The sequence below is a fragment of the Gossypium arboreum genome, chromosome 11, assembly GCF_025698485.1.
Source record: "Gossypium arboreum isolate Shixiya-1 chromosome 11, ASM2569848v2, whole genome shotgun sequence".
Lineage (NCBI taxonomy): Eukaryota > Viridiplantae > Streptophyta > Magnoliopsida > Malvales > Malvaceae > Gossypium > Gossypium arboreum.
In genome coordinates, this window is record NC_069080.1 from 125,119,947 (window position 1) to 125,192,035 (window position 72,089).

A 72,089-nucleotide genomic window follows, 5' to 3' on the forward strand; every position below is an offset into this window, starting at 1 on the left:
AATGAGCAATTAAGCCACATTTAGAGGTTGAGGCGGCATATAAGGAAATCTCTAGAAATTTTGTTGTTGTTTTATTATTATTATTATTATTATTATTATTATTATTATTTAATCTTATTATATTAGAAAAATAAATTAGAATATGACAAGTGTAAGGTGATAAAAATAGACAAATGTAGGAAAATATATGTATACAATTGTAATACAAATAATTAATTAGTAAATAGATATTTAGTATTTATATTTATTAAGAAAAAGATAATTATTAATTAAATAATTACAAAATGAGATTTTAGTTGATAAATAAATTAGATTTATGACAAATGTATGGTGAGATAAAGTCCATGTGTATTAATTAAAATAAAAACATTTGTAATACAAATATTAGTAATTAAATAGATAATTATTATTATTTATTATTAAATAAAAGATGTTTATTTGATAATTAATTAAATTATAAGATTTTTATGAGGTAAACAAATTAAATAGAGACAAATGTAAATTATATGATTGTATAATTGTATTAATTATATTTGTTATTAAATAGATTTTATAAAACAATTATCAATATAAACTAATATATTTATATATTATAAAAGAAACAAAGATGAAACATAAAAGAAAAAGAAAGAAAGTTACAGAGAGCAAAACGGGAAAGGAAGAAAGAAAGGAGAAAAAGAAAAGAAAAGGAAAACCTAGGGATTTGAAGCTTTAAACTTTAAAAGGTAAGTCAATCAAGTCCTTTTCTCTTAATTTTGATGTTTTAAAAGCTTTAGAACAAAGTTTTGATGAAATTAAATTGAGGTTTTGAAAGTTTTAAGGTTTTTAAACATAGTTTATGTTGAACAAAAAGATGGATTAGGGATTTATTTGATAGAATTATTGATTAGAATTGAGAAAGGGATTAAATTGTAAAGTAAGCTATAAGTTTTATGTTGTAGGTACTAAGTTGAGGAAAATTCAAAATTAGTGAAATATACTGAAAATTTAGTAGTTAAATTTGAGTTTGGATGACATTTGAATAGAAATAGAGTGTGAATTAAATTAGAAAAGTAGATAAATCTAGTTAGGACTAAATTGGAACTAAAATATAAATTGGATAGAAATTCAATTATTATTGTAAATTAATGTTGTAATTAATAGTATAAATTATTATTATTTTCATGGCTAACAAGAAACTTGAGGCATCGACACACAAAGGAAAGAAGAAGGTTATCGAGGAATAATCGAGTAAATCCGGGTTTGTATTACTATAATTCAAATCTATTTATTATTAATTGTTATATTTTAATTAAATGCATGGTACATAAATTTAGGAAAGTAATTGAAATAATGATATTGATTTGAATGAAATTGATTTAAAAGTGTTTATGGCTATTGAAATTAAATGTGAATAAATTGGAAATTAAAAGTGATTTGAATTGAATCAAAATGAATTGAATGAAGAAAATATGTAATTATTTGAAATGTATATTAATTGAAAAGTGATTAGTGATTTGAACTTGATTGGAAAATGAATAAAAAATAAATATGGTGAATATGTGAATTGTGTATTGATTGAAAAGTGGATTGAATTGAATCAAAATATGATTATATGTGCTTATCTGAAATATGTATTGGCATTGAATTGTATATTGATTAGAAAGTGAAAAAGTGAACTAGAATTGAATTGTGATTGACTTGAAAGTGAATTTGAAATAGAAAAATGATTTGAATACCCTATTAACTAGTCGGGTTGAGTCGGATATAGTTGGCATGCCATAGGATTGAAAGTGTTTAGGGATACTTCGACCTTGAGTCGATGAGGCACTATAAGTGTCGTTTTGTTACTTCAACTTTAAGTCGATGAGGCACCCTATGTGACGTACTGTTACTGTTACTTCGGTTTAATCTGATGAGGTACTCAGTATAGTACTGTTACTGTTTACCTTGGCGAAGCCGATAAGGCACTGAGTGCTGTACTGGTGTGTTGGTTGGATCCGTGTATCCGCCAAGGTCCAGGTTTGTTAATAGGGTGAATAACTGAAATGAGAAAATTAAATAAATTTGATTAATTGTACTATTAAAAATATGAGAAATAAATTATGAGTTGAATTGTGAATTGAATTGAGACATGAGATTTGAAGCATGAACTTAAGGTTCATGAAATTGTTAAATATCGAATTATCGATATTGAAATCAGTTGAATAAATGAAATGAGAAAATTGAATGAATTTGATCGATTGAACTATTGAAAGTATGAGAAAGTGAAATTATGAATTGAATTAAGAATTAGAATTGAGATATCGAAATAAGAAGAAAATAGAATGAATAGGAAATAATGAAATAGTATGAGTTAATTGAATATAATCATATGAATTAATTATAATTATTTATTGAAAAATGTTGGTTTAAATAATTATTGAAAGACTAATATTACTAATAACTATGATTCTTGAATGATTATATTAAAGTCTTGAACAACTGATTGTTATTGATTGATTATGAATAGAAATGAATTTTTCTTGAGAATAAGTTATTGAATTGAGATATAAAATGAAATTTATGAAATAATGATTTATGAAATGGTTATTGATGAAATGGATATTGATGTAGTAAGAAGATATATAAATTAAAATGAAGAAAAGCTATTTAAAATACATATTATTAAATTAAAATTAAAGTTTAAATGCATGAAAGATTTATTAAAGGTAAAATAGTGGTAAGATTTAATGTATATATATTGTTTTACCTTAAATATTTGAATTATAGTAATACCACTGGGTGTATACTCAGCGTACGATTTGTTTCCGTGCACAGATTAGGTACAAGAATTTTTGAAGAGTTGAATTTTGAGATTGTAAGCTTTCATCTCATCACATCTTCAAGCAACAACAGAGTTTGTTTTAAAATTTTGAATAGAATGGCATATACTTAGGAAAAATATTAAGTATGTTTCAAGTGTCCGTTTTTATGTTCTAATATATTAGTGATTAGCCAAGAATTACTTTGGCACCAAATGTAATATTCCTATATCAGGTTCCTTGAGTCGAACCTGGTATAGAGGTGTTACATCTCTTCTTCAAGTAGGTTCATTCCAATCCACTGCATCTTCAGGGGTATAGGAATTGTTGCTTCGATCCACTCCACATGCCACTTCAGGGAGATAAGACTCGTAGCTTCAATCTGCTCCGCTGCAACTTTAGGGAGATGAGATTTGTGATTTTTAACCTGTTCCATTGTAACTTCAAGGAGATAAGGTTCGTAGCTTTAATCTGCTCTGCTGCAACTTCAGGGAGATAAGATTTGTAGCCTGTAGCTTTAGTCTATTCCACTGCAACTTCAGGGAGATAAGACTTGCCATGGTAGATTTGATTCGACCTACTACAACTTCAGAGGTATAGGACTTATCGTTTCAACCTACTCCACTGCGTTTTCAGGGAGATAAGATTAGAGGTTTTAATCTGCTCCACTACAGCTTCAGGGAGATAAGATTTATAACTTCAACCTACTCCACTGCAACTTTAGGGAGAAGGTCTGCTTTAATCTGCTCTATTGTAACTTCAAAGAGATAAGATTTGCTATCTTCGATCTACTCTACTGCAACTTCAGGGAGATAAGATCTGTAACTTCAATTTACTCCACTGTAACTTTAGGGAGATAAGATTTGCAATTTGTAGCTTTAATCTATTCCACTACAACTTCAGGTAAATAAGATTCGCTATCTTTAGTTTGTTCCACTGCAACTTCAGGGAGATAAGACTTGTAACTTCAACCTGCTCCACTGCAACTTCAGGGAGATAAGGTTTATAGCTTTAATCTGCTCTACTGCAACTTCAGAGAGATAAGATTTGCTATTTTCAGTCTGCTCCACTGCAACTTTAGGGAGATAAGACTCGCCATTATGATTTCAATCCATCCCACCGTAACTTCAGAGGTATAGGATTTATAGTTTCTCTGATCTATTACACCATTTTCTGGGGAACATGACCAGTAGAACCCATTTGATGGGCGTATTTATGCCGAGTGATTAGGATGTCATGATCAGAATGAATCAAATACTCCTAACTAAATGTGTATGAATGATATTTGTATGTGAATGTTATTTTCAAGAATGATCCCTTTTTAATGCTTAGGTTGTCATTGCTCGTTGTTCATCAAGGTTCTATCACTGATATGTTACCATGCCTTCTTGTTCAATTGGTATCTTTGATAGAAAATTCAAAAAAATAGTCACAATTTAGACTATTCTTTCTCAAATGTTTTCAACCTTTAAGTTTGGCTAGTTCAGATCAGTGGTCCTATTTCAAGTCCTTGTACTGTTTAGAAAACCTTTCAGAGCAATATGCAGAACTCCTTTTACTTGAATATCATTTGTTCATTAATCGTTATTTCAATGTAAAAATGCTTGAAAAATATTATAGCAATGGACAAAACGAATTTTATTGAGCGTAAAGCTTGAAATGGACAAATTAATCAAAGATAGAAAGCATTGCTAAAATACAAAAGGAATAAGATGAAAATAGGTGCCTCAGATATCTTAGCATGAGCTTCTTTGCACTAACTTCTCAAGGACCCATTTGAACTTGATACGTGTTTTCGAGTCCAAAATACTTTGTTGAAGCCCCAAGATGCAGTATCTCTCTTTCTTGTTAAATCTGATAGGACAAGACTACCACATGCCCCACATTTGATCAAAATTTGAATTGCCCTTTTTTGGGTTTTCAACTCAAAACCTTTTTGGTCTCAAGACGCACTTGCGAGTTTTCTCCTTGGCCTCTCTATTGTTTTTTTCTTTTTTTTTAAGTGAAGCACTTCTTGACTGAGTCTGAATTCACAGGATTGGGCAAGCTTTTGTCATCCATCTTAGTCAAAATCAATGCTCCTCTAGAAAAGACCTTGTTTACAACATAAGGTCCTTCCCAATTTGGCATCCATTTCCCTTTGAAATCCTTTTGTATGGGCAGAATCTTTTTCAATACTAGGTCCCCCTCATAGAATTCTCTGGGGCAAACTTTTTTGTTGTAAGCTCGCATAATTCATTTTCGGTACATCTGACCATGACGAATGACTTTCAACCTTTTTTGTTCAATCAAGTTTAGCTAATCATACCTGGATTTGATCCATTCTGCTTCATCTAATTTCAATTCTGCCAAAACTCAGAGAGAATGAATCTCGACTTCAATAGGTAAAATCGCCTCTATTCCATAAACCAGAGAGAAAGGTGTTGCCTTGGTTGAGGTCCTGACGAATGTTCAATAAGCATAGAGGGTATATGGTAACTTCTCATGCTAATCTTTATAAGTCTCAGTCATTTTCCCCGCGATCTTTTTTATATTCTTATTAGCTGCTTCAACTGCACCATTAATTTTTGGGCAATATGGTGACGAGTTGTGGTGTTTGATCTTGAATTGACTACAAACCTCTGCTATCATACCGTTGTTCAAGTTCAATGCATTGTCAGAAATGATCCTTTCTAGCATTCCATACCGACATATGATCTCTTTCTTAAAGAATTTACTGACTGCCGACTTTGTGACATTGACATATGAAGTGGCTTCTACCCACTTGGTGAAGTAATCGATGACCACGAAGATGAACTGATGCCCGCTAGATGCTTTGGGTGCGATTGGCCCAATGACATCCATACCATACATAGAGAAAGGCCACGGAGAAGTCATAACATGAAGAGGTGAAGGAGGAACATGAATTTTATCTCCATAAATTTGACATTTATGACATTTCTTGGCATAATTGATGCAATCTCCTTCCATGGTTGACCAATAATATCCGAATCTCAGGATTTTCCTGGCCATTGTGAAACCATTAACATGTGTTCCGCAGATGCCTTCATAGGCTTCTTCCAAGATTTTTTTTGCCTCGACAGCATCTACACATCTTAGTAACTCCTGATCCTTTCTTCTTTTATATAGGATCTCTCCATCTAAGACATAGTCATCGGCCAGTCTTCTCAACGTCCTTTTATCATACTCAGTTGCTTGGTTAGGGTATTCATGATTCTTCACGTATCACAGTATATCGTGGTACCAAGGGTGGTCGTCCTTTTCTTTTTCTTCTTCTTTGATGTTATAACAATGAGCCAGAGTCTCATAAATACTCATCTGGATAGGTTTCACATCCTCTTATTTGTTCACTTTAACCATCGAAGCCAAGGTAGCCAGAGCGTCAGCCATTTGATTTTCGTCTCATGAAAGATAGCAGAAGGTGATGTCATCAAAATCTTCAATTAGCTCCAAAACCATCCTTCGATAATTGATCAACTTGAGGTCTCTCATCTCCCATTCACCTTTGAGTTGATAAATCACTAGTTCAGAATCCCCATATACCTCTAGCACTTTGATCTTACGCTCTATGGCTACACGGATACCCATGATGCATGCTTCGTTTCTGCCATATTATTCGTGCAATCAAAATCCAATTTACTAGTGAATGAATAAAGATATCCTCTTGGGGATACTATGATTGCCCCAATTTTGTTACCCACAGCGTTTACAGCTCCATCAAAATTTAGCTTTCAAGGATAGTCTTCTTCAATGGTTGCAACATACATTAGATCTTCATTCAGGAAATCAAAGTTCAAAGGATCGTAATCTTCTAGAGCTCTATTGGCCAGAAAGTCCGCTATTGCGCTCTCTTTATAGCCTTCTAATTCACATAAACTATATCAAACTCAGAAAGTAGGATTTACCACCGAGCCATTCTTCCATTCAAAGTAGTCGACTCCATCATGTACTTTAGGGGATCGAGTTTTGAGATGAGCCAAGTTGTGTGGTACAACATATATTGTCTCAACCTTCGGGTTGTCCAAATCAAGGTGCAACACAGCTTCTCGATTGGTGAATATCTGGTCTCACATTCAGTGAATTTCTTACTGAGATAGTATATTGCTCTTTCTTTTCTCCCTAATTTGTCATGTTTGCCAAGTACACATCCAATGAAATTCCCGAATACTACTAAGTACAGTATCATCGGTCTATCTAAGCTGGGAGGCATCAGCACCAGGGCATGAGACAAGTAGTGTTTGACCTTGTCGAAAGTCTTCTGGCACTTCTCATCCCAAATACATGGATTGTGTTTCTTAAGGAGACAGAATATGGGGTCGCATTTCTCAGTTAGTTGTGAAATGAACCGGGCGATGTAATTTAGTCTTTCTAGGAAACCTCGAACTTCCTTTTGAGTGCGTAGTAGAGGCAACTCCTGTGTAGCCTTTACTTTATCTGGGTCTATCTCAATCCCCTTTTCACTGCTACAAATCCTAACAATTTTCCTGACTTAGCCCCAAATTACATTTTGCTGGATTGAGCTTCAGCTAGAATTTTCTCAACCTCAAGAATAATTTCCTCAAGACTTGTACATGCTCTTTCTCTGTTTAGGACTGTGCGATCATATCATCAACATAAACTTTGATTTCTTTGTGCATCATGTCATGAAACAAGGTTACCATGACTTTTTGGTACGTTGCTCCCGCATTTTTCAGTCCAAATGGCATCACTTTATAGCAAAATGTTCCCCACATGGTTATGAGCGTGGTCTTTTCCATGTATTCTGGATGCATCTTTATCTGGTTGTATCCTGAGAAACCATCCATGAAGGAAAACAGTGACTAACCAATCGTGTTATCCACTAAAGTATCAATATAAGGCAATGGGAAATTATCTTTAGGGCTGGCTTTGTTGAAGTCCTTGTAGTCTAGCAGATTCATACTTTCCCATATTTTTTAAAGACATGGACAATATTGGCTACCCATTCTGAGTATTTAACCACTTGTAAGAAACCAGCATCGAATTGCTTCTTGACCTCCTCTTTTATTTTTAGCGAAACGTTGAGCCTCATCCTCCGGAGTTTCTGTTGAATAGGTTTGCACTCTTCCTTTATGGGGAGCTGGTGCACCACGATATCAGTACTTAACCCGAGCATGTCTTGATATGACCATGCAAAGACATCCTTGAATTCTTGGAGTAACTCAATGAGGTCTCGATTCGTCTCTACGATAATGCAAGCTCCAATTTTTACCTCTTTTTCTCCTCCTAGGCTTACAATTTCTACTGACTCTCTGTACGGCAGGATTTGTTTTTCATCTTGTTCTACCATCCTCAAAAAATCGAGAGATAGGTTATAGTTTCAACCATCTTCGAAATCTTGATAATCCTCTATACACATATCTTGCTCAAAAGGAGATTCTGAGTCAGTAGTAGCGTCGTTCATATCATTGATATCTGGAAACCTATTATAGGGGTGAAGAAAAATCCAAAGAACAAAAGAATCTAAGTATGGTATGATTATGAATGAAATGAAAGAATAAAAGAATATTTGCTCAAGATGCTATACAAAGATGCATTTTTATTGAAATAAAGATGTTAGACATAAGTCTATTTCACAAAAAGATTCTTATTGGTCATTGCCTTAGAGCAATAAGCATGTGTTTTGAATATTAATCTGAATTAGTTCTAAAAACTACAGGAATCTCTTCCACAGTCTAGTTTCTCAGAACACTTCCGGGTGCATAGGGACAGATGCCTGATAAATTTTTTCCCCCAATTCTTTCTTATGATATGACATTGATGTTCAGATTTCCCAACATTTCTTCAGCGATTTCTTTTCTTGACATCTTCTGTTCAGGATGAATAGTTCCTCCTGGCACGAAAGTCTTGGATATATGGGGGAAGGTCATCAGTTCCCACTTGAATTCTTCCCCACTGAATCGTGCTCTTCTCCTTTCCTGCTTCTTTTTTAGCTCTTTCTTCCTTTATTCCACATCTGGCTTATATCCTAAGCCAAAACGGTTTCATTTGTCTATCAGCAGGGGTGCCTCGACCTTCCATTGGAGATACTTCCCAAGTCTTCTCCTAAGCAAGAATTCTTTCCCAACTGTCAGTTGCAGGCCTATCCTTGTAGTTTTGGATATTTTGGGTACCGGGATCTTGTTCCCTTCGACAACGAAGGTCGCATTCACAAATTCTAGCGATCGAAAGGAACATTCTATCACTTCATCATCTATCCCTACATATGGCGCGTCGCTAGTTACGGATGCAATGATGTCTTCTTCCACGTTTATTGTTACCAGTCGACCTTCATTTACCAACTTTAGCTTTTGATGAGTGATGACGACACTGCCCCAGCCAAGTGCATCCAAGGTCTCCCCAACAAGCAATTATAGGAAGGCTTGATGTCCATCACCCAAAAATCTACTTCATACATACTTAGACCTATCAAGAGGGGTATCTCAATCCTTCCCATCACCTTCCTTTCAGCTCCATCGAATGCTCTCGCTATGTTTTAACATGTTTTCATATGAGAGCTATCCACAGGCAACCTATTCAGTGTGAATAGGAGTAAGACATTCAGGGCCAATCCATTATCAATTAACACCCCTAGTAGTGTATATCCCTTGCAACAGGTCGTGATATACAAAGCCTTAGTCGATCCCCTGCCCCCTGGCAGTATTTCATCATCATTAAAAAAGATAAAATTATCGGTGCTTATATTGTTAACTAGGCGATCTAGTTTGTTGATGGAAAATATCATTAGCGATATAAGTTTCATTTAATACTTTCATCAACACGCTATGATGTGCCTCCGAGCTTAAGAGTAAAGCTAGCACTGATATACGAGCTGGTTGTTTATGCTGTTGTTCCACAACGCTATACTTGCTATGCTTTAAAAATTTTAGAAACTCTGTAGCCTCATCTTCAGTTGCTGGTTAGTTAACAGGCAATTCAAGTCTGGCCGCCTTTTCTTTCTTTTGTTCAACCGCCGAGGCTTTTCTCTTTGCGGGCTCAGCCTTTGCATTTGATGGGTCGTAGCGCCTCCTACTGCGCATGTAGAAACCCATCTCTCGACCTTCTTTCTGAAGTGCTAATTGGGTTCTCTTCTCCTGGATCGTTACGTTACACTTATAATTTTAGAGAACCATTTTACTGTCTTTATAGGGAAAAGCTAGGGGTTTTTAGATTATGACCCTTGGTACAATTTGTACTCCAGCTTCATTGATTCTTGGTCATGAGATGATTACCACCGGGTGATTGACCCTATAAACCTTCTCTGTCAATTTTTCTTCTGAGGCACACATATCTTTTCCTTTTGGGCTTTCGGTATACTCAAAGAATTCTAGCTCCTTATTATCCATCAGATCTTGTACTAAGGCCCTGAATTCACTGCATCTTTGAATCTCGTGACCTTCTTCATTATGGAACTCACAGTAGTTCCTTACTTCTCAGGATTTCTCCCCTAAATCTTGTACAATTAATCCACTTTCTACCATTTTATTCCAAACCCCTCTCAATGGGGTTTGCACTTCTACTATATTCATCTTGATTTTTTTCCTCGCATTCTCGATTATCGCATTTACCCCTTTGTCAGAATGGTTGGGTAACGAATTCTCTGGACCAGATGGATCATCAAATCTCACAATGCCAATTTTGATGAGTCTTTCGATTAACTTTTTGAAAGCAGTGCAATTCCCAATTGAGTGTTCCATGATTCCAGCATGGTATTCACATTGGCATTCGTGTCGTACCATTTGGGGAATGGAGGTTGCATGTGTTTTAGGTAGAAAGGGGATACTACATGTGCATCAAACAAATTTTGGTACAACTCCCTATACGTCATTGGGATGGGCGTAAATTTTAATTTCTCTGAGTTCGTTCTTGAATTAGATTCTCGTCTGGGAGGACCCTGAGGACTAGTGGTTACCGTTCTCAGTTGGTTCACAATGATTGGTTTTGAATAACCTCTATTATATGTGCTCACATTATTTACCTCATTTTCCTTTTTCCTGAGGGTCAACCTCTTGGCATTTTCCTCAGCCTCTATTTTTCCACACCTTATTGCATTTTCTATCATCTCACTGAACATTACTATGTCTGAGAAACTCTTAGTTATGCTTCCTAGCATGTGGTTAATGAATGGAGCCTTCAGGGTATTAATGAAGAGCATTGTCGTTTTTTTTTCTAGCAGAGGTGGTTGGACTTGCGTGGCAACTTTCCTCTACCTTTGAGCATATTGCCTGAAGTTCTAGCTTGGCTTTTTCTCCATGTTTTGCAGTGTGATTCTTTTAGGTGCCATATCTGTTACGTGGCCATACTATTTTATAAAGGCCTGTGCCAGGTCCTTCCATGAATTAATTTGGGCATGGCTTAGCTGATTATACCATTTGGCCCCAGCCCCGACCAGGCTGTCTTGGAAATAGTGAATTAATGATTAATTATTATTAACATATCCTGTCATCCTCCGATAGAACATCGTAATGTAAGTTTTAGGGCAGCCAATCCAATTATATTTCTCAAACTCCGGGATCTTAAACTTGGGCGGGAGCACTAGATTGGGAACCAGACTCAAGTCTTTAGCAATAATTCCACAATGTAATCAGCGCTTTCCAATGCCTTGAATTTCTCTTCTAGCCATTTGCATCGGTCTTCAAGTTACTTTGGGAGCTCCACTCTCGCCTTTTCTATTTCTTCTATATCATCGAGATCAGAGACAATGCGATTTGCTGGATTGTCTCCTAGGTTGGAGCCTAAACCTATTGGGAAGCTTGTTGGTGCCTAGGTACCTGTCTGATATTGGGGCCTGATGTTAACAGATACCCTTTGTGGATATGCATTTGGTTGTGCTTGGGTGTTTATTAGGGTAAAGCCTGGAAGATAAGCAAGGTCCTAGTTATTGTCCCCGAAATTGACCATCGGGCTCTTTCTTTTTTCTAGCCCTCCAGTCAGCAACTAGGTTAATTGGCTCTCATCTTCCTTTGGGATTCTAGCATCTGATCTCTCACGTCTTGTTGAATTTTGGCCAATCATTCTTGCATCTGTATTTGTAGCTGATCTTGCATTTCTTTTTGCATTTGCTCTATTGGTCCATTACTTTGGTTTTGGCGCGATTACTGTAATGATGTTCGATTGATTAACTCTTGTTGGTTTCCAAATTAAATGAAATAATTTCATTTAATTAGGGTCCTTTTGTGAAATTTAATGCATATGATGCGATGTAATGCAAATGTATGGGATGAATGCAAAAAACGCGTCAGCTCTGATTTAATTCCATTTAGAATAACTTTACTAGAAAATAAAATTCTTTACATAAAATATATTACATATATGGCTTTGCCCTGATGCTCAAAGTTTTAACTTTCCTAAGAAGCCAAGCTAACTCTCGTGGCCGATCCGATTCTAATTCATATTTCACACTTAGAATGCCAGCCTGAACTGCTAGAGCCTGTAAATGATCAACCACTTATCGTACCTAAGCCACAGCTTCACCTATAATATAATCTTTGTCCCTAACTTGATCTTGAGAATGGTGGAGTTGCTTTTTCCAACGCTCATCATTTGCTTCAAGGAATTCAACTTGGAGTTCGCAGTTTTTTAACATAGCCTCGAGTTCTTCTATGTTCCTTTTCAGCTCTTCAATCTTGTAAAGCTCTCCTTCAGCTCAATTGCATAGTTGTGACTACGATACTGATGAAGCAACTTTTCTAGTTCTGCTATTCAAACCTTTAATTCGATTTTTTCACTTCGGCTTTCTAACAAACTCTTTTCTTGGGCCTCTTTTCAAACCTGAGCCTCTTGGAATTTTGTCTCCCATCGATCGGCTCTGATCTTTTCTTCTTGAATCTCTTGTTGCCATTGCTCTGATGTTTTCCCCAATTCGGTAGTTCTCATCAATAAACGCAACTTTTTATAATCCATTTTCAAGCTATCCAAATCTTCTTCGGCCTTATTCATTCCTTTTTTCAATTTTTCGGCCTCTAGTTTCTGTACATCAACATCTAATCTTAAACGTATTTTTTTTCTCCTCTAGTTGTTCTATCTTCTTTTCCTAGCTCTGAATTCCTCCTTTCAAAATCTTGCTTTATAATTTCTAGCTCGGAGGGGACTACTTGTAGGTATTCTTCCATCGATCGAGTGCCTTCTTGACTTGGCCCGGGAATGTTGTCATTGATTCTTCTGCTCCACCATCCATTATATTCGAGGGTTGTCATCGGACCTACAGTAAATATTTTCATTTGGCAGGTCTAGTTCCAAGCGTTAGACATTTTTTGAACCTTTTTCTTGTAGTTGTCACCCTTATATGAAAACTCGTACTGAGCTAGCCCTTGTATTGCTGGTATGAACTATCTCGATTTGTATTACCTTAACCCCAGTAGAGGAGCATATCCAACTGCTCCCTAAATCCCAAGCAGAGGGACCCAGTCAAAGTTCCCACATCGGTATAGAATCCCATCGGGAACCATCCAAGGGGCTCTCCACTTGACGTCTTCTTCTTCGAGATTTTAGAGAATCGCTATCCATTTTTCCTCCGATATGTAGTCCTACCTCGGTGTAGCCAGTATTTCTTTTAATGGAGAATAATTCTCAGAGAATACCCAATAAGAAACTTTGTTTATTTTCCAGAAATGGTTGCGAAACAAAGCTAGCAATAATTGCACATATCCGATGAATCTTCCTTCCCCGCTCTACGGCATGTATTCAAAGATCTGAATGTTTCGGCCAAAATTACGAGAACAACCGAAACCCTCTTATCTAGTTAGTCGAACAAATTTGAAACCACTTTATCTATGTGCCCTAGCGCTTTAAGGAAAACCATCAGCCCATGAATGCTCAAAGCAAAGACGTCGACCCTTTTCTTCATATCTAAGTGTGCTGAAATCAGATCTCGCAAACTTTTCCAAGGAATACGTTTGTTTTCTTCTTTTTGCTTGATCTGAGTGGTAACCCATTGTTTACTCATTCTCATGATATCCATTAACTTTTTTACGAAGGTCGGGACATTGACGGCTCTAGAATATGCCTTGTCAGAATGAATCTTTGGACAACGAAGCAAGGCCGTATACTCCTCCACAGTAGGCACCAAATCATCCTTCTTAAAAGTAAAACAGCTGTAGGCAGGATTCCAAAATTGAGCCAGAGCTTGAAACAAGTGTTTTTCCACCTTGATGTCGAGTAGATAGGGCTGATCACCATAATAACAGTAAAATAGCTACTTGATCTCATCGTCCCAATGGACCCATATTTCTTTCAATTCCTGGAGATTGTTTTGTGCCACGCTGATATGAGTAAAGTCCCATGATTCCGATGTGTAGCCCTCTGCCAAACTATCACCTTTCTCTGATTGCATTTTCTCAACCATATTCGGACGGCCGCATTATCTTCTATTTTATTAAGAAATTTGTTTTCCATGACAAGCTCTCTATTTAGTAATCGAACGTGACTCGACAACTTTTTATAATGGAAATGTCATGCAATCACAATAAAAGCAAAACAAAACAAGTCAATGTATTTTATACAAAACTAAAAGTAAGCAAGAAAAAATAAAGCGCCTATTCGGGTAACAACTAATGGTTTGGTGCGGCTCTATATAGGGCGGACTCTTACGGCTTATTATATGTGGTTTGGTTCTAAAAAAAGGGGTACCTGAACTGCCAGATTCCTCGATCCTCACCCATTATAGGCTCATATGGACCAAGTTCAGTTCAGGGGAATACATTTCCCTAAGGCTATACAGAGATGAAAATCTCATGAATACATAGGTACAAATGTATCCCTAAAGCGATCCACTATCCTATACAGAGGTGAAGACCTCACGAAGGACTAGCTTCTCACTCTCACTTAAAAGGGTAAGATCGAATGGTCATGCCATGCAATATGGGGAAATAAACCACAAGACACGGACCAATTAAAGCAAATATGAACAAAGTGATGAAAATTATAACAAAGTCGGATGAAATGCAACGAAAAGATCATAAATTTAAAATCGAATCATCAATTTTCGACCAATAAGACAAGAATTAATCAAATTGTGGCTTGACTATCTTATTTGTTCCCTAGTGGAGTTGCCGAGTTGTCGAAACCTCTTTTTTTTGAAAATCGACTTTTATTTTGAAAAACGTAAATTGGAGTCGCCACCAGTCTTTTTTTTATGAGGTGCGATCGGGTCACTTCGTAATTTGATCGTTTTAATAGACAGTTTGATTTACTAAAATAAAGATTTTTGGTTTACGAAAGTCAAGAATAGAGTTTGAGAGTCAGTTACGCACGAGGAAGGATTAGCATCCTCTTGGCGCCCAAAATTGGTAACCTAGTTGATTAATTAAAGTCTTGGTGTCAAAAATTGAAAACTAGAAAAGGATTTAAAAATACGATATCTCTTTGTATTAATATTTTTTTTGCATAAAAAATGTTTGAATAAATTGAAACGTATGTTAAAGACTCTCTCATCTCGCGGTAACAAAACATCACATCCCGTAAGTTAGGACATGACACTTCGAATGCTTGAGAATAAGTTTACCTTTTTATTTTGAAATCTCATGTGCTCTAATTTTGAAAGGGTATTCGGTTATTTAGGTCCAATGAGAAAAATCGAAGCCCCGTAAGTTAGGGTACGACTTCTCAAATTTTCAAATACAGAATATTGTCTTATTTTGAAAATATTTCTTGGCGTAATTGAGTAAAAATTAATGTAATATTTAAAATGATATATGTATAGTTTATTCGGGCATAGTAAAAAATGCATAAGTATGTTTAAGCACGATTCATGGGATAGTTATAATAAAATAAATTGATAACACCAATGATATAAAAAATATAAAATATCATACTAAGAAACGATGATGATATATAATAATAAAACACCAAATAAACAAACAATGATCATATTATAACTTCTAATTCTATACTAATTAAATGATAATGAGGAAAAATAAATAAGAATAATATTAATGGTAATAGTAATAAGAATAATACTGAAAAACAAGTGCGTAAATAAGGAAAATATAAAGATCATATATACATATATTTTTTAAACATATAAAATGGGTAAGAGATAATAAATAGATAAATAAATGAAATAATATTCTAATTCTAATATAAATAATCAAAACATATAATAATAATAATAATAATAATAATAATAATAATAATAATAATAATAATAATAATAATAATAATAATAATAATAATAATAATAATAATAATAATGGGGCTATAAAATATGCACATAAAAGAACAATACAAATTTTAAGTATAAAAGAATAAGGAAATAAATAAATAAATAAATAAATATAAAGGAAAATAGTTTATAAAGGATTGAAAATAAGGGACTAAATCAAAATGTAAATGAAATTAACGGTGCAGTTTGTAATAAAATAAATAAATAGAAAATAAGGGTTAATGTGCAACGGGCTAAAAAGGACAGGGACCGAAGAGGAAAATATCATGTCTTTATGCGCGGATGGACCAAATGAAAGTAAAATAAAAATAAGTAGAAAAATTAAAAAAATAAAAGATGGGATAGGACCAAATTGAAACAAACCATAAAAGTAGAAGGGCTAAAGGTGAAAATAGACCCTTTTTTTAAAAAAAAAACGGATCCTGTTAATTGGCGGGTCAGATTTCGGGTCTTAAGAAAAACAATGTCGTTTTGGCCACTGATGCTTAAGTCCAAAATGGCGCCGTTTAAACCTCTATATAAATAGAAAAACCAAAAAAAAAAAACACTTTCCCCTCATTTAAAAAAAATTTTGAGAACTCTCTCTCAGATTCTCTCTCGCCCCTTTTTGGCCTTGGCTCCGGCCATCGGCCACCATGACGGCCGCCGGTCGCCATCGACAGCGCCACCATCCACGGTTGCAGAACACTAAAAAAGGCCCCCATTTTTTAAAAAAAAAATTCCTATTTTTGCATCAGAGAATACCTCCAACGACGGAGAGACGAAGCGTCTCAAGTGAATTTCTCTTCCTCTTTCTCCCTATTTATATATATATTATATTTAAAATATAAAAGGAAAGTAGTCACCTTTTGCAATTTTTGGTACTTGATTTTCTGTGATTGTTTTTTTTTGTCTCTGTTCTTTTTTATTTCCAAAAAAAAAACCTTAAAATACATTTAGATTCGGCTTTTATAGCCGATTTCTACATATTTTTTAATATTTGTCTACTGTTTGATGCCTGTTCTTCCTTCTTTGCAGGAGCAGTTGGTGGAGCAGGTGGAGGAGTGGCGGTGGCAGAGGTGCGGCGCTAGGTAAGGTGCGGTGGCTAGGGTTAGGTTAGGGTTTGTTAGTTGAAAAATTTTAGGCTTTTGGGCCATTTGGGTTTTTAAAATTTTGGGCTTTGTTATTAATTGACTATTTTTCTTTATTTATTTTTGGTTGCTGATTTGGGCTTAGGCAAATTTGGCCTGCTACAATAATAAAACCACCAACACACACGCGCAAAAATAATTTTACTAAACTTTAAAATAAAAAAGGTTAACTGCATAATTAGTCCCTCACTTAAAGATAAAAATTTAAATTAATCTCTAATATCAAATTGAAGTTCAATTTAATCTTGGAATTAAACTGTAATACTCCTAACCCGGTCGTTACATTCCGTCACCGAGGTGAACCTATAAAGCCTCTTTTTTAGTTGTGTTGATTTTGTATGAAAAATCGCTCTTTTATTTATAGGAAAATATTCATTTGATTTAGACCGACTTTGCTTAACAATTCAATTACAATATTATTATTGTAAGGATTTTGGAAAATGAGGTAAGGTTTTTATGAAAAGACTTATCAAAACTTTTAATAATTTTATAAAGCAGCGGAAAACACTTAAAGTAATGGATTTCTAAATGGTAAAGCAAACATGCAAATAACAAAGTATTATCTAAGTGACATGTCTTAGAATGAATTGCAATCTTGAGAATGAGTAAAGAAAACTTTAATAAAAACTTCAAAATAATAATAACAAAAAACAAGTTTCTAATTTGAGGTCCTAATTTTTTGTGTTACCTGAAAAGGGAAAAAGGGGGGAATGAGCTTACAATGGCTCAGTGTGAGACTAAATTCTAAATCCTTGCATATAATTGACAAAAATAATGTATATAAAAATGCAGTAGAAATTAAAGAATTCATCATGAAATACATAATAAATATATTAATAAAAATTTTATATGATGCAATTTATGTTTTAAAGTATCCACTTGTCTATCCTTTTCGACACTTCAAAAACCCACTAGAATAGCTGGCCATCCCGGTTTTATTTGCAGGGACGATGGCCGTTCACTTGTTGCTTGTAAAACTGAATTTTACGACAATAGCTTACTATCTCGGTTGCCCAGTTTTGATGGCTTTTTAAACTATTATCCCAGTTTGGTTCGATCTTGGTGGTGTTTTTAATCTACCATCTCGTCCTGTTCGATTTAGATGACATTGCCATCTATTTCATGCAACACTAACATTTGATGTGGACTTAATTTGCCACTGTCTCCTATGGAACTTCTCCATCCTCCATACCCGACTTTGTGTAATTACGCACATAAACTTAGCATGTTCTATGCTTTTTATCATTATATTATGCTACCTCTAAGATTTCATGTTGGCATTATAAGTCATGCATTTAAGCATACATTTATCTCATTATCACACAATTACATATAATTGGTGCAAGTAAATAAAAAAACACAGTGTCACATGCACAGGATTTTATGTGAATTAACAATCTAGTTATTTGACATGTTTGAAGGTTCGCATGATCATATGGGCTTGCATGTAACTAGGGTTCGCATATAGAATCACACAGTCCTAGGGTTCACATGTTCCTATGGTTCACATGTTCCTATGGTTCACATGGCATATAGGCTCGCATTTTCCTAGGGTTCATATATAGGCTCATAAGTTCCTAGGGTTTGCAAGTAGGCTCGCATGTACCTAGGGTTCGCATGTAGGCTTGCATGTACCTAAGGTTCGCATGTAGGCTCGCAAAATCCTAGGTTTTACATGGCATATAGGCTCACACCTATAGGGGTTTGCATGCAAAGGGGGTCTCATCTATAAGGGATTAGCATGCCAAGGGGTTTCACATATAAGGGGTTCACACATGCGGGGGCTCATATAAGCATGGTTCGCATTTATAGACATGTATAAGTTCGCATACTGCTAACATATGAGTTCACATATTAGGCATATATAGGGTCGCATGTAATACTAGACAAGTTTCACATGTTTTAACAGAAAGGTATTCGCAAGTATCAACATGTAAAGGGGTTTACATGTAACATGTATAGGGCATCACATAAAATAGTAGGGTTTACATGTATGAACCTAGAGTTCGCATAAATATTCCTATATGTTTATGCACATGTGTTTGCAGTATGGGGTATGCACATAACAACCTAGGGTTCACAGGTATAATCTAGGTTTCGCTTGGTTTTCATACAAGGCTCATATGAATATGTTTAGGGTTCATAGAGGTAATCTTATATGGTTTTGCATAGGGGTTCGCACACACAGATTCATACACAACTCACACATATTGGGGATTCTTCTTAGGTTTCGCCTAACCTTATTTCTCTACTTTCTAATATTTTCAATTATATTCAAATATTTAGGTTTATATTCCACACCTATTTTGAAGACTTAAAAACCCTTTGTTTGGAGAGGAGATATTTATGAAGGATGTTTCTTGAAAATTTGTTAGGTAATTTCTAAGGTTTGTTTTGAGATTAGCTATTTATAAAACTTGTTTATTCGAGTTAAATTAGATTTTACAAATTCATGAAGGCTTAGGATTTTTTTTTAAATAGGGACTAAATTGAAAATTTTGTTTTTGGCTGGGTTGATTTTAAAAAAATTCACTCTTAGTTGGGGGGGGGGACAAGGAAATAAAAATATTTTAGTTGGTACCAACCAAGAGGTTTGAACTTAAGACCAATTAGCAAACTTTACCATTAAACTAATAAATTTATTCTTATTAATTTTCTATCGTAAAATAATTTTAAGGCATACTAATTCCTTTATATTATTTGTAAGGAAAATAAATAACAATCTAAATTAAATCATATTTCTTCCATGTCCACTTTTGGGATGTAACATAAACTAAAAATTCAAATAAGCTTACGATATCACAACTTTTTTTATTATAATATATTTCCTTTTCCAAATAATAAATTTAAATTTATTATGCTTATTATTTTAATATAACTACTATGATATTTTCTTTTCAGTTTTAAGTAGATTATAATTATTTTAAATTTCAATTTAATAATATGGTGAAAAATAAATGATATTTTGTCCATTCAAAAGGAGTTCCAAGCTTGTACTTATATATATATATATATATTATAAATTATAAATAAAGTATTTGAGCTAATATATAATATTGTAAAAGTTGAAGTATCAAATTTTGTTTGAAGTATAAAATAAAATTTTAAATTTATTTATAACATAATATATAAATATAATAAAATCAGCTATTGAATCCAGCCGAATAAAACTTTTAGATATTAAAAAATCAGAGTTTAATCCAAATTATCAACAAGTCTAAATCAACAAACAATTAAAGGAGCCAAACTCAAACTTTATTAACAAAGGCATTAATGAGTTGAGTGACTCAAATTATCAGTCGCTGGCACCATTCCAACTATGACTCTCTTTTATCTTCTATCATTGGCTTTTTTGCTTTAAACAATTGGTGTAGTAGAGTTGTGATTCTTCTTTGCTTTGGGACTTTCTTTTAGCTGCTTAATAAAACTTATATCTTACATGTAAATTCATATTAATATTTTACAAAAACGATAATTATTTGAGAAAAATGAACGAAGTTTATATTAATGTTTAAACGTCGATATAAAATATATATTTATCTATAATCTCTCTTAATTCTTGAATTGAAAAGCAACTATAACTTAATTGGCAAAACCAACGCTAAATACTCATTATTCAATAGTCAAGGTTTCATTTATTGGGTAGAGTAGTATTAGTTGGTACAATTTTGTCAATGCAACTGGCAACTAATCAACTTTCATCTTCTATCTCTAATTACTATTCCAACTCTTAGTTGAAATATTTGAAGAACTCATGGTCCAGATAAGGACCTATTCAGGCATTTTAAGGTGTAAATTGTAATCTCCTCAACTCGGCTTAAACATTAGTTTCAAATTCGAAAGAATACATTGACCATTAAAATGACCCACTAGACTATCGGAGTTTGTAAAACGAACATTTTTAAAACGTTTGTCTATCTTAGAGGAAAACTTAGTCTATTTTTATAAAAAATAAACTCATAAGTTATCATGTAAAAAACAATTAAGAAAACATTTTCTTGTTGAAAACTTAGTTAATATATTTTATTCTTCCAAATTTTATTTATAATCTAATAGCAAAAAGTAATATTCAACTTAGCTATAATTAAGAAAAATCAGAATTATTTTGAGCATAATTAACTATAAGTCCATGTTCAATAACCAAAATTTAGATTTAAATATCATGCATGCTAAGTAAACCCTAAACTTAAGTCACATGCCATAGTTTAAATAAAACAATACAGTTCCAAATTAACAGGAATTATAAAAATATGCCTAATATATTAAATATATATAATGATTTCTGATCCCTCTGAATGTCGTGTCTGCGTCCTAACCTGGTGAGTTATCTATAAAATATTAAGCATGTCACACAAGATAACAATTCTTAGGATAAACTCATTCGTGATGAATTTCACAATATTGATTTATCAGAATAGCACATCGCTATAATACTTTAGAATTCACTTTTTTATATGCACATACTTATGAATGTCAATGCAATTTCAGTTTATAAGAAAAATGTCCTACCCTATTGCTACACACCATACTATGAGTTCCATAGAACTCATCCAACCTTTTGACTCCAAGTTGTGGATTAACCACTGCTGATTTGTAGGTAAACTACCACTTGTTGTAGATGAACAACATAATTATAGATAAAAGTTGTCACTAGTTTAGTAAAAAGTGTGGGTAAACCACCAGTACTTTTAGATAAAAATTGTGACACCCCAAACCCGACCAGGATGGACTGACTCAAATTCAAAGCGTTACATTGGCCATCTAAGTGACTCTTCGGCTAACGACCACCCAAGACACACCCTAACCTTATAAAACCTCAATCTTATATGATTATTAGTTATTTATTAATGCGGAAGCAACTTATGAGTCAATTTTAAACTTTTCGTAAGTAATCTAACCTAAGGTCATTTTTGTCATTTTACCCTGTATGGTAAAATTAATCCAATTGTAGATCTAAATGTTTACTGACCTTCATTTAATCAAAATTATGCAAGCTTAAAAATTTTAGCTCAAATTGAGTTCATTTACTATGTCTAATTCAAATTTTATTATTAGGGACTAAATTGTAATAAATGCAAACTATCGGGACCTATTCTAAATTAAAAATTATGTTTCTATTGAATTTTACCCATTATGAGACTAATCCTAAAATTTTACCAAGTTTCCTTATCATCTAGGGCTCTAATTAGACTAATTAGTTTTTAGGACTACATCGGAAGACAAATTAAAAAAGAAAAAAATTCAAACCCCCCAAAACCCACACAATCGTGTCCCCTAGACTATATGCCATTAAATGCTCTTGTTCATGTCGTGAAAAACTTTTTACAGATTGCACACATCCATGTGGAAATCCCACACGCCTGTGTACAACCCTTCTCATGACCGTATGGACAGGCACACGCTTGTGTGAAAAACACTACAACTATTTTTGCGAAAAACTCATTTTAAAACCTGATTTTACATATTTTCTTACTAAAAAAGTCCTTTTACGATTTGAAACAGTCACCAAGATAGTGGTACAAGAGGTTTGATTCCTTTATGACTTCTCATGATTTCAAAAGAAGTAGCTTTGATAGTTGTGTTTACTTTAAGAAAAATAGCGATGGTTCTTTTGTGCATCTACTCATTTATGTTGATAACATGTTGATAGTAGCAAACGATAAAAGGAGAGATAAGAAAGGTCAAAGCCCAACTGAGTGAAGAATTTGAAATGAAAGATTTGGGACCAGCAAAGAAGATACTTGGTTTGGAGATTCTCAGAGATAGAAAAGCAAGTAAATTGTACCTAATTCACAGGGAGTATGTTGAGAAAGTTCTTTATAGGTTCAATATGCAGAGTACTAATGTAACGACCCAATTTTAGTGAAATCGGAATAGTAGTTTCGTGACCACAAATCCAAGCAAAAAAGAAAATTTTATTTTAATATTATCGCATGGTCTATATTATGATAGGAAGGTTGCGTGAAAATTTTGATAAGAAAATTTTATTGATTTTGTAGTTAATTGATTAAAAATGACCAAATAAATAAAAAAAGAAAAAGAAAAGTGTATTTTCGGGACTCCGTTCCTATAAATCAAATTCATAAATATTTTAATAAATATTTACGAAGCTAGTTGTGTAGTTAATTAGGTTTTGATTAGGTGAATTTAACTTAATTATGAGTAATTATGAAAAGGGCTAAATTGCATAAAGGGTAAAAGTTTAATTATAGATTAAAGAAAGTTAAAAGGACCAAATAAGCAATTATGCCAATAAAAAGTTGAGGCGGGATAACTAATATAGATTTTATTAGATTATAAATATTATTATTACTTAATGATAAAGAATAGTATTATATTATTATATTATTATATTATTATATTATAATATATTATTATTAAATATAAAACAAAGTAAATGAAAAGAACATTAACAGAATAGCAAAACGAAACAGGGGAAAGAAAGAAAGAAAAAAGAAAGGGAAGATAGGGATTTCAAGGGTTCAAACTTAAATTGGTAAGTTAATTTAGCTCATTTTCTTGTAATTTTTTAGCTTTTATGATCCTAGAACAAAATAGTACTTAGTATATGTTGAAATTTTGAAAGTTAGTAGATTTTTGGATATGATTTATGTTGAATTAATTGATGAATTAGGGGTTGAATTGATAGAATTTCAAGTTAAAATTGGGTAAAGGATTAAATTGAAGAATAAGTTAAAAGTTTTGTGTAATGTGGACTAAATTGTAAACTTGTGAAATTTAAAGAAAAATTCTAAATTCTTATGAAACATAAGTGCTATAAATAATATATGGAAATTTCGGGTAGGCTTGAAACAAGGATTAGATTGCATGAATTTTATTTTTCGAGCCTAGGGACGAAATTGGAATTAATGAAAAATTTAGGGGCAAAATAGTAATTTTTCCTAAAGTGTAAATTGAGTCCAAATGAGTATGAAATGTATTAAATTGATGATTAAACTTATTTATTTAGATCCGAAAAACTCAAATACGAAGCTAGATCGAGGAAAGGGAAAAGTCCCAAATTAGTAGACTTTGGTATACAAACAAGTACCGAGGTAAGTTCGTGTAACTTAATATTGGTTCTTGAAATGTTTGGATTGTATGATTATGTGATATGAATGTTAATTGAATATTTAATATATAAAATATGATCATATGATCAATATGACTTGAGAAAAGGGATAAGTCCAGGTTGAATGAAGGAAATTCGATGGAATATTGTAAAGGTAATTCTGTATCTGTTGCAGATAGGATTTGGCTTGGATTAGTAATCTTGATAAGTCTCTCAGGCATTATGAGATAAAGTTCCCTGAGTATAGTAATTGGTAGTAATACAGCATAAGTTGCGGACTACCGTAGCTCTGTGTGAGCATCGAGGATTGGTAGTATTCCGCATATGTTGTGCACTACCGTAGCTCCGTGTAAGCATCAAGGATTGATAATATTCCGCATATGTTGTGGACTACCGTAGCTCTGTGTGAGCATCGAGGTACATGTATAGTAATTGGTATTAATTCCGCATATTTTGTGGACTACCATAGCTCTGTGTGAGCATCGAAGCATACGAATTGCCCAAAAGATTTAAAAGGGGTAGCTTGGGAGTTATGTACACTTTAAGTGTACTATACGAGAGTATCCATCGATATTCTGATAAATTCAACAAGCAAAACTTTGAAATGTTTAATAGGCTTGAATGAATTTTCCTGAAAATGTACGTGTCTTATGGAATTATAAGTAAGTATAAATAATGATATGATGAGCTCATCTATGTGATGATATTTTGTGTAATTGCTTGACTAACTTTGATGATGAAGTTGCATGTGATAGGTTAATGATTCATTTGCTTGAATGCATGAATGTTTGATTAAATTTAACGGAAACACTTGGTAAGTTAGTTTCTGGTTACATGAACTTACTAAGCATTAAATGCTTACTAGGTTTTATTTTCTATGTTTTATAGTTCTCGGAAGCTCGGAAAGGTTGGAGATAAGTCAGAGCATCATCACACTATCAACCAACTCATTTTGGTATACAAAAATGTTTTTATTTTGGTATAATGGCATGTATAGGCTACTAGAACCAATGTTAATGATGAATTTAATGAATGTAATCTAGCCATTGGAATGGCTAGTAATGACTTGATTTTGGTATGTTTATAAAGTAAATTATGGTTGTTCATGTATGCTTGGTACATTTTGGGTTAATTAGATTTAAACATGTATGTTATGGAAATGTCAGAAAAATTTTGAAAGTTTGCCAAAAATTTCCCCGAGATCCCGATTTGTCCCAAATTGATTCGAATGCATGTTTTGGGCCTCGAGGGTCCATTTAAGAGACATTATGACTAATCTCGAGATGATAATACTCTATAATGACATATTTTTATGTATTAATTATATATTTATTCGGAGTATGATCCTACTAATTTGTGCTATTTATGATTTTTTTTATCTTATAGGGACTAAATTGAAGACAAAATGGAATTTGGGGGCTAAAAGTGTGAATTTAAAGTTAAATTGGGCCAACATGCGAAGGAGGAGAGAAGTGGTGCCAAAAATGCAAGCATGGATGATATAAGGGCTAAAGTGCAAAAGAAGAGATTTTATATCACAAGACTCTATTTTAATTCCAATTATATTAGGATAATTATTAAAGATTATTATTTAAATTTAATTTTAGGATTTATTTTTATTTATCTTTAATTATTTGTATTTATCTTTTGGAATTTAAGAAGGACTAGACTATCTTTCCTAGTACTATAAATAGAGGATGAAGTGACACAAATTTTGTCCATCTTTTGGCTGTAACACTCTCTCCCCCATAAATTTAGTCTTTTTGTTCTTTTCATATTTCAATAAAAAAATTCCCTTTCCATTATTTTTATTTGTTTTTCCCCAAAAATCATGAGCCAGTAAATCCATCTAGCCGAAGGTTTTCAAAATTCCCAAAAAAGGTTCATGAGGCTTAGAATCCGCACTTAGCCTTCTCAATAGGGTATTCATCGCTTCTCCGCATTACGGGGCTGACGCTTCCGTCCATGTCCCTTAATAGGTGATCTTTTCAACTTGTGCAAGGAACGATCGCTTTGTACGTTTTGGGAAGGTTGCACAGTTGGTTTGTTGGTTTTTTGCGTCAGAGGTTGGCGAGTCCAAGAGACAAAATGGTGTGGTATTCGCCGATGGGAAGTGATGATCTAGCAGAAGATAGTCCCACAAAAGCGATTATTGGCTAAAGTCAGGTTCCACCAAATCTTAAGTCTAAATTCTTGGAGATGGTGGTCGTAGTCGTCCTCTTCCACTATAACTAGCTTATTCTGCTTGATAAGGGTCACTTAAAAGCCAAGGATTGAACCCAAGGTGAATCGAGACAATCGGGGGCTGGAAAATCACCATAAGAAATCTTTTTCTCAACTTTATTTTTACTTTTAATTTCTAAAATTTCAATTCAACTTTTAATTTCGTTTTTATTTTATTTTACTCCTAGATCAAAACTTTAAAATTATGTTTTTTATTTTTTTCAGGAACACAGGTTTTCTTGGGCACGATTCTACCTTTGATTTCGAGAAACAAGCATTCGTGTAATCTGGTCCCTGAGGATTCGACCATACTTCCCTTTTACTGTTCTTTTTCATTATTTTGTAGGGAATAGAATATTTTTGGTGCTCCCAACGACCGCGTCACGAGAAATGAACAGTTTTTGACTTGATTTATCTGAAAATATTCTGTAAACTCTGGTAATGCCTCGTGACCCTATTTTGGCGACAGATACGAGTTAGAGGGTGTTACATTTGTTGGTATCAGAGTACAGTTTAGCCAATTCTCGAACTAACATAGCAAGTACAGGATTAGCTATACATGCCATTATATTATTTAAGATAGTGTGGTATCTTTTGACCATTTTAATTGTGTTTTTCTTATAGTAATGTCATCTAACCGAGCTAAATTTGAGAAAGAAGAGAGCCATGCTCCGGCTTCAGTACAAAGAGAAGAGTTTAGTAGTAGAATTAAAAGGCCTGTATCTGAGGGCCGAGGTGAAGAGGTAAAACAAGTATTATTTCAAACAATAAATGAGTGGTTTAATTAGTATTTAAGAACTAATCCTGCTGTACAACAAGCTCCCCTACCTGCTCCTCCACAGCCGGTTCCCGAGATACCACAAGGTACTAAACTTGTTAGAATTGGTAAAGCTCCTATAGATAAAAATCGAAAAAATGAGGCAGAAAAATTCAGGGCAGCAGTTGAAGATGATCCGTAAAGGGCTGAGTTCTGGTTAGAGTATGCTATCTGATTTTTAGATGAACTATCTTGTACCCCAGCTGAGTGTCTAAAATGTGTTGTGTCATTGTTAAAAGATACAACTTATCATTGGTGGAATACTAAAATTTCTGTCGTACTGAAAGAATATGTTACTTGGGAATTTTTCTAGACAGAATTCCTAAAGAAATATATTAGTTAGAGATTCCTCGATCATAAAAGGAAAGAATTTCTTGAGCTCAAATAAGGAAATATGACTGTGTCTGGGTACGAAAGGGAATTTGTTCGGTTGAGTAAATATGCCAGAGAGTGGGTTCCAACTGAGGCTGACATGTGTAAACAATATGAAGAAGGGCTGAATAAAGATATTAAGCTATTAATTGGGATTTTAGAAATTAGGGAATTTGTAGCATTAGCTGATCAGGCACAAAGCAAAAGAATTGAGTAAAAAAAAACAAGCCGAAAGAGAAGCTCGGACTTTTAGTAAAAGACCCAAGGGGAATTCGCAATCTTTTGTTTCAAAGAAGTCAAAGAAGTTTTATGATCGTTCCACCTTAACCACGGGGTATTCTAGAAAGGGATGAGGCTCCCAATACTATAATTCGAGATCTCTTACTCCATCTGTGACTAGTGTAAGAAGTGTCAATAACCCCAAATTGAGATGTCAGTATTGTAATAGATTCTATTTTGGGGAATGTCATATGAAGAAATGAGCTTGCTATAAATGTAGTTCTCTCAATTATTTCCTCAGGGATTGTCCGAAAATAGTTGAAAAAGAAGTAGATCATATTTCAAAGCTGGGTAATCCTACTTCTAGAGGTAGACCACCCCGATATCCCGGAAATGTTAGTGGTAGCCGATGAGCTACAAAGGATTCAACAGTTAAATCAGAAGTGAGAGCATCAGCAAGGACATATGCCATTCGTGCTAGAAAGGATGCTTCAGCATCGAACGTCATTACTGGTACATTTTCTTTACTTGACATTGATATTACTACTTTGATTGATCCTGGTTCCACACATTCTTATATATGTACAAAGCTGGTATCTATTAAAAATTTACCAATTGAATTCACTGAAATTGTGGTTAAAGTTTCAAATCTCCTGGGCCAATATGTTATAGTGGATAAAATTTGTAAAAATTGTCCACTGATGATTAAAGGTTATTATTTTCTGGCTGATTTGATGCTATTTCCTTTTGATGAATTTGATAAATTTGATGAATTTGATGTGATTTTTGGGAATGAATTGGCTAACCTAACATGATGCAGTGGTAAACTGTAAGCAAAAGCACATTGAGTTAAAATGTCAGAATGGTGAATTACTCCATGTTGAATCAGAATGGTGAATTGCTCCATGTTGAATCTGATAAGATAGAGGGATTGTTTAATGTGATTTTAATTATGTCAGCACAGAGGTATGTTAGAAAAGGGTGTGATGCTTATCTTTCATATGTGTTGGACACTAAAGTATTTGAGTCAAAGATTCAATCAATGCCAGTTGTAAGTGAATTTCCTGATGTGTTTCCAGAAGAGTTACCTGGGTTACTTCCAGAAAGAGAGGTAAAATTCTCTATATTTCTTATTCCGGGAACTACTCCAATATCTGTAGCACCTTACAGAATGGATCCTACTGAATTAAAAGAGTTAAAGCCACAGTTGCAAGAACTCACTGGCAGGGGTTTTGCTTGACCTAGCCACTCACCTTGGGGTGCTCCGGTTTGGTTTGTAAAGAAGAAAGATGGATTTTTGAGACAGTGTATCGACTACAGACAGCTCAACAAAGTTATAGTAAAGAGTGAATACCCGTTGTCTCGAATTGATGACTTGTTTGATCGGCTAAAAAGGTGCCATTGTATTTTCAAAGATTAATCTCTGATCGGGTTATTATCAGTTACGAGTAAAAGAGTCTAATGTTCCAAAAACAACTTTCAGAACTAAGTATAGGTACTATGAGTTTCTTGTGATGCCATTTGGGCTGACTAATGCACCTGCTGTGTTTATGGATCTAATGAATAAAATATTCAGACCGTATTTAGATAGGTTCGTGGTAGTATTTATTAATGATATTCTGGTTTATTCCCGAGATGAAAATAAGTATGCTGATCACTTAAGAATTGTACTGCAAACCCTACGTGAAAAGCAGTTGTATGCCAAGTTTAGTAAATGTGAGTTTTGGCTTCGGAAAGTTAGTTTTCTTGGGCAAATTGTGTTTGCTAAAGGTATCAGGGTTGATCCGAGTAAAATTTCAACTATAGTCAATTGAAAGCCACCAAAGAATGTGACCAAAGTCAGAAATTTTCTGGGATTAGCTGGACATTATTAGAGATTTGTACAGGGATTTTCTATGATAGCTTCTCCGATGACACGTCTTTTGCAAAAAGATGTAAAGTTTGAGTGGACTGATGAATGCCAGCAGGGTTTTGACAGATTGAAAGACCTGTTGACGAAAGCATCTGTTCTAGTACAACCTGAACCAGGTAAGGAATTTATTATTTATAGTGATGCTTCATTAGATGGTTTAGGCTGTATTTTGATGCAAGAAGGTAAAGTAATAACCTATGCTTCAAGACAACTAAAACCACATGGAAAGAATTACTCGGTATATGATCTTGAATTAGCAGCCATTGTGTTTGCACTTAAAATATGGCGACACTACTTGTATGGTGAAAAATGTCATATCTATACTGATCATAAAAGTTTAAAGTATTTGATGACACAAAAAATTTGAACTTGAGACAGTGCAGGTAGCTTGAATTGCTACAGGATTATGATCTGGTTATTGATTATCATCTGGGTAAGGCTAATGTAGTTGCTGATGCTTTAAGCTGAAAACCTCTATTTTCTTTATGAGCTATGAATACTCAGTTGTCATTGTCTAATGATGGTACACTTATAGCTGAATTGAAATTTAAATCTATGTTTCTACAGCAAATCTGTGAAGCTCGGAAAAATGTGATGAATTACAAGCTAAACGAGAGCAATGTGAATCTTGTACTGATTCGGAATTTTAGATCAGATCTAATGGTTGTTTATTATTCAGAGGTAGAGTGTGTGTATCGAAGAATTCAGAGCTTATACACAAGATTTTGTATGAGGTTCACAGTAGTACTATGTCTATACATCCGGGGAGTAATAAAATGTATAATGATCTGAAAAGGATGTATTGGTGGTCGGGGATGAAACATGACATTTCTGATTTTGTATCGAGATATTTGATATGTCAGCAAGTTAAATCTAAACATTAGGTACCTTCGGGATTACTACAGCTAATTACGATACCAGAATGGAAATAGGAAAGGATTACGATGGACTTTGTATCGGGATTACTTTTGTCTCCGAGGAAGAAAGATGCTATTTGGGTAATTGTTGACCGGTTAACAAAGTCAGCATATTTTATATCAGTACGTATGGATTTTTCCTTAGATAAATTGGCTGAATTGTATGTATCCGAGATTTTCAAGTTACATGGAGTGCCAGTTTCTATTATCTCAGATAGGGATCCCCGGTCCACCTCTTGTTTCTAGGATAAATTGTAAAAAGCTCTGGGAACTCAATTCATTTTAGTACCACATTTCATCCTCAAACTGATGGCTAGTCAGAACGTGTAATTCAAGTATTAGAGGATATGCTCCGATGTTGTGTGTTAGAGTTTGAAGGTAATTGGGAAAGATATTTGCCTTTGATTGAATTTGGTTATAATAATAGCTATTAGTCCAGTATTAAAATGGCACTGTATGAAGCTCTGCATGGTTGTAAATGTAGAACACCATTGTATTGGACAATGCTTAATGAGAAAAAGATACATGGAGTCGATTTGATTCGAGAAACCGAAGAGAAAGTAAAAATGTCCATGACAGCTTGAAAGCAGCCTTAGAGAGTCAAAAGTCCTATGCCAATCTTAAACGAAAAGAGATTGAATTTCAGGTTGGCGACAAGGTATTCTTGAAAGTATCACATTGGAGGAAAGTCCTTCGATTTGGTTGTAAAGGTGATTTGGGTCCACGATTCATTGGGCTATATGAAATCACTGAGAGAATTGGACCTATTGCTTTTCGGTTGGCATTACCGCTAGAACTTGATAAAATTCATAATGTTTTTCACGTGTCTATGTTACGGCGATATTGGTCAGATCTTTCACATGTTATTTCTTCGATAGTGATTGAGATTCAGCCCGATATGACTTACAGTGAAGAACCGATTAAGATCTTGGCAGTGGAGACAAAAGAATTGAGAAACAAAAAAGTAGCTCTAGTGAAAGTTCTTTGACAATGACATGGAATTGAAGAGGCTACCTGAGAATCGGAGGAGGCAATGAGGAAACAATACCCAAACCTCTTTACTGGTAAGATTTTTGAGGACAAAAATCCTTAAGGGAGGAGAGTTGTAATGGCCCAATTTCAGTGAAATCAAAACAGTGGTTTCGTGACCACAAATCCAAGCTGAAAAGAAAATTTTATTTTAATATTATGGCATGGTCTATATTATAATAAGAAGGTTGCGTGAAAATTTTGATAAGAAAATTTTGTTGATTTTGTAGTTAATTGATTAAAAAGGACCAAATAAATAACAAAAAAGAAAAAGAAAAGAAAAGTGCATTTCTGGGACTCCATTCCAGTAAATCGGATTCATAAATATTTTTAATAAATATTTATGAAGCTAGTTGTGTAGTTAATTAGGTTTTGATTAAGTGAATTTGACTTAATTAGGAGTAATTATGAAAAAGGGATAAATTGCATAAAGGGTAAAAGTTTAAGTATAGATTAAAGAAAGTTAAAAGGACCAAATAGGAAATTATGCCAATAAAAAAGCAAATAGGAAATTATGCCGATAAAAAAGTAGAGGCGGCATAACTAATAAAAATCATAGATTTTATTATTGGATTATTAGATTATTATATTATTATATTTTATTATTTTATTATTATGTACATTTTATTATTACTTAATGATAAAATATATAATATTATTATATTATATTATATTATAATATTATAATATTATAATAATAATAATATATTATTATTATTATTATTATTATTATTATTATTATTAAATATAAAACAAAGTAAATGAAAAGAACATAAATAGAATAGCAAAACGAAATAGGGGAAAGAAAGAAAGAAAAAGGAAAGGGAAAATAGAAATTTTAAGGGTTCAAACTTAAATTGGTAAGTCAATTTAGCTTATTTTCTTGTAATTTTTGAGTTTGTATGATCCTAGAACAAAATACTACTTAGTATATGTTGAACTTTTGAAAGTTAGTAGATTTTTGGACATGGTTTATGTTGAATTAATTGATGAATTAAGGTTGAATTGATAGAATTTCAAGCTAAAATTGGGTAAATGATTAAATTGAAGAATAAGTTAAAAAGTTTTGTGTAATAGGGACTAAATTGTAAACTTGTGAAATTCAAAGAAAAATTCTAAATTTTTGTGAAACATAAGTGCTATAAATGATATGTGGAAATTTCAACTAGGCTTGAAACAAGGATTAGATTGCATGAATTTTATTTTTCGAGCCTAGGGACGAAATTGGAATTAATGAAAAATTTAGGGGCAAAATTGTAATTTTTCCTAGAGTGTAAATTGAGTCCAAATAAGTATAAAATGTATTAAATTGATGATTAAAATTATTTATTTAGGTCCAAAAAACTCAAATACGAAGCTAGATCGAGGAAAGGAAAAAAGTCTCGGATTAGTAGACTTTGGTATACAAACAAGTACCGAGGTAAGTTCGTGTAACTTAATATTGATTCTTGAAATGTTTGGAGTGTATGATTATAATGTTAATTGAATATTTAATATATAAAATATGATGTTATGATCAATATGTCTTGAGAAAAGGGATAAGTCCCGGTTGAATAAAGGAAATTCTATGGAATATTGTAAAGGTAATTCTGCATGTGTTGTAGATAGGATTTAGCTCGGATGAGTAATCTTGATAAGTCTCTCAGGCATTATGAGATAAAGTTCCATGGGTATAGTAATTGGTAGTAATACCACATGAGTTGCGAACTGCCATAGCTCTGTGTGAGCATCGAGGATTGGTAGTATTCTGCATATGTTGTGGACTACCGTAGCTCTGTGTGAGCATCAAGGTACATGTATAGTAATTGGTAGTAATTCCACATATGTTGTGGACTATCGTAGCTCTGTGTGAGCATTGAGGATTGGTAGTATTCCGCATATGTTGTGGACTGTCATAGCTCTGTGTGAGCATTAAGGTACATGTATAGTAATTGGTAGTAATTCCGCATACGAATTGCCCAAATGATTTAAAAAGGGTAGCTCGGGAGTTATGTACACTTTAAGTGTACTATACGAGTGTAACACCCCTCACCCGTGTCCGGCGTCGGGATAGGGTTCGAGGCATTACCAGGACTTTACATTTTCAGTATACTATCTCGGGTTACAAAATTTCACTAATTTAAAACCTTTCAATCATGAATATCTTGTCCCTTGTATAGGCCTTCGAGACTTATAACATACCTAAAGGCATTGCGGGACAAATTCAGGCACGTTTAATGAACCTTGTGCTCCTTAGGAAATGAATAGTGTTTGACTTGATTGATCTGAAAATGTTCTGTAAACTTTGGCAATGCCTCGTGATCTTATTCCGGCGACAGATACGGGTTAAGGGTGTTATAACTAAACATGTTAGTACTCCTTTAGCAGCCCATTTCAGATTTTCATTGGCTTTGTTTCCGCAATCAAATAATGAGATTGAGTACATGTCACATGTTCCATATTCTAGGGCAGTGAGATCTCTCTTGTATGCTATGGTTTGTTCAAGTCTAGATTTATCATATGCAATCAGTGCAATTAGCAGATATGTGGTGAATCACAGTAAAGAATATTGGAAAGTAGTTCAGTAGATTGTAAGATACTTATAAGGTACTACTGATGTTTGCTTACAGTTTGGAAGAACTAGAAATGAAGTCATTCGGTATGTTGATGCTAATTTTGCTAGAGACATTGCTAAAAGAAGATCTCTCACAGGTTATATCTTTACAATCGAAGGTTGTGCAATCAGTTGGAAAGCCACTTTGCAAACTATACAGTCGCTTTGTCTACCACTAAAGGTTAGTACACGGCAATTACTAAGGCTTGTAAAGAAGCCATTTGGTTGAAGGTGTAACGCCCCAATTTTTGGGAATCCTGTGAATGTTGGCATAGGTTTAATTATGTTAGTGGGCCTCTAGAAGGTCCAAGCTTAAGATAGAACCCGTCAATTTTAGTTAATTTTTGTTTCATAAGAAAAAAGGGGGTGAAATTATGAAATAGAACCTATGTGAAAATGTTTGAAAATGCTATAGGCTAAATTGAAGTGGCCAAATAAATAGGAGTGCAAAATAGGAGGATTTGCATGACAAACCTCCCATTTTACATGAATTGGCTAGCCATCATGTTGTTGTAGACAAAATGTACACTTGATATCCATAATTTATAGTACAAATTGATACAAATTGATAATAGGTTAGGTAAATGTTCCATGATAATGGGTTAGGTAAATGTTTCATGATAATGAGTTAGGTAAATGTTTCATGATAAGAATTTCATGTCTTTTGTATTAAAGAATTAAATGGATGAAATATAAAGTTTTATTAAAAGAAAAAGGGGTGAAAAGAACAAAGTTTTGTCCATCTTTGTTCATCATAGCTGAAAGTTAGAGAAGAGAAAGGAGAGGAGAAAGCTCTTGAGTATTCGGTCATTAGGAGGAGGAAAATTGAAGGTAAGTTCTTGGTACCTTGCTTCTATTTTGAGGTTCATGAGTTCTTCTTGATTCTACCTTAACTCTTGAAGTATATTTTGATTTTTAGTTGTGTTGTGAGCATTTAGTCATGAATTAAAATGAAGGAAATGATTGTTGTTTCATGTTCTTTTGATGAAAATGGAAGATAGGTGAAGTTGAGCCAAACAAATGAACATGCATGTGCCTTAGATGCTAAAGGAAAAATCAGCTAACATGTTGTGCTTTAAAATGATGAAATGGAGATTATACTTAAGTAAAATCATAGATATGTGATGATTGATTGGTGATATACATGTTTAAATAACAAGCATGCAAGTTAGATGTGAAAGAGTGATTTGGTGATAAATCTGCTTGGGACAGCAGCAGTAATGTGACTTTGGAAAATCACCATAAATTGTGGGAGATGAGTTAGAAGCTGCATAAATTATGTAATTAAAGCTTAATGAGTCTAGTTTCAAATGGAATAAACAAGAACATATTTTGAATTCTGTACAATGAGAAATTTGATTCGTAATGAAGAGTGGTCAGATTAGTCAAACAGTGAAACATGGGAAACTTTAAGAAAAAATCTGGTATTGATTGGCCATACCAAAAATTCTGAAAATTTTATGGATAAAAGATATATGAGTCTATTTTCAGGGAAAATTAACGGCACTTGATTTGGAGTTTCGTAGCTCCAGTTATAAATAATTTAGTGACTGTTGCTCAGGAAGACAGCTTGCAGTGAAATTATGATTATGTGGTAAACATTGACAAAAATTTGTTAATGAGTTGCTTATTGTTTCTTATAAGCTTACTATGATCTGTAGGTGTGGTTGGCCGAATATTGTAAGGGATTAATACGTAGTTCGTATTTGAATAGTTAGATTAACGTGTTAGTAATCCAATTGTAGGCGGTTCGTGTGTGGATCTCGTCAAAGATATCGTCGCAAATGTGTGTAATCGACACCCTCTCATAGACTAGATTGGCAAAAGTGAAAAGCGAAATGGCGAAAAGCCGGTATTTTGGGAATTTGCGAAAAGCGAATGCTCGTAAAATAGTTGAGTTTGTATATTTGGTAATCTAAAGTAATAAACCGCAGACGCGCGATTTCAGTACATTTTGATAATTTGGGCTTAATGGGCCAAAGATCGAGTTCATGGGCCAACGGCCCAATTCGTAAGTATCTTGCTGTAAGTGTTCGATAGTACGTAAATAGTTAGGATATGCATGAAAACCCTGAAAGTAGCTAAATTACTATAATACCCCTATGTATGGAAAATTACTGTTATACCCCTAGGTGCAAAATTATCGTTATACCCGTAGGGTTAATTTTGACTGAAAAGCATAGCGATCTGATTCTGTATGATGTATGCCATGATTATATATCTGTTGCATGGGGACATGGGTTATATTATGGAGGAAGCGTTCTGGTGGCTATACCACATATATCTGTTCTGGTGGCTCTGCCACGATTATCTATATCTGGTGACTCTGTCACATTATTCGCTCGCACCATGCTGCAAATTACGTGGTGTGTAGCGGTTGGGTGGGTCGAGTTGTCTCCCCACACGGTGTAAGGTTGGTACGGGGTGTATACGGTTGGATATGGTTGGGTTTCGCATAAACATGTAATATCTGCTCGCTCATTATGGGCCTATAGGCTTTATTCTCAATTCGCTCGGCTAAGGCCAACTTATTCTATTTCGTGGTTTAAGCCGATATAGGCTATGGTTGGGTTAATTTACACACCGAGTTTCCCAAACTCACCCCTTTTATTTTCATCCACGCAGTAATCCCCAACCATAGTGGGGTTGGAGCCGTGAGGAATTGAATGGCCAATTGCTCGAAAGTTTGATTTTCTTCCGTGAACTGGACATCCTTTTATTTACGTTTGAAGTTTTGGGTTTTAAATGTAATAAGGGCGCTTATTTATTTTTGATGGTTTTTTTTATATGTATTACTAAGATAGGTAATACTTATTTTAACAGTTGAAATTGGATAGCTTTAGGGTGCGTTTTCAAAAACAACAGTTGATTTCAAAATAACACGACAACAAGCAAAGCTTCCGCAATGAAAGTAATTTCCAAAATTAATCACTTTTCCTAAAAATTACTTAATCAAATCGGTTTCCTAGAAATATCCATGACGTTAAAGTGTGGCAATGGCGGTATGCATGTCTAGGATTGGATCCGAAGGAGCTTGGTACTTAGCAAATCCGATGGACTCACCACCTCTTTTTCGGTTTCCTACCGGTGCATGACTTCCATTCACTTTAACCTATAATGAAATTATCTTTAAAACACTAAGTAAGTTTTTCGGATCAACAATATCAAATGTTTTGAACGCTTCGATGTGGCATGTCGGATCCGGTTATAACGTCTGAACCGGGTTTGGGGTGCTACAGAAGGGACTCTTTAGTCAACTCAATGAAAACCTTCAAATCAGTACAACATTTTGTGACAGTCAGAGTGCAATCTTTCATACAAAAGAGCAAATGTTTCATGAGAGAACAAAGCACATTGATGTTCAATATCATTTTGTTCATGATATTATTGCTCGTAGTGATATTGTTGGAGCAAAATTAGTGCTCATGAAAATCCTATAGATATGATGACTAAGTCACTTTCCACAACCAAGTTTGAGCATTGCTTAGACTTGGTTGGTTTTTATTGTTGAAGTTAAACCCTAAAGAGGTTTTTATAGAAGAGGTGGAGAACTTGTTTGTTGAGAGTTCACGATGAAGAAATTGTTTGTTGAAGAATTCATGTCAATGTGAAGATTATTAGAATTGAGTGATCCAAATCCTTGTTAAAATAAAACACAGTGGTAAAATAAAATAAAAGTAAAATCCATGTAGAACTTTTATTTTATTTTAATATAAGGTTTTTCAACCTTATTACAATTCATCTATTTGATATTGATTAAAATACGGTGTTTCAACCTTACTACACTCCTTCTATTAGAATACGGTTTTTCAAGCCTATAAATAGACATAGTCTACCGCTTTTGTAATCATTCGAATTCGACATAGTGAATTATCTTCTTCTCTGTCCGTAGTTTTTTTTCTGAAAGAGTTTCCATGTAAACTATTTGTGTTCTTTATTTTTCCTTTCTCTTTTCTTTACCATACATTGTCATTATTGACATTCTATTTTTCACATGAAAAATACTTCCCTGTGGTTTCTTTTTATGTTTGCCATGCCAACTGCATATTGATAACCCCCAATGAAAGTTTAACTCAACTCACCTCTCATTTCATAGGGATATTATGTGGGAGAATGAAATGCTGAAATTTCATGAATTTATGGAATTGATCTCATATGCATATTTGGAAGAGTATTTTTTAAAAATTTGTTTTCATGTAAAAATAATCTAAAAAAATTTAATACAAGCTCGAGTTTAACATTTTAAATTTGGGTACATTTACCTAGTCGATGCTTCACATAACAAAACGCTGTTGAAGTTTGCAGAGTTGGATTTCATCTTGTTATAAATTTCACACAAAGGAAGAGCTAAGCCAGATATACAGGCAATATATTACTCCTGCATCATTCAATATTAATTGTTTATGCTAATTTAAAAGGATTAATTGATACCTAATAATGAATTATAGGCTAATGTGAGTTTTGTTTCAGGTGGGGGAAAAGTTTAGACTTAGCTACAAAACTGCCTTTTGTTGGAGATAGATTGGTAGAAGGTTACTTTTGGATATTGGGAATGTATTTTGAGCCACAGTACTCTTTTTTTAGAGAGATATTAGCAAAAACAATTGTCATGACATCAATAATGGATGACATTATGACGCAAATGGCACACTTGAAGAACTTCAACTCCTCACGAATGCAATTCAGAGGTTAGTAACTTGTAGATTTACACACGATTCAATTTTAAATCTGAAAGTTCATTATGTTAATTCATGTAATCATGTATAAAAACATTATTCAATATGTTTGATTTTGAATTTTTCTCTAACTGATTTTTCGGGTGGGATGCTGATTATATAAATCATCTCTCAAATATATGAAGTTATTTTACAAGCCATTATTAGATTTTTATGGAAAATGGAAGAGACAATGATTAAACAAATAAAATTATATCATGTCAAATATGCGAAAGATAAAGTACATTCGTTTTTATCTATTTTTAAATGATTTTACATAAGTCATAAAAATAGTATCCTTTTCTCATATATCATATGAGAAAAGTGTCAAATATGAGTAGGTTTAACAATGGGATAAGGTGTAGTAGGACTATTCACCTCGGCCCCATCCAATTTTTATATCTCTCGCCTTGACACCACCATCTTAATTGAAATTTTATATCCAACAAAAACAAAGTTTCTCAACTTTACCCAACTCACGCCAAAAATATTAAATAATTTTTATGGTATATTACTTTTACATAATATCAAATAAAATGCATATTATAAAATCATATAAGAATTTAAAATGTCTAACTAAAAATTATTAAAAAAGTTAAAATCTTATAAAATTTTATAGAAATTTAAAATTTATAATTAAAATATATAAAATTAGTTATGAAATTTAAAAAAAAGGTATATTTTGGTAATTTTAAGATAGGATCACGATGCAAGTTTAATCAAAATCTTATTTCTGCCCGAACTCTAAAATTTTAATTGAAAATCCATTTTCCTTGTCTCCAAATCCAATTTTCATGAAAAGAAAGTATGGTTTATAGGGTTCTATCGAAACCTATGGGTTTGGGTTAATTTGTTATCCCTAAATTATATAGAGATATGTTAAATATGAGAATATTCCATTTTATAAAAAAATATCTAAATTTGAAGTATTATAAGTTGGTACTTGTATACTCTAAACTTGAAATTTATTATGACCTAAAGGTAATGGCTTTTTATTTATTTATTTATTTATAGTTTAAACAATTGTGTGAATCTTATTTTGTGGATGCCAAATGGTATAATGAAAGCCATGTACCAATAATGGAGGAGTATACGAGGAACGCAATTTTATCTTCTCGTTTTATGATGTTAATCATCACATCTTTTGTTGGAATGGGAGATTTTGTGACAACTGAGATTTTAATTGGGCATCTAACAACCCTAAAATCATTGATGCTTCTTCCATTGTTGGTCGTCTCATGGATGATGTTGTTTCACACAAGGTACTTTCTTTTTGAATTTTTCAAGAGTATTTTCAATAACTTATATTTGATGAATAAAACTAAAATAATTATATAGTTTAAGCAAAAGACTGTGCATCGACTGTTGAATTCTACATGAAAAACATGCGGTTTCAGAAGAAGCAGCATGTAGTGAATTGAAGAAGCAAGTGGAGAATGCTTGGAAATATATAAACCAGGAATTGATATTTAGTGAGATATACAAAGCTATTCCAGGGCCGGTTCTTACACGAATTCTCAATCTTACAAGGGTCACTGGTTTCTTTTACAAGAATGGAGATGGGTATACACATGTTTGGAAAAAATAAAAAAGATGGGATAATCTTTACTCATTGATCCAATCTCAGTCCCTTATTGAAGAATTAAGAACCTATATCATCTAGCAATCCTTTTCGTATTTGTGTTGCTTTTATATGTTATATTGTGTTTAAGATGTTATTTAAATCCTATAATGATCTAAGCTTGGCATCTTTGGTTTAGGCTTGAAACAGCGTTCAATAGTGTGATTGTTTTGTAGTGTTCCGGTTCATGGAGTTGATCGTGATACTTAAGTAAGGCTCTTTTAGGTAAATGATCTTGGCATAGTACAAAGCAAGGAGGGTGTTTTGGCTATTATTTTCAGTTAAATTATTAGCTTAGACATCTTTTGACCAAAATTATTACTCTTAAAAAGCACATCATTTAAGGATTTTTAGCAGCACTATACTGAAATTAAGATATTGATAAATCAAGAAAAGATATGTTGAAGACACTCAATGTGAGTAAATTCCGTTATTTGAATAGATTCCTTATTCTTAGTAGACTACAACGTTAAATATAGAATGAGAGTAACTGACACCTAATCATTTGATTGTATCAAATGCAATTTATGGAGTAACCTATTTGATACTGTCTAGAAATCGATCTACAGGACTAAAAATTTAATTAGAGAGAAAAATAAATGAAAAGTATAAAATGCCACACAAATATTTTAGGTCTCTAAGATTTATATAATACTTTGCAATATGACAGCACTAACACTAACACTAACATGTTCCACGAGTTTTTTTTTTTTTGTTGGCCAAATAAAATTTATTAGAAAAGATAGAATCCACTAAACAATGATCATTGTATCACCTAGAAACCAGGATTATTGAGGTGTGAAATTTTATATAACACTTTTAAGACACATAAAATTACACAAATACTTAACATGGATTATTGAAGAATTGGTGTTATACTAAAAGCAACACAGATACGAATCGGATCATAAGATTGAGTAGATTCTTAATTTCCTTATGCAGTAATTTATATTGAAACAATGAGCAAAGAAATGGTTGCATCCTTTGTAAATTTCCTGACATGTGTATCCATATTCATCCTTATAAAGGAAATCAATGACCCTTGTAAAATTGAGAACTCGTGTAAGGACCGACATTGGAACGAGCTTAGGTGTCTCACTAAATATCAACTTATGATTTATATCTTTCCAAGCATTCTCCACTTGGTTCTTCAATTCATCGTATACTTCTTCTTCTGAAACTCTATGTTGTCTCATTTTGCATTCAACAGCTGATGTACAATGCCTTCTCTTGCTCAAACTGCATAAATCGAAATCATTTCTTCTATAAAGATTGTTACAGTTTGAAGAATTAGAGCAAAGGTAGTAAACACTAGGATCTAAACTCAAACCTTTGTATTGCATCTGTAAGGAGTTGAAGTTCTTCAAATGCGCCATATACATCATATATGTCATCCGTGTTAAAGACTAGGTTCAAAAGTATTTGATAGAAGGAATAGTAATGATTAACTTCTTTTCTGATTCTTGATTACTTAATTTCTTTGTACATTTAGTGGTTGTATTTATAGAGAGCTCTTAGCCATCAACTGCTCTTTAACAAACTTCAAGTTGTATAACAACTTGGCTACTGACTTGTTAACTGACTAACTACTAACTCTAACATTCACCCATTTTCTCAACGGGCAAGACGCGAAAAAGATTTCTAAACCGAGTAAAAGTCGTCACTGACAGAGGCTTAGTGAAAACATCTACTACTTGATCACAGACGGGAACTTCACCAACCAAAATGGACCCATCCGCAACTAGCTCACGAACAAAAAACGAGTCGAGCTTGACATGTTTGAACTTAGAATGTAAGACAGGATTGGCTACAACTGCAACAGCACTAGAGCTATCGCACCAAATATTTGGGATATCGTCAAACTTAATTCGTAGTTCCTGAACCAAGGAAAGAAGCCAAGTAACCTCACTAGTGGCTGCAGCAAGGCTTCTATATTCTACCTCGGCCGTGGAGCGAGAAACCACTTGCTGCTTTTTAGAGCACCATGACACAAGAGTGGATCCAAAATAAACACAAGACCCTGAAGTGGATCGACGGTCGTCAAAATCTAGCCCTCAGTTAGCGTCAGCATATGCAACTAAAGAAAGCCTAGCAGTCGGACGAAACACAATCCCAAGGTCAAGAGTCCCACGCAAATACCATAAGGTGTGTTTCAGGGCAATCATGTGAGTGGTGGTAGGATTATGCATAAATTGGCATATCCTATTTACTACATATGCAATATTGGGCCTAGTAATTACAACATACTGGAGCACACTCGTAAGGCTCCTATACTCCGTTGGATCTTCTAAACGGTCGCCATCCTTCTTGGAGAGATTGGATGAGCTAACCATTGGAGTGTGGACACTCTTTGCGTCAGTCATGGATGCTCAAGAAAGAATATCATGTATGAACTTGGTCTGACAAAGGTGAAGGCATCCTGAGGAAGAGCGTGTCACCTCTATGCCAAAAAAATAGTGTAAACTACCCATGTCCTTAAGCAAAAATTCATCAATTAACAACCGAACAAACCAATCAATAGTCGTAGACACGCTTCCAATAACAATAATGTCATTAACATATACCAGAACATAGAGTGTAGAGTCAGTTGTAATCCGAATAAACAAGGACACATCAGACTTTGAGACAACGAAACCAACAGACACAAGAAAATGTTTTAGCTTTTCAAACCAGGCACGAGGGGCTTGTCGAAGTCCATATAGAGTGTAACACCCCAAACCCGTGACCATCACCGGATTTGACCACGTGGTGTTACCGGGCTTACTTCCCTTATTTCTCTCTTGGAATTATTTAATTTCTGTTCCAGGCAGGCTAGCTAACCGCGTCACTGTCACCTTAAAAATCATATCTCGAGTTCCAGAACTCGAAAATGAGTTCCGTCAATTTTCCCTGAAACTAGACTCATAATCCCATCTACACATTTTTTCTAGAATTTTCGTTGGGCCAATTAGTACAGTTTATTAGTTAAAGTCTCCCTGTTTCAGGGTTCGACTACACTGACCTTTGTGTACTACGACTTGGATATCTTCCTGTACAGGGCTCCAACACTTATGCCATTTGTTTCTAGAGAAACTAGACTCGTAAGGGAATCTGCACATATAGATCATGACTTCTAATTCTCTCTGGTTAATTTATAGTGAATTTTCAAAGTCGGAGCAGGGGATCCAAAACCGTTCTGGCCCTGTTTTGCGAAAACCTAAATATCTCTTAAAATACAGCTCATACGGTTGTTTCGTTTCATCCATATGAAAATAGATTCATCAAGGTTCAATTTCATAATTTATTCACTATTTAATTCTACTTCTACTATTTTTAGTGATTTTTCCATCTCACCTCACTGCTGCTGGCAGCATCTGGTACTAAAGCAAACAATGACTATTTCATAATTCTTCCATGGCCAACTATTTCATCATACATAATACAAACTATGGCCACCTTATCAAAATTAAGGTTTCTAAGGCTCGTGCCTATAGGTTTTAGATTCACACTCAACCGACCACATAGGCCATTTTCGCATGGCTTAAAGTTTACAACCCGAGATTCAACAAAACAAAATAGCCTATACATGCCAAATGTTCTCCTAGTTCAACTACGAAGACAATACCAAAAGATTTCCAGCCGGTGTGATGACTTCAACGATGGTTCCGAGCACGCATAAACGATACGAGTCCAAGAGACCTAAAATGGGTGACAAGAAAACACCGAGTGAGTTTATAACTCAGTAAGTCATAAGCATTTCACAACCATCCGTTACTAAAATTATCATAAAATGAAATAACGAAACAAGGCCCAGCGTTCCAGCCATACCGAACTACCATAGTTCCTTAGACCTTTCGGATCAATGTCATACCAAGTCATACATTTACATTTCATATACTATTCAATAGGATATTTGAAGCAATTTCCATTCATCATTTCATTTCCACAACAATCATGCAATTGAAATCATCACATAGATTTAAAACTTACCGACTCAACCCTGAGCATGAACATAGTATCTATTAGCCACGAACTCAAGGTACTTACTCTTTCCGCTGTCCATACTCCACTCGATGAAGACACACCCTCCATATAATTGTTCGATCGGAGATATATATATATAGAGAGTACGCACACACAGTGCTTAATACTCTATTTCGCACACTTAGTGCCATGTGATTTAAGCCCGCACACATAGTGCCATACCCTTCGAGCTCGCACACCCAAAGGTCAGATATTTCCAGCATGCACACTTAGTGCCATATATTTCCAGCATGCACACTTAGTGCCAATCTCGTCACCGTACACACGTATTGTTCAAGACACTTAGTGCCGAAAGCAACTTTCTACACATTTCACTATTTCTTTTACATTCAACAATGTCATCATTCCATACACATACATTTTCATTTACATATCATCTCATTAAACACAATTGCATAGATATTATGATCATTTAAAACAATACCAAATATATGCTTAATGACTTACCTTATATTGGATGAAACGATTTCCAATAGACTACTCGATTATCTTTGCTTTGCCTTTGTTTGATTCTCCCTTTGATGTATTGATCTCCTAGTATAAATACATTTAGTAGTTAAATTTCTTGCTGGATACTTATGTGTATAATTTAATGGTTTTCACTCCATTCACAACTATCCTTGTTCAAAATATCAAAACCTTAGCCAACATTCAATTAATGCATCAAGGCGAATGTATTATCACTATTAAGGTAACCTAGTCTCAAGTATTTTCAATTCTAATGTACAACATCTCAAATTCCCATGACCGATCACACCTATTCTTACTTTCCAATATCCAAATAATCAAAATCACCTCCTAAACACAATAGTCATGGACAATGCCGAATCCTCAAGTGTTTGAACATAAATTATTTTACTAATATAAACATTCACGAATCATATTCATAGGAAGACCGATTTCTTTCCATAGCACATTCATCATCCATACTTAGATGAAACAACCAAAATCCCTTCATTTATACCCTAGCCGAATGCTCCAATCATCCATACAAATTACAAATTTTGCATGGCTAAGTAGGAGCCATTTAACATGCAAGAAAAATAATCATAGGAGAAGAATTTATCATTCTAAGTAAGCTCCTATCTCCAACACTAAATCATTCGGCATTTTGCCTAGACACACACAAGAAATCTCAACTTCCTTGACCTTACCAAGAGTGCATCCACCATTCAACTTAGCATGATAATGGCATCAAGGTATCAACCAAAATGTTTTGTTAGGCTCCTTAGCCAATTCTAACTCTCCATCAACCCCAAACCCAACCATGAAATAGATAAAATTTAGGCTCATCACCTAAAGGTTGTATATACATCTAAAGGTACCCTTGAACATACCTTGATCTAGAAGACCACCTTGGCGAATCTCCTTCTTCCCTTCCTCTAATTTCGCAATAGCAAAAGAAAGAAAACATGAACACTTTTTTTTCTTCTTCTCAAGTCATGGCAATTGTAACAAAATGAGAAAGGATGAACAACAAAATTTTTCTCCTTTCTTTTCCTCAACTCACGGCAACAAGGGGGCATCCACACTTTTTTTTTTGTTCATCATTTCCCTTTTTCTCCATTTCTTTATTCTTTCTAACATGATCCATTAACTAGACATGTTTGAAACATGTTCCTTTGCCCATGCTCTTTATTTTATTATTTCTAACATCCACCATTAGCAAAACATGTTCAAGACATGTTTTCTTTTGCCCATCTTCATTACCATGGCGGCCACTTCCTATAGTTGGCTAAATTGACATGCAAATCCCTCATGTCTTTACTTCATGCATTATTTGGCCACTTAAAATTCACCTATCACATTTTCAAGTCCTAACACATGGGTCCTTTCTTATGAATTAGCACCTAATTAATAAAATCAAGGCACGAAATATTTATGCATACAAATTCCACATACAATAAGCACGAATATAACACCTAATTATTCTTGTGACTCGGTTTTGTGGTCCCGAAACCACTCTCCGACTAGGGTCACATTAGGGGTGTCACAACTCTCCCCACTTAAGAGATTTTCGTCCCAAAATATTACCGTAAATAGGTTTGGGTATCGTTCTTTCATAGAGTTCTCGAGTTCCCATGTAGCTTCTTCTATCCGTGTTTGAGCCATAACACTTTTACTAACGGAACTTTCTTGTTTCAGTAACTCTTTCACTTCCCGAGCTAGGATACGAGTGGGTTCTTCCTCGTAACTCATATTGGCTTGCATTTCAACCTCGATGGACTAATCACGTGCGATGGATCGATCTATAGCGTCAAGCATCGAAACATGAAAGACGTCGTGAATCTTTTCGAGTTCAGGTGCAAAATCAAACGATATGCAATCGGACCGACTCGCTCAGATATCTCATATGGCCCAATGAACCTCGGACTCAATTTGCCTTTACGGCCAAATCGAGTATCTTTTTCCAAGGCGAAACTTTAAGAAACACTTTATCTCCCACCGATACTCGATGTCTTTTCGTTTCAGATCCGCTGCACGACTTCGACGATCGGAGGCTATCTTCGACTTTCACGGATTACTTTCACTTTTCGTTCAGCATCTTTAATCAAATCCACCGAAAATTTTGCTTTCACCGAGCTCGGTCCAAAACAATGGTGTACGGCATTTACGATCGTATAAAGCCTCGTAAGGCGCCATCTTAATACTTGTTTGAAAGCTATTGTTGTGCGAATTCAACCAAAGGTAAATACCGTTCCCATGAGCCACTAAACTCAAGGATGCAACATCTCAACATATCCTCGAGTATTTGAATTATCCGTTCGGATTGACCATCGGTTTGGGGTGAAAAGGTGCTAAAATGCAGCTTGGTACCCAAAGCCTCTTGCAATTTCTTCCAAAATCGCGATGTAAATCTTGGGTCTCTATCCGACACGATAGAAATAGGCACCCCATGCAATCGAACAATTTGGGAGATGTATAATTCGCCAATTTATCGAGCGAAAAATCCATGCGACAGGATAAAATGAGCCGACTTAGTCAATCTATCAACAACAACCCAAATCGCATCCTTCTTACTCGTTGACAATGGCGATCGGACACAAAGTCCATGGTGACTCGATCCCATTTCCACTCGGGTATCGTGATCGGTCAAGTAATCCCGATGGCACTTGATGTTCCGCTTTCACTTGTTGACATATCGACACCTTGAAACAAATTGAAATGTCTCGTTTCATACCGGCCACCAAAATTGGCGTTTCGGATCATTGTACATTTTAGTACTACCCGGTGGATTGACATTCGACTACTGTGAGCCTCGTTCAAAATCATCGAAACAAGTTCCGAATCCCTTGGAATACATAATCGACCCTTGAACGTCTAGCAATCATTGTCGTCAATCTGAAATTCTGATTCCTCATTCGAAACACATTCGACTCGTTTAGCGACCAATTTAGCGTCGACCTTCTGAGATTCAAGTATTTGATGAATCAATAACGATTTGGCCTCTAATTCGACTACTAGCACCTCCTCGAGTGAAACGGATAGATGAGCATCCATCGCTCTCAAAGCAGACAGTGCCTTACGACTTAAAGCATCGGCCACCACGTTGGCCTTTCCTGGGTGATAATCAATGACAAGTTCATAGTCCTTCAACAACTCAAGCCAACGTCTTTGTCGCAAGTTTAGATCTCCTTGAGTAATCAGATATTTAAGACTCTTATGGTCCGAATAAATATGACACCTTTCTCTAAACAAGTAATGCCGCCATATCTTCAAGGCGAACACTATGGCTGCTAGTTCAAGGTCATGGGTCGGATAGTTTCTCTCATGCGGCTTTAGTTGTCTCGACGCGTAAGCCACAACTCAACCTTCTTGCATCAACACACAACCTAACCCAATCAAGGATGCGCCATCAGATATGACAAACTCTTTACGGACTCAATTGTACTAGCACCGGGCCTCGGTTAAACAGTTTTAGTCGATCGAAACTTTCTTGACAACGTTCGACCACTCGAACTTAACATCTTTTGGAGTAGTTTCAGTCATCGGTGCAGCTATCACCGAAAAACCTTTCACAAATCGTCGATAGTATCCGCAAGCCCAAAAAGCTCCTAACTTCGGTAATATTCCTTGAAGGTTTCCAATCAACTATGGCTGAAATTTTGTTCGGGTCCACTCGACACCGTCGCGGACACCACGTGCCCCAAAAGCTAACCTCTCTCAACCAAAATTCACATTTCTTGAACTTTATGATAATCGCTTATCTCGTAAGATTTGCAACACTAGCCTCGTGTGTTCAAAGATGTTCAGTTTCATCTCTCGAATAGACCAAAATGTCATCAATAAATACAACTACGAACCGATCCAAGTATGGCCTAAAAATTCTATTCATTAAATCCATAAATACCGCAGGGGCATTAGTGAGCCCAAACGGCATCACTAAGAATTCGTAGTGACCGTACCTCGCTCTAAAAGTAGTCTTGGGTATGTCCGATTCTCGGACCCTCAACTGATAGTACCTCGACCTCAAATCTATCTTTGAAAACACTGAGGCTCCCTTTAATTGATCAAACAAATCGTCAATTCGTGGCAACGGATATTTGTTCTTTATCGTCACTTTATTCAACTGACGATAGTCGATGCACAATCTCATAGTTCCATCCTTCTTTTCACAAACAATCTGTGCGCCTCATGGAGAAAAAATCGGTCGAGCGAAACCTCTATCCGTCAATTCTTGCAATTGAACCTTCAATTCCTTTAATTCCGTTAATGCCATACGATACGGGCTATTGAAATCGGCGTAGTACCGGTACAACCGATGCGAATTCCACTTCTCGAACCGGTGGCAATCCCAGAACTCCTCGGAAAAACATCCAATACTCACAAACCACTGGTACCGATTCGAGTTTCCTTTCCGTCTCTTTACTTTCAAACACATACGCAAGGTATGTTTCACACCCCTTTTTCACATACCTCCGAGCGGTCATAGAAGATATTATCGTTGGCACTCCTTTTAAATCAGTAGACTCGACTCGGACTACCTCGTTATTTACACTCCTCAAATCAATGGTTTTCCTTTTGCAGTCCACCACTGCATCATGTATGGTCAGCCAATCCATACCAAGAATAACATCGAATTCATCAAATGGTAGAAGCATCAGATCGGCCGGAAAACAGGATTCTCGAATTATTAGGGGGCATCTCTTGCACACTTTATCAACGAGTACATATTGACCCAAAGGGTTGGACACTCGAATTACGAACTCAGTAGACTCAACAGGTAGAGTCTTACTGGATGCTAAGGTTTCACATACATATGAATGAGTAGAGCCGGGGTCAATCAATGCAATCACACTAGTATCAAAGAGAGTAAAAGTACCAGTGATAACGTCAAGGGAGGATGCCTCCTCTCGTGCGCGGATGGCATATGCTCTAGCAGGAGCACGGGTCTCGGATCGAACACCAGTGATCGAGGCTCCTCTCGATTACCACCCCTACCTCCGTAAATTCTCGGGGCCTACCTCTCAGCCGTCGTTCCACTAGGTCTTGCACCTTGCGCCTTATTACTCTCATCTAGCTCCGTACAATCTCTAATGAAGTGGTCCTTGAACCGCATCCATAACAGCCCTATTAATGATTTTACCCCAACTTCACCTAGGTGTCGTCTTCCACATTGGGGCATTCGGGTCTCTCTTGACGATTATTGCCCACACTAGCTATCAAGTAGCTCTGAGTCCGTCAATGGTCGGGCTCGATGGAAATTCCCGCATCGCCTCGACTTATTAGTGTCCTCCCCGAACTTCTTTACCGCCGAGAACGGAGCTTTACTCGCGATCTTTTACGATAATCTCTTGCTTCAAATTCAACCTTCTTCTTCTCCTTTCCAAGTTCTTCCTCCTTGCGTGCTCGTTCGACTAGTGTTACGAACTCCTTTATCTCCAAAATACCCACTAGTAGCTTTAACTCTTCATTCAATCCTTCTTCAAATCTTTTGCACATAGCAACCTCATCAGCCACACACTCTCGGGCATACCGACTAAGTCTTACGAACTCATGTTCAGATTCAGATCTTGTCATACGGCCTTGCTTGAGTTCCAAGAATTCCTTACGCTTCGATCGATGAACTGTTGACTAATGTATTTCTTTCGAAATTCGATTGAAAGAAATCCCAAGTAACTCGTTCGTTTGGGACTATGGAAATTAAAGTCCTCCACAATAGTAAGTGAGTCTCGAACAAGGATATAGCACACTTAAGACATTCATCGGTGTGCATAGTTCATCTAACACTCGAATGGTGTTATCGAACCAAAACTCGGCCTTTTCGGCATCATCAAGAACTATGGCCTTGAACTCCTCATTTGCGCTTCCTAATCAGGTCTGGTGGTTTACTCAGCCTCACAGGATCAAGAATCGGAGGCATTGCGGGCTCTTGGGGTGCGAGATTTAAATTCGGGAATGGTTGGACAGCCGGATTGGTTCGGGCATATTGCGCGACCCACTCATTCATCATGGTGAAGAAGGCTTGTTTCGCCTTCATTTTGATTATTCGCGGATGATCGAGGCTCAACAGCAGCGTCCCTTGCGCGGAGCGGCCGCTACACTTTCAACGTCATCCGCCAAGGGTCTCTCTACCCCGGGTTCCATTTGTTAATCAAAACAAAAACTTCAACCGTCAGAAGTCATCACATTATTAAGCACTAACAATTTGGCATGTATAGCTAGACTCACACGCGCTATGGTAGTCCTAGAACCGACTAAACCATGGCTCTGATACCAATTAAATGTAACACCCCAAACCCGTGACCATCACCGGATTTGACCACGTGGTGTTACCGGCTTACTTCCTTATTTCTCTCTTGGAATTATTTAATTTCTGCTCCAGGCAGGCTAGCTAACCGCGTCACTGTCACCTTAAAATCATATCTCGAGTTCCAGAACTCGAAAATGAGTTCCGTCAATTTTCCTGAAACTAGACTCATAATCCCATCTACACATTTTTTCTAGAATTTTCGTTGGGCCAATTAGTACAGTTTATTAGTTAAAGTCTCCCCTGTTTCAGGGTTCGACTACACTGACCTTTGTGTACTACGACTTGGATATCTTCCTGTACAGGGCTCCAACACTTATGCCATTTGTTTCTAGAGAAACTAGACTCGTAAGGAATCTGCACATATAGATCATGACTTCTAATTCTCTCTGGTTAATTTATAGTGAATTTTCAAAGTCGGAGCAGGGGATCCAAAACCGTTCTGGCCCTGTTTTTAAAACCTAAATATCTCTTAAAATACAGCTCATACGGTTGTTTCGTTTCATCCATATGAAAATAGATTCATCAAGGTTCAATTTCATAATTTATTCACTATTTAATTCTACTTCTACTATTTTTAGTGATTTTCCATCTCACCTCACTGCTGCTGGCAGCATCTGGTACTAAAGCAAACAATGACTATTTCATAATTCTTCCATGGCCAACTATTTCATCATACATAATACAAACTATGGCCACCTTATCAAAATTAAGGTTTCTAAGGCTCGTGCCTATAGGTTTTAGATTCACACTCAACCGACCACATAGGCCATTTTCGCATGGCTTAAAGTTTACAACCCGAGATTCAACAAAACAAAATAGCCTATACATGCCAAATGTTCTCCTAGTTCAACTACGAAGACAATACCAAAAGATTTCCAGCCGGTGTGATGACTTCAACGATGGTTCCGAGCACGCATAAACGATACGAGTCCAAGAGACCTAAAATGGGTGACAAGAAAACACCGAGTGAGTTTATAACTCAGAAGTCATAAGCATTTCACAACCATCCGTTACTAAAATTATCATAAAATGAAATAACGAAACAAGGCCCAGCGTTCCAGCCATACCGAACTACCATAGTTCCTTAGACCTTTCGGATCAATGTCATACCAAGTCATACATTTACATTTCATATACTATTCAATAGGATATTTGAAGCAATTTCCATTCATCATTTCATTTCCACAACAATCATGCAATTGAAATCATCACATAGATTTAAAACTTACCGACTCAACCCTGAGCATGAACATAGTATCTATTAGCCACGAACTCAAGGTACTTACTCTTTCCGCTGTCCATACTCCACTCGATGAAGACACACCCTCCATATAATTGTTCGATCGGAGATATATATATATAGAGAGTACGCACACACGTTGCTTAATACTCTATTTCGCACACTTAGTGCCATGTGATTTAAGCCCGCACACATAGTGCCATACCTTCGAGCTCGCACACCCAGGTCAGATATTTCCAGCATGCACACTTAGTGCCATATATTTCCAGCATGCACACTTAGTGCCAATCTCGTCACCGCACACACGTATTGTTCGCACACTTAGTGCCGAAAGCAACTTTCTACACATTTCACTATTTCTTTTACATTCAACAATGTCATCATTCCATACACATACATTTTCATTTACATATCATCTCATTAAACACAATTGCATAGATATTATGATCATTTAAAACAATACCAAATATATGCTTAATGACTTACCTTATATTGGATGAAACGATTTCCAATAGACTACTCGATTATCTTTGCTTTGCCTTTGTTTGATTCTCCCTTTGATGTATTGATCTCCTAGTATAAATACATTTAGTAGTTAAATTTCTTGCTGGATACTTATGTGTATAATTTAATGGTTTTCACTCCATTCACAACTATCCTTGTTCAAAATATCAAAACCTTAGCCAACATTCAATTAATGCATCAAGGCCGAATGTATTATCACTATTAAGGTAACCTAGTCTCAAGTATTTTCAATTCTAATGTACAACATCTCAAATTCCCATGACCGATCACACCTATTCTTACTTTCCAATATCCGAAATAATCAAAATCACCTCCTAAACACAATAGTCATGGACAATGCCGAATCCTCAAGTGTTTGAACATAAATTATTTTACTAATATAAACATTCACGAATCATATTCATAGGAAGACCGATTTCTTTCCATAGCACATTCATCATCCATACTTAGATGAAACAACCAAAATCCCTTCATTTATACCCTAGCCGAATGCTCCAATCATCCATACAAATTACAAATTTTGCATGGCTAAGTAGGAGCCATTTAACATGCAAGAAAAATAATCATAGGAGAAGAATTTATCATTCTAAGTAAGCTCCTATCTCCAACACTAAATCATTCGGCATTTTGCCTAGACACACACAAGAAATCTCAACTTCCTTGACCTTACCAAGAGTGCATCCACCATTCAACTTAGCATGATAATGGCATCAAGGTATCAACCAAAATGTTTTTGTTAGGCTCCTTAGCCAATTCTAACTCTCCATCAACCCCAAACCCAACCATGAAATAGATAAAATTTAGGCTCATCACCTAAAGGTTGTATATACATCTAAAGGTACCCTTGAACATACCTTGATCTAGAAGACCACCTTGGCCGAATCTCCTTCTTCCCTTCCTCTAATTTCGCAATAGCAAAAGAAAGAAAACATGAACACTTTTTTTCTTCTTCTCAAGTCATGGCAATTGTAACAAAATGAGAAAGGATGAACAACAAAATTTTCTCCTTTCTTTTCCTCAACTCACGGCAACAAGGGGGCATCCACACTTTTTTTTTTGTTCATCATTTCCCTTTTTCTCCATTTCTTTATTCTTTCTAACATGATCCATTAACTAGACATGTTTGAAACATGTTCCCTTGCCCATGCTCTTTATTTTATTATTTCTAACATCCACCATTAGCAAAACATGTTCAAGACATGTTTTCTTTTGCCCATCTTCATTACCATGGCCGCCACTTCCTATAGTTGGCTAAATTGACATGCAAATCCCTCATGTCTTTACTTCATGCATTATTTGGCCACTTAAAAATTCACCTATCACATTTTCAAGTCCTAACACATGGGTCCTTTCTTATGAATTAGCACCTAATTAATAAAATCAAGGCACGAAATATTTATGCATACAAATTCCACATACAATAAGCACAGAATATAACACCTAATTATTCTTGTGACTCGGTTTTGTGGTCCCGAAACCACTCTCCGACTAGGGTCACATTAGGGGTGTCACATAGAGCTTTCTTCAAACGGTACACAAGTGGACGACCAGTTGAATCATACTGAACATAACCCAGAGGTTGTTGCATAAGCACTTCAATGTCCAAATCACCATTTAAAAATGCATTATTGACATCTACTTGTCGAAGTAACCATTCCTTCGAAATAACAATGGTCAAGATAACTCTAACAGTGGCAGGTTTGACAACTGGACTAAATGTTTCATTGAAATAATAGCCAGGAACTTGAGAACTACCTTTTGCTACTAAGCGAGCCTTCCTCCGGGCAGCAGTGCCATCAGGGTTCCTTTTGATTTTGAACAACCATTTGCATCCGATGACCTTGCGATTTGGTGGTCGATCAACCAGCTCCCAGGTAGAATTGTTAACAAGAGCATCATACTCAGCTTGAGTAGCAGCACGCCACTCGGCAGTAGACAGTGCCTCTTCAATCATAGATGGTTCCACAGCTTCAACAGTTAGAGCTTTCAGTTTGAAAATACCTACTTTAGCCCGAGTTACCATGGGATGTGTGTTGACCATGGGCAAGGCAGAACTCGTTCCACCAATCGATAAATCCTCATTACTCAACGTACACTCATTATTCGACACATATGGGTGATGAGTCACAGGAGCATAAGTCAACGGAGATGGGGCAGAACTATTTGATTGCGGTGAATTGGATGTAGCATTCAACAGAGATGGGACAGAACTATTTAGCCGAACCCCAGGAGATGAATCAACCTGGACATAATTAGACGTAGGTGTATCGGGAACAACAGGAACCGTTCGCCTAGCATTGGAAAGCCCACTTGCACGTTGTCCTTCACGGTTAGAGAAACCAAAATCACGGCCATTGAAATTTGGCCCATATGCATGCGTCCTAGAAACAAACTTGGAAAGAGGCACCATTTAATGCCCATGGTAGAGAGAGCCTACATTCATAGGAGCAAAAGTTGGCCCACTTGTATTGGGCGCATAGGACAATGGAGGCCCACATGGCATGGTCCCATACATGCCATCATCATAGTAGCCGGCCACCAAATGATAGCTCCCATCCTCACATGCATTTTGACCATAAGAAACCCTAGCCGATTTCACTTGAGGAGACCCACATTCATGCACACTTTGTCCTTCCAACATACCAGGATTCGGTGGAGCATCAACTGGAGCATCATGGTACGGTACTGAAGCAGTCGACGATGGCACCTCCATGTCTCGGTGATAGCAATAGTAGCAGCATTGAGCAGCGTGACCAAACCTACTGCAGATCTGACATTAAAGTTTAGAACGAAAGCTTCGTCCTCGACCCCGGCCGAACTCACGACCGCCATGACTGACCCCTCCGCCCCTTGCGACGACGCTTGCAATGGACCACTCTCAACAAGATGTGCATGAATGGTGACTTTGTGAATCACCCGAACCTACCTGCTTTCACACTCAGCCAATGCATCTACCAACCTTTAAAATGAGACGGTGCCAAGGGACAACGAGGCGGAGGAGATGATCGCCTCAAACTCTGTTGGTAAACCTGTGAGCATGATCTCGAATCTCTCCTCTTCAGAGATGCAAGATCCAAATGAGTCCAAAAGAGCACAAAGATTTTTAATCCGAGCAATATATGACTTAATAGAGAGCGTACCTTTCTTCAACAAGTGAAGCTCATGTCGAATTCTGGACTGCTTCGCCCCCGTATCAACCGCAAATAGATTCGTTGCAGTGGTCCACACGTCGCAAGTCGTGTGCGCATCAGTAAAGGACAGAAGAAGCGACGGGCTAACTATAGAGAGAAGCCATGGCATCAATAACCGGCCTTACTGTGTGAATACCGAAGTCGACAAGTTTGACACAAGAGTTTCTTCTTGAGTGTGAACAAATCTTGGTGGTGGAGGTATGGTTCCATCCAAGAACCCGGTGAGATCATATCCGCTAGTAATGAGCTTCACTTGTTTGTGCCATTGAATGTAGATGCCCTCCTCTAGTTTGACTACCTCATGCCGAGGAAACGAGTTGATGACACAGTCACTGGTGAAGGCAACCGAGCCAGGTTCAACAAACTTGAAATCAACAGAATTTGCGATGGCCATGGATCCCAAGACTAGCCAGTGAATGATACCATGTTAAAGACTCGGTTCAAAAGGTATTTGATAGAAGGAATAACACTGATTAACTTCTTTTCTGATTCTTAATTACTTGATTTCTTTGTACATTTAGTGGTTGTATTTATAGAGAGCTGTTAGCCATCAACTGCTCTTTAACATACTTCAAGCTGTATAACAACTTGGCTACTAACTTGTTAACTGACTAACTACTAACTTTAGCAATCCGTAATTGATGTCAAGTTTATCGATTTTGTTAATAACTGTCTAGCCAAAGAGTATTACACTCATAATAACCAAAAGTAGCATTCCACTTTTGTCACCACTCTATTTCGAGTAAAAGGCAACTTTTGTCACCACTCTATTTCGTGCAAAAGGTAATTTTGTCTTAAAATTTAAATATTTCCACCACCTAAAACAAAACCCACGTTAGCATTAATTAGCCTTTTCAAATAAGGATAAACAATTAATGTTGAAAGTTGAAGGAGTAATATATTGCCTTGAGATCTTGCTTAGCTCTTCCTGGTGTGAAATTTGTAACAAGCTGAAATCCAACTCTGCAAACTTCAAAAGCATTTCGTCATGTGAAGCATCGTCTCCATAAATGGAAATGAATCACCTAGCCTCCAACCTTGGCCAGCTCTTGCGGATAGGTCTGTATAGAGCATGGGAGACTAAGGCTAAAAGAGAATATTCGATAGTTCCAGCAGCTTTAGCTAAACCTAGATGAGTGAAGAGGCAAATCTAGGTCCCACTCACCCTAAAATGGAAATTTGCTATTTAAGTCATTTAAAAATTTTTAAAATTTTAAATTAGTAAAGGTAAAATTACACTTTAGTCTTTCCTAAAATTATAAAATTTTGATTTAATCTTTTAAAATTTATAAAGATATAAACTATTAAAAATTAAAATTTCATTCAACCCTCTAAAAGAATTTTTTAACTTCGCACTTAAACGAGTGGAGGTGAAAGCAAGGGCTTCTTCGATTATATCTTCTCCACGTACACGTAAATGTGCGGCTTCGTATAGTTTTAGCAAGCCTTCCAAATCACTTGTTAAGGACTTCTTAAAGTTTCCTTCATTGTCTTTGAACTTGTTGACCATGTCCGCTCAATCCAAGATATTATCATATTAATCGTTATAATATGTAGAATTTAAATCTGAAATTTCAACTCAAAAAGAAAAAAAAAACTAGATTTTAGGTGCAAAATAGAAGGGAGTGGACTCACCGACTGAACATTAAATCCATCATTATTTCTAAGCAATCGAAATTGAAGAGAAGTAGCCTCGAGAGTTTGGTCATCTTTGTAGTCATGTCCATAGATATTAATGCAATGCTTCCTCTATCTCTGTTTCAAAAATGATAACTCGCACCTAATCGTTTGATAGTATCAATCAAATACAATGTTCTAGTATTTATAGAACCTTCTCTTATATGGTAACAACAAATTTATATTTTGTGTTATTTTTTTTTATATCTTATTAAGATTTGTTGAAATCCATTGAATAATTAAATTACATGATTTACAACAAATTTATATTTTGTGTAATTAATTCTTTTATCCGTGTGATACATGAATTGAATGAATATATTAATAAAATCTTAATATATAATAATTTAAAATATTTGTATTTAAATGTTATTATTGGAAAATTGCATTTAAAATGCGTTATTCTCAAACTCAAATTTAATTTTTAAAAATAATGTTTTTTAAGTTGTTTACAGTTAAGACCCAACAAATTTAGATTATTACAGCAACTATAATTACCCATAATTACCCGTCCAAAGAAATCAATTCAATTGATTAATATTTGATTAGACAAAAAATAATAATGAGTAGCATAAATATGCCACAAAAATTTTGACGTCTCAAAATTTATATAATTCTTTTTTTTTTGAAATGAAATTAATTACATAAAGATAATTAAACTAAGCCCTCTAAAAGAGAATCTTTAAACATTTTAAGGCCAAAACTCCTTTCTCGAAACATCTTGACGAATTTTATTCTCCTTACAAGAGATATGTTGAATTTTCCAATAGCTTAATGAGTCTAAAAGCTGGTGAATTCTCCTGACAAGTGCCAAATTAGAATCTCCCAAAGATAAGTCTTAAATAGCAATAATGGTTTCAAGACTATCAGTCAAAATTAGCACATTACCATAGCCTCACTGTAGAGTAAGATTAAAACCATCTAGAATGCCCCAGAGTTCGGCATAAACAACTGTACACATGCCTCAGTATATGCTAAAATCGAAATCCCACCCTCCGTTGTAATCGCAAACAAATCCTCCAACAACAGCAAACCTATCCTCAGTTTTGACCGAACCATTTATAGTTAGATGTACACAAGTCCTTACTGGATCCAATCTCACAGCGAGACTTTGATAACCATGCTTAAAAGATTTAGATGCAGAGATAAACTGCCTTGCCCAACTAATTAATACTTTGATGATGTATTCAGTATTCCATGAGTAGTTCTAAAAAATGTAGAGGTTACGATCCTTCCAAATGCACAAGAAATCATCCCAAAAAGGGATGACCATTCATCTTCTTTCAGACAAAAAAACCATTGACTAAGAAGGTTCACTGTCATCCATTCATAAAGAGGAATAAATTAAAAATTAGAGAGCTCATCTGTAGGGATAAGCTTGTTCCAGATGTCTCTACCTGCAAGGCAATCTCTAAGGACATGTAAAACATCCTCAACACCAAATCCACAGACTCTGCCAGCACTAGCATTTTCCATTCCTCTTCGCTTCCTTTTTATGTTCGTTAATAAATGTTCTTTGAAAACAAGCCATAGAAAGTATTTGACTCACTGAGGTCCTTGAAACTTTCACGGTAGCTGCCAAAGAGAATCTTTTAAATTCCTAGTGTCTTATCGAAGCTTACTATAGGCACTTTTAATAGAGAAAGACCCAGTGGAAAATCCCCCCAAATGATCCTATCATGCCCAAGTAAAATGTAAGGAGGTGGGATGCCCATGATTTTGTTGATGGTATCCTCATTAACCCAAAGTCTTAAGAAGTCAAGATTCCATGAATCATCATCTGTAACCAAGCTACTAAGAGGACAATTCAAATCAAGATTAGAGCAAAAGGGAATCTACTTGTACAAAGTGCTAGTATTGGGGATCCAAGGGTCATGCCAACAATTAATGCAAGTCCCGTCACTTACAGACCAAATTAAATTTTTCCGTATAAGAGGCCATACCTTTGTGAGAGATCTCTATAGAAAAAAGCAGCACCCATTTCTTAAAGCCTTGAGTAAACCACCTTAGAACCCATATTTGGATATGAGGATCCTAACCCATAGGGCATCAGAGTTGGTCATGATATTAAAACCAACCCTCATCATGAAAGAAGTATGCTTATCCTTTAAATTCCTCAACCCAAGTCCTTCATTAGCTTTAGGTTGGCACACTGAATCCCATCCAACAAGAGCTTTTAGGTTGGCACACTGAATCCCATCCAACAAGAGCCATTCTCTTTCCCCCGTTATAAGAACCCTAAATAAACTGTCTAATAATCTACTCGATCTCTTCACAAAGACCTTTAGGGATCATCATTAATTACATGAATTAATTTGGAATTGTAAGCAAAATCGACTGAGCCAAAGTCACCATTCTAGCTATAAAGAGTTGTTTTACATCCCAATCGAAAAGTTTGCTTCGAACTTTATCCGCAACAAATCATAGAGTATTAGTAGTGACCTTCTCATATAAGAGGGGAAGCCAAGGTAAGAACCCAAATCGTGCACTTCTTGGAAACTGAATAAACTGCTTATGCAATCCCTTGTAGGCAGTTAACCTCTTTTGAGAAGAAAATGTTGGTTTTTCACATATTAATCTTGTGACCCCAAATTGTACAAAAATTGTCAATGACACATTTGATGACTCTAGCTTGATATTCATTAGCTTGCCCAAAAAGGATCAAATCATCTACACAAAAGAGATGAGACAAAGGTGAACAAGTATGAGCCAAACAAATAGGGGATTAACTACCTACATCAATGGCAGAGTGAATGTTATGACCTCGCCATTCCATGTATAAGATGAAAAGATACGAGGACAATGAATATCATTGGCGAACTCCTCTTGCCAGAATTGTTTTTTAGTTGGAACCCTATTCCACAATACCTACATAGTAGAAGTCGTAATAGCTGGCATAATTACATTAATGAGAAAGGGAGGAATACTTGCAGTCTTGATAAATGCCTCTATGAAATCCCAATGGACTCTGTTATACGCCTTCTCTAAGTCAATTATTCATGGAAGGGCAATTTCAAAATGGTTCAGGATGATTTTCATGACTATCTTGTATAGAACAAATCAAAGGCTGATAGGGCAGAAATGAGAGAAATATTTTGGATTCTATTGTTTAGGGATGAGCATGAGAAGCGAATTATTAAGAATAGGATCAATGTTGCCCCCAGAGAAAACTTTTCTAACCCAATTACAAACGGAACCTCTAACATGATCTCATTGGCTTTAGTAGTAAAAAGTGTGATACCCATCTCTGCCTAGAGCCTTTAAATGAGCCATATCAAAAAGAGCATACTTAATTTCTTCATCAGATACAGGTTTATTCAGAAGAGAAATATCAAAATCCTTAAGGCTTGGGAAGGAACTAGGTGGGAAAACAGACATCGATCCTAAATGTTCCCCACAGATATTCACATAAAAGTTAACTACCACCGTCTTTAATCTATCCTCATTTAGAACCCATTCCCCTAAATCATTATTTAAAGTCATAATTCTATTCTGCTTTATTCTTTGCAAGGTGCGCGTGTGAAAAATTTTAGTGTTGTGATCTCCTAAGAGCAACCAATCACACCTTGCTTTCTGACATCATAAAATCTCCTCATGATGTAAGACAATATCCAACTATTCTTTGACATCCATTTCTCGTTGATGTAGATATACCAAATTAGATCTATCAAATGCTGACTAAATGTTACCAAGCTTGCGAATTAAGTGTTTCTTATGAGAAGTAATATGGCCATAAACATTTTTATTCCAAGTCTTCACTTTGTTTGTAAAACTAGAGTGCATCGTTGAAACACTCCTAGAGCCACTCCAATTTTCTTTAACAAATTTTAAAAAGGTGAAATGTTCAACCTATCTCACAAGAAACCTAATGGGGCACCCCTTGACAAAATGAGGGTTAGGCTAGATCCATTCGAAGAGGACAATGATTGGATTTTAATTTAGGCAAGTGGGTTATCGTAGCATAAGGGAAAGTTGAATTCCAAGGAATATTGCAAATGACCCTATCCAACCTCTCAAACTCCACCTATTTGCCATGTAAATTGCGAGCCCTGAAAACCCAAATCAATCAAATCAAACAAGTCCATGAACTCACCAAAAAAAGGGCACCTTTTCCTTAAGATTTCCTCCAATGTTTCTCATTGGAAGAAAGAATGACATTAAAGTCACCAATTGCCAACCACGGGGTCTCGTCCATTGAAATAAAATTTTTAAGGGCTTCCCAAAGATGTATTCATTTTCAACTATTAGGACTATCGTGGATGAAAGAAATTAAAAAAAGGCCTTTTGAAAAGGATACCAGAAATCCTAAAGAGAATGAATTGAGGATGGTATTTGAGGACCTTAACACCAAGTGAATCCCTCCATCTAATCCATATGCTACCAGAAAATAAGAAAATTGAAACATAAGCTTGGCTATGATTGAATCTACTCTGTCACCACTAAATATAGTTTCTAATAGACCAATTAAATATGGCTTTTGTTCACGGTTATACTCATGAAAAATGTGAAGGAATCTAGAACTAGCACACCCTGACAATTCCAACAAAAAATAGTAAAATTCATAAATAATTAAAATAGAAAAAAAGAACACAAGCCATCCAAGGAAGTCTCCTCAAGCCTGGCACCACTAATATGAACATCATGACATTTATCACGAAACACCCCCTAACCCTTGTGCATCGTCGAAATAGGGTTACAGAGCATTACAGGACCTTTCAAATCAAATGCGTACATTAACCACATCATTTAACATACACATCATAAATTAATCATATCGTTCCTCTTATGGGCCTTCGAAGCCTTAAATATATACTAGAAATGAATCGGGACTAATTTAGGTTCTCTAAGAATTTTTCGCGAAATTTCAAATTTTTTCGTAGATGCAGGGCATAGACGCCCTTGTGGCAAAGGGACATGCTCTGTGACCCTATGGCATGCCTATTCTTCAAGCCATGTCTTACTCATGTAACTCTCTAACTTACTCACACGGCCAAGACACACACTCGTGTGCTAGGCCGTGTTCCTCATACAGCTGAAACACACGCCCGTGTCTCTCCCTATGTGGTAATACTTGAGCATTCCATTTTTAAAATTAAAGTTGCAGGGGACACACGGCCAAACCACACACCCATGTGATAGTGGTGTGTCCCATACAGTCTGGCCAAATGGCCATGTGCTAGGCCGTGTGGACTCAAAATGAGCCTTATACATCAAGTTATACCACCCTGCAAACTTAAAGCACAAGCAACTCAATATTCAAATGTTCAACCAATCCAAAACACAATCAAATACATCCAAATCATGTCAAATAATCAACCTAATGATCTAGCTAACATATTAACATAGGTATTTTACATAGTTTTATCAAAATTAAACAACATTACTTCATTCTAACCAATTCTAATAACATATCAATTTAACTCAAGTTTTTGCCTATTTCATACACTTTATGCATTAATTTAAACATTCCATAACAAGTCTCAATATCACATGCATATGTTCATATTTATATAAATAGCTAGTATCATATTTTAACATCATATCCAATCATTTTACAAAATGACACACATAGGACATCCTAGGTACATGCCATTACTAGAAAAAAACATATACTTCATCACTTTGAGTTCGGGATTGGCTTTGGATTCTGAGTCAATAATTCAACTTTAACCTGACCTGAGCATGGAAACAAACCGTATGCTGAGTATAAACTCAGTGGTATTTCTATAATCCGAATGTAATAGCCCAAATTTAACCAGGCCTTAAAATCAAATGAAAGTAGATAAATAAATAAATATTTATTTAGTCCAAGTCCAGGTTACAAAGCCCAAACCCTACCGGCCCAAAACTTAAAACACTACCCGTGTGACCCAAATTACACCCTCAAACCCGACCTAACCCACAATAGCTAACCCAATTCAAACATTACCAAGTAAGCCCTTTTTACCCTTGATCTGTGTACATCAGTGGCCCAAGAAGCCCAAATAACTTAACAGAAATAGGAAACCCTAGGGTTTCCTGAGCACTATCGCGCCGCAACTGCTTCTGGAATATTCGGGGAGCGTCTGTCCAGTCCTCGAAATCGAGGCCACCATCAAGGCACTGTCCCAAGGCCTTTCGACGCACCAGCTCGACCACCGATTACGCCTCCACCAGTGGGCCGTGACTTTAGCATTGTGTTGTGCCCAGCGCAGTCACTATCAAGATCCTCGCAAATTACCTGCAAGAAAAGGAAAGAAATCAAAGCAAAAGGCAGCAGATACGAAAAACAAAAAGGAAACTAAAATAAAAAAGATTTCAGCAAAGATATGGTGGATATAGCAGACAGGAAATGGAAAGAAATCTTTGATTTCTTTCCAGTTTATGTAATAGCAATAGTGGCTATAAAAGCCTGAATCAAACATTGTAAAGGACACTTTTTTTTGGACGAAAGATAGAAATATACTCATAGATTCATTCAAACATATCAACAGTCTCTCAAAAGGTGATTTAAATCGCATATCTTGTGTTTTATTTTAAACATATATGAACTGTTTTAACCTGCATGAGTAAGGATCTAAGGGAAAAGAGATTACCTGTGGAAGGACGAAGGTTTTTAAGCCTTCCGACCACCGTGTATGACGGCGCGTGAGGCGCGTGTGCAGGCATTGCACCGTGACCGGAGGCCAGAGCTGGGGACCTCTCTCCTCCCCTCTGCAGAGCACTTTTTCTTTTTTTTTAAAGGCCAGTGTTAAAATGATTTTTAAGTTGCAAATTTGGCTTATATAGCCTCTTTGAAACGACATTGTTTCTGCTTAACTCAATAAGCTCAAAACAGTGTCGTATTAAGCCATAGGATCCGCGCATTGACCCGATTACCCGGGGAGGATCCGCGTGTTTTTTTAGAGTTGGGTTAATTACCCAATCGGTCCTTTCGCCTCTTTTAGTTTATAATTACGTATTATTTTATCTTTTAATTTGGCCCTAATATTTTACAATTGTTTCAATTTAGTCCCGACGGTTGTTAAATTACATTCTGGGAAACGTCGCCATTTTGGGGAATAGGGTAATTTGCCCAATGAGTCCCTCCTGTTTTATTCGTATTTTAATTAGGGCCTTAATTCAGTGTTATTTCTTTTAAATTCACCCTGTAGTTTTATTGAACTTCAAATTTAATCCTACATATATTTATTATTATTATTATATATACTATATTGTTATTCGTTTTATTTTTAACCTTATTCTTATATTATATATTATATAATTATATAATTATATTATTTATATTATTATTATTATTTATTATATATTATTTTTTACTTAATTATTTTTATTATTATATTATATGTTTATTAATTATATATACATATTATATGTTATTATTATATATATACTTTTATATTATATATTATAATTATTTTATATATTATTATGTCATGTTTATATTATCACACATTTTTATCTATATATTACTATCATTAAAGGTTTTAAACTTGTATTATATAATAATTTTTGTTTCTTTATATTCTATTATTACACATTTTGAAGATATTATAATATTATAATACATAGGTTTCATCATTGATAATTCATTTTAAACTTATATTTATATATTATATAATTATTTTATTATAAATATAAATTCTTTTACATATTTGGTATTTTATACATTATTTTTCTAAACCAATATATTTTATATTTTATATGATTATTATCCTTTTATAAATTTTTGTTATTATATATTATATATTGTATATTAAATACTATTTTTATTATTAAATATCATATTTTATGTGTATTATATGTATATCTTGTTAAACCATCATTCACTTGTATTTTATATATAATAACTCTTTTATATTTTTATATTGTATATATCATTTAGGTATTAAATGTCATTTTTAATTATTACTTTGTATGTTTTACTTATTTATCTTCAATATATGCTATGTATATCTTTGTACGTATGTTGTTAAGATTTGCTATATCTATTATTTTTATATGTATGTATCTAATGCATGATCTTTATATTATTGCTATCATATTGTTTAAATTCATGCTTTTTACTTACCTATTATGATAATATGCCATATTGTATGTTATTCCATAATGTTAATATGCTCCTTCATGCATCGGTTTTAAAAAAAAGGACTACAAAGTTTTTGAAAAATAAAAAGGCAATGCTTGGTGTTTGGAAGCTTCGAGAAAAGTAGTGCCCTAACTTATTGGGTTGCAACTTTTCTCGTTGAGTTCGAATAGTCAAGCACCCTTCTAAGTTTTAAAAGGTTTTCAAAGTGCAAGCGACTGTCTTGGAATTGCAAGGCGATGTGTCCTAACTTACTGGATATGGCGCTTTGTTGTTTCAAGATAGGGATTTCCAAAAAGGCTAACTCAGTATCAATATACGAGTAAACCCCAATTTTAAAAATCAAAATATTTTAAAGAGGATTGCATCTTAAAATTTTCAAATTTCTGACATTAAAGACACTTGATAATCAATTAGGTACCAATTTTTGGGCGTTACGAGGGTGCTAACCCTTCCTCATACGTAACCGACTCCCGAATCCGTTTTCTCGACTTTTGTAGACCAAAATTAATGTTTTAAAACAAAACATTTTATAAGGTGATCCAATCACACCTAAAAAGATTGGTGGTGACTCCCGTTTTTGTTTTTCTTAAAGTCGATTCCCATTTTCCAAAACTCGATTAAAAAATGGTTTCGACAGCTTGGCAACTCCACTGGGGATTAATAAGAGAGTCAAGCCGTATAATTGATTACCTCTTGTCTTAATGTCGAAAATTAAAAATTTGAAAATTTAATCCTCTTTGCATTACATGTGTTTGTATTATTGCATGTGTTGCTATAACGATACGCATTGCATTTGCATGACCGCTGTGGTCATACCCTTAAGTGGGAGTGAGAAACTACGCCTTCGTGAGGTTTTCTCCTCCGTGCAGGATAGTGGATCACTTTTGGAATACATTCGTACTTATGGTTTCGTGAGATTTTCATCTCCGTGTAGCCATAGGGAAATGTATTCCCCTGAACCGAACTCGATTCAAATGAGCCTATAATGGATGAGAATCGAGGAATCTGCTGGTTCGGGTACCTCAAACTTTAGAACCAACCCCATATTGAAAGACCGTATGAGCCCAACTTAGTTAGGTTTAAACTTTAGACATTACCCTTATAAGTTATCATTGAAATTTATTGATATCATGTGATACTGACTATCTCTTTTCTTTTGTTTGCATGTCATTTTGCATTTACAAAGATATCGGTTCACGATCAGTTTCTAAGTTAGGAAGTTTTATTATGGAGAACGAACTTCTTGATAGAGTGGAAGGCAACGCCAACGTCTATAAATGATCTGAGCAAACTCAACTAGAAAAGGGAAATAGTATAGCTGAGGGATACGTGTTAGAGTTGTCAGATTACACTCGTATTAGTGTCACACAGAATAATCTTCAGGAACTTAGGGAAATTTGGGATCAGTGGGGCAAAGAGACCAAGTAGTTATTCTACGGTAATTACGGAGACTTACCTTACTTACCTGATGTTCAGGTAGACGAGCACTTATTCCGAGCCCTTGCTCAGTTTTGGAACCCTGCGTACAGTTGCTTCACTTTTGGGGAAGTAGACATGGTACCTACTGTAGAGGAGTACACTGCCTTGCTTCGTTGTCCCAGGTTTCAGAACGATAGGATCTATTCTCGAGCTGCATGTGTCCCTACTTTTGGGAAGAAATTGATGATTATTACGAGGATGAGTGAGCAGTGGGCCACGGCCCGAATTAAGGAAAATGGTGAGTGCAAGTGTATTTCGTGGGATGCTTTGAAAGACTTGATTCTGACGCACCTCGATGAAACGAAGAAGGTAGATGTTTTTTCCTTAAGTTTGTATGGATTAATGGTTTTCCCTAGGGCTTTGGGATATGTGGATGAGGAAACCACGGATCTTTTTCATCGACTCAGTAAAAAGGTCACTTCTGTTCCTACAATTTTGGCAGTTCAGGTCTTTAGGTACATGTAGGAGGGCTGGTGCTGGCAGGTTTATAGGGTGTGCTCAGTTACTTTTGACTTGGTTCTACAGTCACTTTCGGTTGATAGATAGGGTGCTTTGTCAGGTCTTCTTCGAGGATTATTCACCGTTGAAAGACATAGTAGCTTCAACCAGGAGAGTTGATGTTCTAGAAGAGAATTGGATAGCGCTGCTTCAGAACCTTCAGTCAAAAGATGTCGAGTGGAGGGCTCCGTGGATGATGCCTGGTGAGGTTCTTTACCGATGTGGCAGTTTTGATTGGGTACCCCTATTGGGAATTTAGGGTGCATTGGTTATGCCCCATTGCTTGTATTAAGGCAGCACGGGTTGAAACAGTTCGTGCCAGTGACTCATGGGTTGGCTCAAAGTGAATTTGTATACAGAGGAGCCGATTACAAGAGGAGGGTTAGTGAAATTTCTAGTGCTTGGAAGAAGACTTGTCGATTGAGAGGAGTAGCTATTAGCCCCGCTACGACACCGGAATATGTAGAATGGAGAGGTAGAAGGGTTAATGATAATATCCCTAAGCCAAGTGTGGAAGGAGCTTGACCAATGGAGGAATATTTGCAAGTAAGGCCCTCAGAGTTAGAAATTATGAAGCAGGAGTTCGAGAGACAAAACTTGGAGTTCGAGAAAAGGATAGCAAAGCTCGAAGAAGAAAAGATGTACTTGAGTTTGGACGTTGATGTTCAAAAGATGGAAGTCGAGAAAGAGAAGAAAGAAAAGAGGAAGATTGAGGAAGATCGAGATGATCTAAAAGAGCATTACAAAAGGGCACAAGTATCCTTGAGAAGGGCGAGAGTAGGAGGATCTTCGGAGTAGTTGTAGAAAGAATTCTAGGAGGAAAAAGCTAGAGCCGAGTATTGGGAGAGGAAGTTCCAAGAGATGCAGGTACAGAATTTGGCATTAGAGGAAGAAAATAAAGGGATGAAGACTAGGGTAACTGAGCTTGGAAGATCCTTACGTTGGCATCAAAACCATAACTCTACGATTGAGTTAAAAGAGCTAAAAAGCAAGGTTGAGGATTTGGAGGTGGAATTGCATAACGGTGAACTCCGGGTTGAGCAGCTCAAGGCGCAAGAGGATTATCTGAGGGGAGAGCTACATCAGGCTAGAGGACAGGTCAGAGAAAGGGATCATGTCATTGGTGAAGCTATAGCCCAGATTCGAGAGGTTGCTGAGTATGTGCACGACATGGTAATTCGAGCTGATGTATTGAGTCTGATGTATTCATCATCGTCGGATGTAAGACGAGAGTTAGCCCTTTTATTAGATAGAGTTAAAGCTTTGGGCCTTAGGGCGAAAGTGTATTTGTAATCCTCTTATATGTAAAGATATTCTTTTTCTAAATAAATTTTTCTAAATGAAGTTGAACCAGAATTGATATTCTTTTTGCATTCATACATTTGCATCTCATAGCATTTCATCACATCATTTGCATTCAAAGTTATAGAAAGACCCTGATTAGTTAAAGTTTACTTTCAAAGGTAGAAAAAAAAATCTGGAAATCACACATCCTTACGGCACTCGTACTAAAACTAAGAGCATGAGCAATTACAAAAAGACATGCAAGATCAAATGCAAGAACAGTTGGCCAAAATGCAGAATGAAATGAGGGAGCAGATGCTAGAGGCTCAGAGAAACATGATGGCTGAAATGGCTCAGCTGCTAAGAGCCACTGATAAAGGAAAAGCTCCCATAGCGATCACTGAAGAGGAGAATGAAGGTCCTCCTTTGGGTTTTACTCCACCACATGTGCCCTTGCAAACTGAGGCACCTCCTAGAGGGCCATCTGTCACCGTGAGGCCTCAACATGGGCCAGTGGATGCTGGAATCCCCGTAAATTTCCCATCTGGGTTGGGAAATAATTTGGGTGATAGCTCGATCAACCCTATTACTCCTGATTTGGATTTAATGGAGAAGGAAAGAATGGCCACTAAATCCTCGAAACAATTGAAAGATCGTTGTAGGTGGTTAGAGAAGAAGTTTAAGGTTTTAGAAAGTGTTGGCAATCATCATGGGATTGATGCCAAAGACTTAAGTTTGGTTCCAGATTTGGTGCTTCCTCATAAATTTAAGATGCCAGAGTTTGAAAAGTACAACGGGACTACTTGCCCAGAGGCACACATAACAATGTTTTGTAGAAGAATGACTGGTTACGTGAATAACGATCAACTATTGATCCATTGTTTTCAGGACAGCCTAGTGGGAGCAGTGGTTAGGTGGTACAATCAGTTGAGCCGTGCAAGAATCAGTTCATGGAGAGATCTCGCACAGGCTTTCATGCAACAGTATAATCATGTGACTGATATGATGCCAGATAGGATCACACTTTAAAACATGGAGAAAAAGCCTAATGAAAATTTTAGGCAATATGCACAATGATGGAGGGAGGTGGCAATGCAAGTACAACCACCATTGTTTGAAAAGGAGACCACCATGTTATTTATTAATACTTTGAAGGCACCATTCATCACACATATGATTGAAAGTAGCACGAAAAGTTTCGCGGATATAGTTATGGCGGGTGAGATGATTGAAAATGCTATGAGGGGTGGTAAAATTGAGGGGGAAGTGGATAAAAGATCGGCCCCAAGGAGAAAAGACAATGAAGTGAATAACATGAACAATTTCAACTCCAGGGCAATCACAGTTGGACAACCTAAAGCAGCTACGGGTGAGCAACAAAGTACTCAAAGACAGGAGTCGGGTACAAGACAGAATTCGAAGAGGATGCAATTCACTCCTATCCCTGTGACATATCGTGAGCTTTATCAAAGCTTATACGATGCACATGCCATTGCTCCATTTCACTTAAAACCACTGTAGCCACCGTACCCCAAATGGTATGATGCAAATGCTAAATGCGAATATCATGCAGGAATATCAGGGCATTCAATTGAAAACTGCACTGGGTTCAAGAAGGTCGTGGAGAGGCTCATCAAAATAGGGGTGGTGAAATTCGATAGTACCCCTAATACTGAAAATCCTTTACCAGATCATGGCAATCAATGAGTGAATGCCATCAATGAAATAAAGAAAGGAAAAGTCAAGGAAGATATTGCTGAGGTGAAGATACCTATGAAAGTAATATGGGAGGAGATGGTGAAAAGAGGTATGCTGACCTCTAGAAGAGGAAGAGAAGGAATGGAAAACTATTGTGAATTCCATGGAAAGGTGGGTCATAAGATCCAAAATTGCAAAGAGTTCAAGGCCATGGTACAAGGCCTTATGGTTAACAAAGAACCACAAGTTTCTGAGGGTAGTTCTTGTGAAGGACAAATATGTATGCTGGAGAATGAACGATAAGAAACCCACCGATCGAGAATTATTATTTCTTTGCCAGGGATTAATGAGGCGATGTCGCAAACTGGGCCCAAAATAGTCATTCATAAACCCAATCCTTTCCCTTACAAGGATGATAGGAGGGTGCCATGGAGTTATGACTGCAATATAACAATACCTGAGGGGGAGAGTGTAGCTAGGACGGCCAGGGGCACATAAAATGAAGGTTCCCATACACGAAATGGGACACGTTATGATGGGGGAAATATCAGAGTGAAGCCTGCAAAGACGAAAGATGCCGAGGTTGAAAGGAAGAAAGAGACCGAAGTACCCATCAATGAGCTGGTAAAGGAGGAAGAAGCTAAGGAGTTTCTAAAGTTCCTGAAACATAGTGAGTACAGCATGGTCGAGCAGTTGCATAAGTAGCTGGTGCGTATATCAGTGTTAGCCCTACTCCTGAGTTCTGAAGTGCATCGGGATACATTGTTAAAGGTGCTTAATGAAACATACGTCACCCATGACATATCCGTTAACAAGCTGGACCGGTTAGTAAACAACATCAGTGTTGACAATTTTATCTACTTCAATAATGATGAAATTCCACTTGGGGGCATAGAGTCAACCAAGGCCTTGCATATCACTACTCGGTGCAAGGGATACACGCTTTCAAGTGTACTCGTTGATAATGGGTCTGCTTTGAACGTCCTTCCATTATCAGCATTAAACAGATTACCCATTGACAGTTCGCATATGAAGACATGTCACAATGTGGTGAGAGCCTTTGATGGAACTGAAAGGAAAGTGATGGGAT

The 72,089-nt window shown here is 35.6% G+C and overlaps 1 pseudogene; it reads left to right on the forward strand.

Moving 5' to 3' along the window:
- Positions 1-38,381: 38,381 nt before the first annotated feature.
- LOC108471831 (sesquiterpene synthase 2-like) lies at positions 38,382-40,579 on the forward strand (annotated as a pseudogene).
- The last annotated feature ends 31,510 nt before the right edge of the window (positions 40,580-72,089 follow it).